This window comes from Orussus abietinus, unplaced genomic scaffold (assembly GCF_000612105.2).
Source record: "Orussus abietinus isolate OABI.00-Male unplaced genomic scaffold, Oabi_2.0 scaffold25, whole genome shotgun sequence".
NCBI classification, from domain to species: domain Eukaryota; kingdom Metazoa; phylum Arthropoda; class Insecta; order Hymenoptera; family Orussidae; genus Orussus; species Orussus abietinus.
In genome coordinates, this window is record NW_019394504.1 from 298,383 (window position 1) to 365,502 (window position 67,120).

A 67,120-nucleotide genomic window follows, 5' to 3' on the forward strand; every position below is an offset into this window, starting at 1 on the left:
AGTCGGTCCGCTAAAAATTTCACGATTTCTATCAAAATTTCACACGGATACCAGGAGAGAGCACACATAGTAATTAGCCCTTTCACCTTAAATTGAGAATTTCGGGCGAAAGATGATCCTTTTCATGGACCGAAAATCGTTCCCTGGAGCCGATTCCTTCGACGCGGGTGGCTCGGGACGAGACGAATTACTCGGCTTTTAGAGACTCTAAAAAGATCCTTGATCCTCGATTAAATTATAGCAAACAACGGCCAAAGGCCCGCGCGAGAATGGGCGGCATTCAAGTCCTTTCAACCTTTTAACCCAGTAATATCCTTTTAGGCTACAACAATGAGGAGATCCAGCACGCCCTTTCGCGGCGAAATCTCTTCATCGAAACCCTGATCGGAGTGACTAGCGGAATCTAACTCGAAAATTTGACATAACCCCTGGGCTCACCGTTCTACATCTGTCGCACTTTCTTACGCGTTTGCTCCGGAAAGTCTTCTCCTTCGGCCTGAGAAAAAAAGCTCGCGAACATCTAGGCGTGCCATTTGATTCCCACTCGTTTCTAATATTTTCCTAGTCATCTCCTACCTGCCTGTAAACACCGAAATAATACAAATTCGAAAACGGCACGTGAACATTTTACTCCAATCGTACTCTACCTAATGATTTCCAGGTCCAACGAAACCGAAAAAATTCGTACGCCGGGGCCAATCATTTTTAAGACCTGCCCTGAATTTACCATTCATTTTTTCTCATTTCTTCGGTCTCGGCTCCTGCCCCAGGGGGGCAGGACAGCATAAGCTTTTCAATGAAATGCTCGAGATGCGATGTTTTCGGTTTTTTTCTTTCTGCCCGAATTTATTTTGAATTTGTACAAAGCACCGAGGCAATCGAAGGGAGGACAATCAATGGCGCCATTTGGGGGATCGTTGCGGAAGTCGGCGCCAAAGTTGCACGCTCAAAAAGTACCGAAATTTTGCATTTGCCCGCGGGAGGCTGTCCAAAAAATTTGTTGCTCGACGGGGGACTACCTCGACTACATGAATGCATCGGGGTCTTGCAGTTGCATGCAATGACGAATTATCTGTAGCCCGAGGCCTGCGTCTCGGCGTGGCATGGTCCCTCCGTTTTTACGTTCCCACTGGTTTCCGTAGAACGTCTACTTTATTCCCATATCCGACACTGCCAAGGTACTAAAGTAACGCTGAAAGCAATTACGAAATTATGATATTACACTCTTAGGTGTTTATTGCCAGTGTCTTTGACACGGTGAAAAATCTTGAGTGATCTAATTTTATTCTTCCCGAGTTCCGGCGGTTCGATTAGCCGGAACAGAAGCGAGCTGCCTAACGTCAGTCAAAGTATAACGTTGAAATCGTATCATTACGATAATTTCGACGGTCGATCTCGTGGCCGACTTATAATCTTCCACATCCTCCCCATTCTTCTTCCGCACAGCCCCATTGTGCCACGAAGCTCAGGTGGATCCCTGAAAAGATCTTTAAGAAACAAATGGATCTCACGCATTTCCGTTTACGCAATGTCCTTCCGGTCGGGTCCGCGTGTTCCGCGGCTTATATCGTTCCACTCTCCACTTTTCCTTCCTGCAAGGAACGGATCGTGAAAGGTAGGATCCTCGAGCCATGGAAGAACAGAATTCGAAAAAAAAAAAAAGACAAAATTTCCGACGAACCTTATCGCGCGTAAGTGCCATTGATTTCAAGTAGACCGCACGTATCCGAAGACAAATGAAAAATTGTTGCAGAAATATTTCGCAATAAAATTTAGTAGGACGTCTAAGTACCTCGAGCTCGACCGTGTGCAGGTTCTTCTACCTCTCCAAAGTTAGAACCAATCAGGTAGCACCTGGAGCATCGTCGCTTACAAGGGTTGCTCCGCCCCAGGTGAGAATATCAATAAGCGCCGCGGATAGAGGTGGCCAGAATCTCCGATCGATATAAATTCAACGCCACCAGAAGAACTCGTATACGCTTGATCATTTTTTTCATCCGACCATCCTCGCAAATGATTTCTGCCATTTCTTCGTTCCGCGAGTTTCCATTTCTCCCCGCTCGAAAATAGGGATCCCTGACACCTGAGAAATCCGACGTGTACAAATCGTCTCAGGTGAGATCGCGCAATAAATCCTGCGTTATTATCTCGGTATTACCTTCTCTAACGCCAGTTAGACTCGGGACTCCACGTATACCCGAGACTCTTAACTTATGAACTCGCGAGCATTCCTTTCGAGGTGTTCATCCGAATAGGGACGTCCAGGTCCCACTGTGCGGCATTAAAGATCTTTGTGCGTCCCCACGTGAATCGCGAGACGCTGCCAGAGAGCGGACCGTGACGTCGCGACGCGCTTCCTGTATCATTGCCAAGGTGAAATCATCGCTGTCCCCGATGCCTTTCTTACGTCGTGATTAACGAGGAAATCTCGCATAACGATTGCCCTACCTATCACTGTGCATCAAAGGTATCAAGGAGGAAAAAAGGACGAGAACTAAGTGCGACCGTTCGGGGTACTTAGCACGCCATACCTCGAGCCGAAGGAGACGAAACCCTCGGTTCAATTTGCCGTAGTTTGGATAATCGGAAAGATTAGAAAACTCTCTCGTCACAGCTATATCTACCTCCGACTCGATCTATGCTAAAATATGCTAAATTAGTTTCCAGTTTCGGGATAAATGAGGACTCGTTCCATGCAGCCCCGGAGCCAACACGCAATCTAGACGCGCCCTTACCGCGAATTGCGACTGCCGAATATTTTCCAGAACCCATCGTCTACCCTTTTATCCTATTCGCGATCGTCTCGCCGGTACTTTTGTTCCGGTTTGCCGCTCGAAATCCGAATTTCGAAATTAGAAGCGAAACCGAGGTTTGCTGATTTTCCTCTGCCTCTCTAAAAAGGATAGAACGTATCCGTTTGGACATAACCCGAGAGAGGCCGAAATTTGAGGGTTTTATGACCGTAATCAGGTGACCAGCTGTAAGCCAGGCTTCTATTAAGTCGTTAGGACGGGTCCGTATACCCCTTTCGAAGTCGTTAATTAAATCGCGGTTTGGAGACCTGGACGAGAGGAAGAAACGGAGCAACGACACCGTCTTGAGGCCCCTAGGGATGGCTCGTGATGGTCGGCGATGCCCGGCAAGGGCGATCATCCTTAAGCAGAGAAATTCCTCAAAGGCCCGGGAGGGTCGCTATTGACGGGGCCGCCCGTGGAACCTCGCCCGAAGACTCGAATTTATGTCTTCGCGATGGTCCTCGGTGCCGATTAGGCAGGGTTTACTGGTTCGCGCTTCCAGGGATTTCGATTCGATCTGTCGGGGTATCTGACCCGTCTAGGTATTTTTCCTCTCGAAAGGAGACGACGCGGTCCAACGACCGGACCGCGGAGAAAGGCGGTCGCTCCGGACCGGAGTTTAGGAGGTTAGGTCGACCGGTCTGCCCTTACCTTCCTCACCGGTCGGAAGGTCGCCCTCGAGTCGGCTTTTTCTTCCATTTTTGACGCGATGAATTTTTTTTTCACTTTTCCTGGACGGACGCGAGCGGAAAAAAATGGAGTCGGTGGTCGGACTAAATTCCCGACGCCAGTTTAAGTTGGCTCGGGCCTCGACGGTGTGCAAATTGCGGCGGATTAGAAGCGCGCGCACAGCGCGAGCCCCGGGCTTCGGAATTATTGTCTCGTGCCGCACGCACTCTCCCAGGGACAGGACTGCCTAACCTCCGAAAGGCCCGGAGAAATTGACGGGTGGGAAGGAGAAAATAACAGATCGACCCGCGAAGCGGTCAACCCGTGCGTACGGAGGGAGTTGCAACGCCGGCGCCATAGGAGCGGGGCATTCCGCGCCCCTTTCGGCGCGGCTGAGAATTCCACCGCGAAGGAGCGTCCGGTACCTCCTGGAGCCCTAAGAGGTCCTTTCAAAAAGGTCCCGCTCGTGGCGCGAAGAAGAAATACCGTAAACGTCCTACGTGAATTCCGTCGGATATGATGGGTACCTGCGTCGGCTCCCAGAATTTCTGGAAAAAAATCTCACCGGGGAGAAAATCGACGTCGATGCGCGTTAGGGATGATCTCGACCGGGTCTTCGGGATTGACGCGTCGATTCCGGCCATCGCCGATTTCGTTCCTTCGATCGTCGTGGCCGAACTCTCGAGAACCCTTTGAGGAGAGATCTTTCTTGGTTTTCGCGGTACCTCGATTGTTGGCGGCAATTAGGCGCGAGGGATTGGATTTCATGAAGACATCGATACGCGCCCACGCTCGGATCGCGTCGACCGGACGATACATCAGCGTGCACCCACATTCATTGTATCGCCCGGCGATTTCTCATTGTAGGTGGAGGAGTAAGAAGGAGTTATCGACTCGTTTGATCCTGGGTTACGCCCCGACCCACCTCAACGCGAAGTTACTATCTTGCCACGAGGGTTCGACCCACGGGCGTCGTTGTCGGAATCGGAAAGTGTCTCGACCGGGACGACCGAGGGTCCTTCGCGGTCCAGAGTGCCGCGATCGATCCCGAGAGCGAAATCGGAATTTCGAGTGGTTCCTTCCATCCTTAATTCCCAGGAAGACGGAACTTCCGTCATCGAGGTCGATCATTTCGAGTGGCCTGCATTTCCGACCTAGGGTCCTCCCCGCGTCGATCGTCCTCGTCGTTACTATTGCCGGCACTTTCTCCTCGATCTTGTCCGCGGCATTAATAAAGCGCGGCTCCTCGTCGCCGGGGCGAATAATTTTCGAGCCCGATAAATCCCGGGCTTCGTTAGTGAAATCAGCGCACCGATACCGCCGGCGTTAAATCGCTTTCATCGCCCAAACGGACCTCGCCGAGAAAGGAGAGAAACACCCCCGGAGATGCAAAAGGAAGAGAGAGAGCACCACCGATCGAGAGGTCGAATTTTATTACGGACTCGCCGGGAGGAGGCAGTCCGAGATGCAAAGAGAAATGCAGAAGGAGCGACGATGAATCTTTTATCGGGCCGATGGCTCAAGGGTTCCCGACTTACCGAGCGAGCAGATGCGATCGCTCGAGAATCGGCGGGCAGACCGAGCTAGAGTTCGCGAGGTAGACCGGATAGGAGGCCACGGCTACCATCATTTGCATTCCCGAGGGCGAAAGGGTGGGCCATGCGCGAGTGGCGCAACGTTCCCAATCGGTTTCGGGATCTGCCACCGCTCTTCGACGCCCCGCTCTATCAGGGATCGCCCCTTTGACGCATTTATCACCCGATAACTAGGCGTATTCGTCCTCGCCGGCTCCGAGGTGTGCCTTCGTTCCCGGAGGACGCCGCGGGGGGACCGGGAGTCACCCCGGGCAACGTTTCCAGACGCCGACGACGGAGGACGATTTCGAGGAAGAGGACGTTCGCTCTTCTGCGGTCGAATCGGCGGACGACGAGGAACGCGACCTCGGAGGAAGAGCTCGCTCGATGAGGCAGACGCCCTGGATAAAGACGCTTTACCTTCTTCTAGGTGAAACTTCACTTATTGGGGGAGGGGGCAAAAATGCGGGCAAATTTGCAGCGATTTTTATCAGGGGGTGCCAACGCGGTGATACCTCCACCTCGGAGCCGTCTATTTTCCCTTCCTAGACGTCGAGTCGATTTCCCGAAACGAGGATTCGACGCGAGGCGTCGCGGAATAGCGCATGGCCGCCATTTTGGCAGTTTACGGAAGCGAACGGCGGCGCCGCTTTAAGGGCAATCGGACCTCGTCGTGTGTACCAATCGGTATCGTTAACGAGGTTCGCCTCGTCTCGGGCCGCGATACGATATCTGGATCCGCGCCCCCGGGGCCCTGGAGCGATAATCCTCGACGTCTCTATTCGCCGCAAAGGCGCTGCCCCTGCGCCGTTCTTTGCGCCCCGAGGTTGAGGTTAGGTCGGCGCGGCGGTGGCTATTTAATTATCGCGCGCTCGCCGGCGCACTATCGATACGGAGAGCGACGCGCCCCGCTCTCGATACGCATCGACGGTGAACCGGCGGATCTGTTATTACCGCGGTGGGTCCGCGCGACTATTTATAGGTTAGCCGAGCCGATTCCGCCAGCCGATACCCTCGGCGAGCGGACGCGCGCCCCCAAGTGACGCGACGCGTTATTACGCGCCGATCCGCAGCCCTACGACTTACGATTCCGAGAGATCGACAAGCTCCGAGCCGATCTCGGTTCGGCAGAGTTGTTATTAGCGGGCCAGCCGATCGGACGAGATTCGCGCGCGGTTTTTCGTGGCGGTCGCGTGGGCGGCTGCGCCTCCGCGGGCGATCGACTAACGGCCGCGCCGCTGTTCGACGTCCGAATCGAAAATAATTCCCGGTGGACGGCGAAGGAAAGGAATTAACAAAATAATTCTTTGGGGCAGGGGCATTTTTTCTTTCAGGGCTGGGAACGTTTCTTTGCCTCCGAGAGCAAATTCAGGGGGCGTCCATGGCGGCCACTCCACCCGCTGGTAGGCGGGCCGCGGCGCGAAATGTTTAGTTTTGCTCGTTGCCTTTTAACTTCCTGCCATTAGCGGACGCGGCAAAACAATTTCGCGTTGCCGACGAGACCGAGCCGCGAGACGTCCGCAGGGCGGTCTTCCGCCACCCCGAGTCCCGCGGCAGTAACTGGCGCGGCTTCCGCCTTCGAGAATTTCTACGGTCGAACCGCGAATTAATAATGACGCCACGCATTGTCTCCCGGCGGGGCATTACCGTGGAACGGTAATGCAGTGACAGGGCGAAAATACCGCGGACACCGATGAACCGGAGATGCCGACGACGGCGAAGAGGCGCCTCTCCCTCTGGACGTCGACGCCGATCGTTCAGAGCCCCTCCTACCCCATTTGCGTTGATCGGGACCCTCCTTCAGATTTTTGGGTAACGTTTCTCCCCCTTGCCTAAAGATTCCCAGTTATCAACCGCACAGAGAACCACTCGTGCCGTCGCGAGGTATCTCTTTCCGTTCGCGAAATTCCCGGAGGATCGTTGTCGGGCCAGAACGGCGCGATTTAAACGTCGAAGCGGGGACCGAGGACGTCGATGCGGCGGCCATTCGTCACGTGATTTGCGGAAAAAGGTTAACGACGCATTGGGTGCGCGCATGCGAGGACTACGGCGATTCCGTGGATGGACTCGCAGATTGTGTCGAGTCACCGAGGCATCAAGAGACCCGGACTTGTCCTACTGTTATGCGGAACGAGTAAAACGAGGCGTTCGAACCTCGACGAACGGCCGGAGAGGCTTTCTTGCGCCCGATGGCCGCCATTTGTCAGCTTTACCGTGACCTCCCTGGGCCGCGGGACAAATTCCCCTCTTCGACCTCTTCGAGAAATTCGAACACCCGAGCCGTGTCGTACGAATATCTGGACCTTGCACGATCGCAAGGTGGGATTTCGAGATCGAACGAGCATCCTCGGTTTACCCCTCGAATATCAAGGGTTGCGAATATCGGCACGGTGTCTCGGATGGTCTAAATCGACCGCAGGCGGTAATCGCCCGACGATAAAAGAATACTCACGAGCCTCGCAATGGCGAGGCTCCATTGCCGGGATTACCGTGATTATTGTAATTATGACAATTGGTGTCGGGAGTAGAAATAGCCCCGCGAGTTGCGTTTCCAGTTTACCGTGCCGGGGAAGCGCCAAGGGAAAGATGCTCCGGGAAGTACTCTCCTTCCCGCCATAATATTCGACGGTTTATTAAACGTCATTGCTATTATCCTCCGTTTGCTAAAACGGTGCCATCAGGGCTTGGAACTTGTAAATCTCGAAGGTACGGTATCGACGATTAACCGGAATGCGAATGGAATTATTCTCACCCTCCGCGTTCGAAATTACCTTCCCTAAGGATATAATAATAACGGTAATGGTGATAGCCGCGGAAGCGAAAAATCCCTTATCAAGGTTAGCGCGGTTGCTGAAAGTATTCCTTTGCTAAGAGTTTTCGTGGCGAACGACGACGAGTCGGCGCACTACCAAGACACTAGGCCGGTACCGAGGCAAGAGAGATAAGGAGAGTGAGTGCGTTGGCTGGTATCAATTTGTCGGCTGGCAGCACTGGTTCGGTCCTACCACCGAAGGTCGCTTTGTGTTCGCCGCTATCCGGCATTCTAATCAAACCCCGAGACCCGAGATCGATTTATTCTACGTAAACGTAAGATTCCAATTACCGTGACGGCCACCAGTAACCGGGAATAATTGGACGAGGTCCTTCGGAAGTGCAATGGTATTCCTCGAGTTTAATCGCGAGCCCAATGAGAGGGCACGATTAATCCTGCCAAGGTGATCGGGAGTTTCGGAAAAAATCCCCGACCCCGCGGGAAAAGTCCCTAGGAACTTTACGAATGTGTGGCGAACGGTACCTCGGGTAACGTCGAACACTACCGTTGTAAGTGCAGAGTCAACTACACCTGACTCTTTTTTTTTTTTTTTTCTCAGTCATATTATGCACATCGGCTGTCGTTAATCATGCTAATCGTCGCGTAACCGTTAACGCGGCGCTGCTTGAGATTAACTGCCACCGACGTAATTTCCGCGCGAGGCGACGCTACCCCGTAGGTTACGCGTCGAGACGCCTCGTGGCAGGAAAAAAATCCAGATTTCATTAACGAGGTAGAAGTGGCCGGAGGAAATTTCACTAATTTAAGGGGAAAATATTTCGAAGCGATTCCGCGGAAACGAGACTTTTTTAGGTAGCGCAGACTCGGTGGGATCGGGAGAACGAGCAATTAACGACTGTCGCAAGCCTTTCCTTTCGTTTTATTAACATTGCACGTTTACTTAAGTACATTTGGTCTCGCTCGAGGAACATGTTTGGTGGGGAATTACTCCGTTTCTGTACAAAAATCCTTACTAGTCTACGTGGACTCTAGGCGCTTCGAGTAACCCCGGAGAGACATCGATGCCTGCAAGGTACCGTTTTTCGCTCAGTCGATAGACTTCGATCTCTCTCTCTACCCTCGTTCTCCGAACGTTCCCTCTCCGTCTTCCTCTCGACGATTCAATTCAGGCTCTGTCAAAGGTGGCTCGCAAAACGTCCGGAGAAAGGACTCGTTCATACAAGAACGAGCGTTAGAGCCGTCGAGTTGACGAAGCGTTTACACGAGCACGCGAGAGAGCGCTTCCAAGATTTCGTCAAGCCGTGACCGAAGACAAATTGCGTCCACGGAGGAAACGGTGAACCCGTTGAGGGTTGCACGTACGCGACGATGAAGACGTTACATCGAATGATCGGTGTGTGTACAACCACGGAAGGTGCCGGCTGCCATTAAAGCTTCTTGCTTTGAAATTACTTAGCCCGACACTTGCCGCGGTGGCTACCGAGGGGGTCGGCATTTTTCACCTCCAGCAAAGAATAATTAACGTCGATGCAGCTTGGATTTTTTTCTTTCTCTCGCTCGCGTCTTCGATTTGTACACGACTCGGTTCGTCTCTCTTCTCTGCCTCTTCGGGACTTTTACCTTTCTTTCTCGAGCCTCGCCTTTCTCGCAGGGTCAATCGCATTAATTTCGCGTCCACGAATGAAGAACTCAATGGAGGTCTCCGAGGTCAAGGGAAATCTCTCGACGAAGATAAACGCTCGTTGAAGACGAGAATTCAAGAACGGGCTTTCTATGAATTGCTTAACAGAGCCGTTGGTTCTTTTTCCTTCTTCGGGTTTTCAAGTTAAATTCTCGTAGCGGGAGACGGTGGGTCGTTCTCTAGGATTGATGATCGAAGGGATATGAGAAATTTAAATTTCGATGTTCCGCCCCGAGTGAGACGTAAACGTCGACTCGGGGACGAGAACGTGAACGGTAGCCATCTCGGTCCCTGTCCCGTTTTCGTGGCCGAAGGACCGTCCTGGCCTTTCTCGTCCTCGGGGCTTCACGGGACATCTATCATTCTGTCAGCTAGGAGATTTCAATTTGCTCTCTTTTTGCGCCATTACCGAGCTCCGCGGCCTGCAAAATTGTATTTAATTGTGATTGACTGCTAAGTGGAGGTGGCGCGGAGACGAGCATTTGTCTGCGATTTTTGCTCGGCGCCTAATTACGAGCCGCCATGGAAATCGCTTCTGAATTGACTCCCGCGGGAAGATGCCTCCTCCGGGACATCGCGAGACGTTCCGATATTTCGAACGACATCGTATCGGGAAATTTTTCCCAACGTTCTTCGACTTCGACAAAGGGTCCCCTCCTTAGCCGATCGAACCGTCGGAGAGTTCGCGATTTATCTACAAAATTAGCTAACGCTTCACAATAACTTAGACGGGCTTACCATTATTTACAAAAATATTCCGACATGGTTGTCTTACGTTATTCCTATTAACAGCCAGCGAGCGATCTTCGATACGACCCCCGGGGGTTCGATTTACCCCGGCGGAAAAAAACACCGCGAAAGTCGGTCTACTTCCGGGCACGCACGCCCGCCGATTTTAAATTCACTTCAATGGCGATCGGTCTGTCGGCAAGTTTTCAGGTTGCCGAATTCTCGACCCTCCTCTAGATTCGATAAAACGTCCCGGAGTCTCGCGGAAACCTCGCAGGATCTGGGATACCCCGAGACACCGTGCATTCAAAGAACTCGAATCGACATCCGGAAGTGAGATCGGATTTTTCAAAGTTCTCCAGTACATCGAGTCTCTCATTCCCTCTGCAGAAGTTCGTAGAGCGCCGCGATGTACGTCTGGGCCATCTGTAAGGTCTCAAACTTGCTGAGCTTCCTATCGTTGCCGAGGCTCGGCACGACGTCTCTGAGTCTGTCGAACGCGTCGTTGAGGCTGTTCATCCGTCTCCTCTCCCTGGCATTGGCAGCCAGCCTCCTCTTCCTGAGGATCTCCACCCCAGGAGTGCCACTTTTGACCTTGTGGAGGATCTCCTTGGCCTTCTGCGCGGCGAACTCGGCGGAGTCCTGAGAGCCTTGAAATCTGGGCTGCACCTGCGAGTCGCCCCTCTGCTGCAGCTGAGCACATCCCGGTGCATCGCTCCTGGTCCCCGGAAACGCGTTTCCTTGGTAGACGTCCTCTTTGGCGACGCGGTAGGGATCGGCTTTGCCACCGTAGACATCGACCTTCCCAGGGGCGAAAACCGTAGCTCTTTTCCCGAAACCGTCGGAGTCCTGGAAGGAGTCGCACCTGGAGTAGTACAGGTTCTTGGAGTAGGAGCCGTCGAAGGTCTTTTGCGGAGCCTGGCAGGAATGGTAGCCCGTCTTCTCGTAGGTTTCCTCGTAGCGCCGGTTCATCCCGAAGAAGCCCTTGGTCTCGTACGCCTCGGGGCCGAAGCCAGCTCCTAGGCCGTTGAAGTTGCCATTGAAGTTGCCGATCTCTTGGTACTCCTGCTGATGCTGGCTGTCCACGGAACTGACGCTTCCGCAGCTGCTGCCCCTCGACCTCGGAGGCTGGGGGTACGTCTCCTGGACCGGCCAGCCACTTCTGGGGTTCGACTCCGGACTGCTCGCGGATCCGTACCCCTCCGAGTCCAGGAGGTCGTATCGTTGGAAATTGCCGTAGGTGGTCATCTTGCGAGGGCGAGGTCCAGGTCCAGCTTCCCTGGATCGTCAGATCCCCGTCATAGTAAGGGACGCGTCCGAGCCGATTTCGGATTTGAGATCGATTCGGCGAGTCCAATAAGAACCCTAGGCGAAGGTTCCTCTTGGGTTTACCAGGACGGAAATATTCATGGGGTCAAGGTTGTCGGTAAAGAGCGGCTTCGAGGACTCGACCTTCCTTCCGACAAGTGTCCAAGATGGACTCGGTCGTTGACGGCTTAACGCGGCCAATAACCCCTGGGACCTTAAGGACTATCCGGCCTTGACACGATTTCCTCGGGACCGGGGCAACGCATGGAGAGGTCAACCCGCGATTTTCTCCCGGCCACGGACAAGGTCGCCCTCTCGTCGATACCTATCGATACGGATACGGATGCGAGTGCGTCACGGATGCGAGCGTTGCGTAAACTGGCGATGTCTTCACCCGGAGATCTCGTGCTGGACCACGCTGCCCGGTTTTCTTCGGGGCCCGAAGTGGGGGTTGCTAAAGCATGGAAGGGATCTTGAAAACGAGGAAGGGGCCTTCTTCCAGGGGAAGTGGCTCGTCTTTGTAGGAGCCGCGAGGCCGGACACGCCTCCCTTTGCTGGGGGGCTAACGGCGCTCCGGACTGCGAGGCCGGGGTCCTCTTCCACCTCTTCCTCTCGGAGCGGCGACACTTGTCCGATCAATTTTTATTCATTTTTTATTCAATCGTTCGAATATCGGTGATCCCTCGCAATAGGGTATCGATATCAGCGCTCGAGTCTTAGATCCGTTTCTCGGATTAATTTCTTAACGATTCGATCGATTTTCCTCTTCCTCGAAGACCTCTCCAATGGCGGGCAGGTTTTTTTCCCGGGTCGCCGAGGTAGACGTCTTGCTCGACGTTTACCTACGAGGACGCTCTTAGGGAAGGGATGCCAGCCGCAACGTCGGCCCCCTCGGAGGTCCCGTTGTGGTCCCACCGGGACTACTTTACGAGCTGCAAACGGAGACCCAAATTAAGAGAGGCTGTACCTTCCTCTGCAGCTTCTTTCTCCTCTTTTTCTTCTCGCCCCGTACTTTACGAGACTTTAAACGCCCCGGGCCCGCGAAGTGTGGACAAATTTGACTACTTTACGACAGTTCGACTTTACGACTCCCGATGCGAACCGAAACCAGATTTTGTGAGGTTGGACCCAATCCGAGGTAGTTCCTCCCAACAATTTGTCGAATACAAGCTTTACGACCATCCGCCTGAAAATCCTTTTCTATCCGGTTAAATCCAGGATTTCTTATGGGACAATCCACTACCTTAAATTCTATATTTCGGATGAAGGGAAATTCGGACTGTGGAACGTAATCCTATCGGGAGACTTAGACTCCCATTCTGGAGATAAGAATGGCCCGTTTCTAAAGTCTTCGCTCACGTCAGTGCAACAGGTCGTTTAGTGGAACTTTGCTATTTTCGTCCGAGTACCATGTTTGCCCATTCTGTTAGAATATTCGCTTATAGGCGTAACCGACGTAGAATGTTTCTTCTTCGAGTACCTATCTCGAATTGACTTTCATATCCTTCGAAATGACGCAGAACTCCGGTGGCTTTATTTTTTAAAAAAACGCCATCTAATTTTTTCATGCCTCCGTATCAGCACAAAATGGGCTTTTCTTGGGACGAACGCTTCTTGAAAATTGTCGGCAGATAGGCACTTTGGTCGAAATCCCTATATCGGCGTTAATGGTATCGCTCGGGTCAGTAACTCGGCGAGCCTTCGCCGCCTCTAGAAATTCGATCTCACGTTTGCGAATGGGCGTACCCGGGATCTTTTGACTTATCCCGAAAAGGAGGATCTCCCGTGAAGGGAAACGGCAGGCAAGAGCTCATTATCCTTCGCTAATACACACGAAAATTAGTTCGAAACCTGCGTCTCCTCCTACTCGGAAAGGAAAACGAATTTTCCGTCCCTCTTTGCTCCTCCTCCTCCCGTTCCTTCTCGCACCCTCTCTGCCTCTTTCGAGTGCCGGCAGAAAATCCTTAGGGGCGGGAAAAATTCAAACGGATCGACTTTATATAACTTTATAATATCGAACTTACCGAGATCGCGTTAGATAAAATATATACGTGTACGTAAATGCCCGCGGAAAATTATCCGTTCGAATTCCCGAGCCATTTCCATCGATCGATTTCCATCCTCGAGGGTCGATAATCAATTTACGGCCCTTCGATGAAGAGCATAAATAGATTATTACCTGCCTACGCGCCGACGTAGAGTTCGGGTTCGGACAATCGGCGATGATTTACACGGTAATCGTTCGATTGACCGATGCGTTCTCCGTTCGTGTACGGTTGCGTTACATCGTCCGTGCACCTTCTGCGCCCTCTCCTGGTACTTGTACTTCGTCAAATATGGACGTGCACCGAATGCATTATGCTCGCGAGAACCCAAGAAATTTGCATCGCAGGGCTCATTTAACCGTCGTGCATCTCGCGATCGAGACATCCCTGGATAAAACGTTTACCGCGACGAGAGCTCGTTTATCACCCCGTTGAGGGGCGCCGAAGCGGTAGAACTCCATCTTGACAATTTTATCATTCCGACTTTGCATCCCCCATTTAATAATTATTTTCCCTGGTTGCTACATTTTATCCACTCTCGCCCGACTTCGGGAGGCATTTGCGCGGAAAACGACGCCGTTAAGGTGAAGTGAAACACGTCGAGGAACTTGGTCGACGTAGATAAAGAAGATTTTTCTAAATGCCTACGTTGCCGACGTTCGTTTTTATATTGACAGCTGGGTCGAATTATATTGGGTATTGTACCAAATGGCATACTCCACCTGTCGTTTTCGTACAATAATTATAAAGAAATCTAAGTAAAACTCCAGAAATCCTCTGGATTCATGCTTTCTGGGGCCCTAATTGACTGCAGAGGGACCCCCTGCGCCATCTGTGATTTCCAGGTCAATTAAATCTTCACTTCGAGACCTCGTATTTCCATCGTTTTAGCATAGAAGCGCATACAACACTTTTTTTGCCTTTGTCCCGTTCAAATGCGAGTTCATCGATTACCAGAGTGTTCTAAATTGTCGTAAAATTGTCCTGACCCTTTCTATTCTCATATCAGAGCCTTCGATAATTGTATATTGCTCGAAATATGAGAGCTGGACGCCATTTTGATTCTGGTCTGGGCTGAATTAAAAAATTTTCTTTAAAAATCCAAATCTTGAATGTGTCAGGGCAATTCTTAGATGATCAGGAGGGATGTGTCAAAGTTTCGGACAGTTTGGTCTAATACCCTTAAAAAAAAGTGTTGTATTCGAATCGACTGATTTGAAGGGGGTTTCACTTCACCTTAATGCCAGTCCACTTTCAAAGTTTCGGACAGTTTGGTCTAATACCCTTAAAAAAAAGTGTTGTATTCGAATCGACTGATTTGAAGGGGGTTTCACTTCACCTTAAGTCGCCGTTAAGTTAAATAATTAATTTCGGTCCTTTTCCCGGAGGCAAGGCGAGAAAGAGCGAGTGGGCTGAATTATCGTCCGGGGCCAAGTCGGCGCTCGTCTCGTGATTAACGAATCTAAGGTGGGTGCGGGAAGAAGAGGGGGAAAAATGAGCAAAAGCCGCACCGTTTGAAAGTTTGCTAGCGTGCCGAACCGCCGCCGCCGCCGTCCGACGCAACCTGTAATTAGAGCACCTTGGGTGTGATTCTAATTGGGGGTCTGGTCAGCCATAAATCCTCCGGCGTTACGGGGGTCATGTTTGGATGAACCTTGGTCCGAGGACCAGTCGGACGCAGACCTGCGACTCGGGTATCGTTAACCTCTCGGTCGGTCCTAACGTAACGTCGCGTACCTTCCCCGAAAGTGTCGATTCGTACGATCGAATCGCACATTACATTTCGTCGGATAGTGCGAGATATTTTGAGATGCAACCTAAGTGAGACTCTTCGCAACTTCGATTTCGACGCGACCCATCGATACGGGGACGACGCCATGTTGCGGAGCACCGTCTACCTTTGGTAAGCATACCTCGTAATTGAGCGCAATCACCTCGCGTACCGTAGAACCCTAACAAAAGCGTTCGCGTTATACATCACCGTATTTTCCATCGCGCAAGACCCGACAGGAGGTCGCCGCAAATTACTCAAGCAAAACAATCCAAATCGGAGAAGCGAGCTTCGGAAGAATTAACGCAATTCTCTCGCAAATTGGCAATCTACCTCGTATGCCACAATGAAGATATTCCCGAGTCTCTTGTACGGGATGTAATTGAAATTAATGAGACCTCTCTCCGAGAGAGCAGCTCGCGAACGGACTGGACGACCCACTTGATTTCCCATCGACTTTTTTGGGAATTTTCAGTAATTACAAGGACCGCGTCCGAGGTCGATCGTTTCTTTCGTATTTCCGCTTTGACGGCTAGGTTCCACCGTATAGAGATCATTCCGGGGAAGGCATCTCTCGTGGGAAACGTGTCCCGACGCAAGTGTAACGCATCAGAGGATGCACCCACGAAGGCGTAGAAATTTCCGGGTAGAAGGAAGAGCGAGCGTTGCTTATTACTCCTCGGCCCGTTTCAACCCGTTTCGTTCTATTGAATTTTTCCCCCTTCTTGCGCCGGCTCCGTAAAGACACCATCGGGGTCGAGGCTCCCGCTTCTAAGACCAATAAACGTCCTATAAAATAATTATGATTTATATTACGGTATCGGCACGACTTCCGCGCATCGGGCCGTGATTTATGCCCGGGTAAATCGAGGAGCTCCTCGCGAACGAATCGCGACGGAAAAACGCGAGGACGCGACAGAAAAATCTTTATTCCTCCGACCTTTGGTCTCGGGACTTTTTTCACCTTTTCTCCGGCGGGGTAATTCGAGGATCTTCTCAGGAACCGATAGCGAGGGAAATATGCGACGACGTCGTCGTCGTCGACGTCGACGGTCCCTCTCTCGGCGGATTCGTTTGAACGACGACCCAAGGACGACGCGAAACCCTTGGATTTCGCCTCTCTCTCCTCTCGGCGTCGGCGTCGGTGCCCTCCAGGAAGTGGCCTCGGCGTCCCGACACCTGCCTCGTCATCGTCCTCGCTGCCGCCTGGGAGGAGAGACGGACGGGACTAATTTATGCGTCGTTTGAGCCGTTTGATCGGACCCCGGCTACCCTCTCGTCGGGGCTCCTTCGAGCGAGTCGCGGCCTTACGAGGGTCCTCTCCGCGAATGCATTCCGCAAGGAAATGTCCGTTGCGAGGGTGATACGTCTCCGAGACGACCACGGATCGAATCTACGAGCGGAATTTTTTCTACATTTCCGAAAACGAAGGGAACGCTAATTGGATCGAAGGACCGTCCCCTCCTGCAGGGTGTCGGGGTGCGCTCTCCCGCCCTCTTCGGGTATAACGACTTACCTCGCAACACCAGGAGACGGCGGCACCGGTCGTTTAGATCGAGTCCTTCGCTGCAAGGTGGGTTCACCGAGCTGTGAAGACCCCGAATTGATTAATTAACTCGATTGCGCCGGTGCATAACAACTGGATGCATAAATGCAACGCGCAACGGTCGCCATGGTTACGATCTGGTTAAGAAAATCCTGCCGAAAAAAATTCGGATCGGGGTCAGGGTAGGAGGTTTATTTTTTTGCGGGGGGTTGCAGTCGTTTGTACATCGGGGAAAATATTCACGGGAAATATCGGACGCCGGAATGTAAACCCGGAGAGACGGAAAGGGAATCCGTATCCGTCCTGTGGAGGGTCGAGGGTAATTTACGAGTCATTAGACATGGATGGATACCGTTTTGAAATCGATATCCCTGGAGGGTAAAACGGAGTTCATGGGTCCCCCCAACGGACCTCGTAAACACCGAGAGCATCGTAAAAGTCTCATTCTCGCTGGAACCCCCAACCGGTAACGACCTTACCTTCCCCGCCGAATTATTTGAACCGCGTAACTAATTTTTACTTTCCATTCTTTTTTTTTTTATGATCTGTCATTCGATGCAAGCTGCGTATCGCATTATATTTGTCGTGCCCCCGGATATGGGCACTTCGTGGAAAGAAACGACCGAAGTCGAGGAGGTGGCCTGCCGTCGTTCGTCTTCATTTGCGTTTACACAAATCGGTACCGAGACCTAGAACGAGCATGGCGGATCTTTGCGCGGTAAACGTCGTTTGCGCCGAACGACTTCCCAGCAAGGGGTGATCCACCGCTGTTCGTACACCGGGGTTATAATTTCAATGGGTCCTCTCTGTAAATATGACCGACACGACAGCTCCGTTAGACGGACGACGGCACCTCCGTCCCGCGGTTGTACGTTCGTCCGATAAGGACGTGCTCCTCGATTTATGAATCGTGAATATATTAATATTCCTGCCTGGAGAGTTGCACTCCTCGAAGGAGAGCTCGGATCCTACCTCCCCGGGAGAAAAATCTCGTTGCATCGAGGCTTTGTGTTTTTAACGCGTTCGCTCGTTTGCCTCCTCGTTAAGGGGCACTCGAACGGGTACCTAGACACCACCTGGTATTTCCACCTGCGCGATCGTCTCGAGCACTAAAACGCGTCGATAGCGCTCCTTTTCTATCGTTTTCCCACGAATTGAAATAGCGAAGTGGCCCATCCCGGGGATAAGTATTGGGCGATCAACTGAGTACTCGGGACAACCCGGGTCAAGGGTTAAGGGAGGCGTTCCGATGGAAAGGTGGAGTACCCCAACCGGGACGCGTTCGTCGCGTGCCGTCGTGCTCCGATGGGTCGTCGACGATTTCCAGCACATGACACCGGAATACGGTATTACCACGCGGAATTAACTCCGACGGTTTCACCGGAGCGAGAAGAGCGCCACGCGACCGGCACGTGGGGCTAAATTGCACCCGTGACTTCGAGAGGGCGCGGAACTTCCCCTCTTCCTTTTGCCGCCAATTTATTTACCTTCTTCTCGCGTTTGCCCTACTGCTATCTTTCTAACACGGATTCACGTTTTGCCGGGACGCCCGGCTCGAGAAACACGAGTCGGTTCTTCTTTCGGGCGTCCAAACCCCACGGGACAGCGACGCCTTTACGGTGGCTCCCTTTCTTGTAAATTACCGGCAAATTAGTCTCAAACCTTTGGCGACTTGCGAAAAACTTAGCTTCCATAAATCCTCGGGGGACCTAATGGAGGTTTCCTGTCGACCGTGAAAATGGTTTCCCATTGAGCTCCTCGATGATCTTCCGGTCCTTTCACGACTCGACGCGAGACCCTGTCTCCGTTTCACCCGCGACATGGATAGAAATTTTCTACTTTCTTTTTTTTCACTCCCGGTGAAAAAAATCCGGAAATTCCTATCGAACGAGCCAATTCCATTCCTAGCGTTCCTCCGGGCATCGGTGGGATATGCGGCGAATATGGCGAAGCCGTGGAAAATTAGGGAAGATGGATTGCGAGGGTTGTTTGCTCGTGGAGGGAGCGCGACATCGAGAGGACTCGAGAGGAGGCGGCCGAATCGAGGGTCGTAAATCAGCCCTCTCGATGGGCCCTAGGGGGTGGATCGGCCACGGAGGGTTCCTAGGAAGAGGTGCCACATGGCACGAGCTGGCTTTCGGGGCCGCACGCCCCTTAATAAGGGCGCGTGGTGCCACGCGATCCACCACACCGAAGCGAAACCAGTGTCATCTGTTGCATCGGTTACGTTCCGACCGGCGAACCGTTTCCAGGCCGAGTGCCCTGTCGGCGCTCTCGTTTCCACTAGGTGCACCCTGGGGATTAAACGGTAAATAATTGCTACATCGGAGCCTCTTACCCCGTCAAAGTCGATCGCCCCTAAATTTTGGAAATGCAGAAAATTCTCCCGTCCTAGCTGTATTTCCCGTATCTACGATGAACGCGTGCGGGGAATTTATTCCTTCTCCGTTTTACATTTCATCGTAACAAAGAGACGCGCGGAATATAGGCACTACCTTTGAAAGAGAGATGCCCGTTCGCTCCGCGAAAAGGGTTACTTTTCGAAGAGACCTCGCGCACGCGAGGTGGTCGCGACTCGAATCGACGGAGGGCGCAACACGCGGCGGGTCACCTGGCCGCCATATTTCGGACGAGGGGCGCGTGCCGGTCCTCCGATAACGTGCCATTACGAACGCCTTATTTCCCCCGGAGAGGAGGGAAAGGGCGATTCGGAGCGAATCGATGAATTCGACGGAGAAAAGGAACGGCAACGCGGCGCCCACAGATGCCGGCATCTCTCTCGGCCGTCTCTACAAAGGATGCGCGTGCGCGGTTGCTCTGGCTTGAAAAGTCTCTTGCAGAGATCTTTCGCCGTGCACGCGAGCGCGATCGAGCGAGGCGTGCGGGAGGATTCGGAACGCGCAACAAGTGCGGAGGCTGGGACGGATAACGGCGCCGCAGTCGGTCGATAGCAACCGCTGCGCGTCCAGGGAAGGCGGATCGCTGCGAGCGTCGCCGGCGTGCCGATAGATGGCCGTAATGCTCGAGTGGACTTTCTCGCGAGTGCACCCAATGCTGTCACTTTTTATATAAACCGATTGGCACGCCGCTTCTCTTGGTGGGGTCCGAAGCGCCGGCGCTCACCAGACCTACGAAGCGATGGGGCATAGAGAGGATGTTGCGCGAACGGCGGCTTTTCGCTGTCAAGGCTCGAATGGCAGGGACCGTCAGTCTTGATTTTCCGAACAAAGTTATAGCTGGATTGTGAGTCCGTTGCGTGGGGAAAGACACTTAGCCTGGGTTTTCTTGTTTCTAGAATTCGCAAAGGCGGATTCATCCCCGACCTACGTTGCAACGTCCTTCGTAGGTATGCGTGGGAACGAAGCGTGTACATTGACGCCCACCAACCTTTTATGGAGCTGCGGCGTTGAATCGCGGGAAAGACGTTTTAGGGACTAACGTCGTCACCACATCGCGAGTGCACCCAACGCTGTCACTTTTTATGTAAACCGATTGCCACGCCGCTTCTCTTGGTGGGGTCCGAAGCGCCGGCGCTCACCAGACCTACGAAGCGATGGGGCATAGAGAGGATGTTGCGCGAACGGACTGCGAACGGCGGCTTTTCGCTGTCAAGGCTCGAATGGCAGGGACCGTCAGTCTTGATTTTCCGAACAAAGTTATAGCTGGATTGTGGGTCCGTTGCGTGGGGAAAGACACTTAGCCTGGGTTTTCTTGTTTCTAGAATTCGCAAAGGCGGATTAATCCCCGACCTACGTTGCACGTCCTTCGTAGGTATGCGTGGGAACGAAGCGTGTACATTGACGCCCACCAACCTTTTCTGGAGCTGCAGCGTTGAATCGCGGAAATTAATTCCGATGGTTTATTCATTTTTTTTTTTTAATTATTAAACCCGGACGAATGGGAGAAACTGACTTTTTTCGGGTCACCTCTTCTAGGTTGGAACGGTTAACGAGGCAGTTTCCAGCAATGGCCTTCGTAAAACGGTCGGCAACGTGGTTACGTTAATTTCGGGAGAAATGTCGACCACTTAGGCGCCAGGGTCCCGAAACCTTTTTGCGCCTTCTGTTCCTGCCGAAGATGAAAGCCGATTTCCAATGACTACTGTAACGCGTTTTCGAAGTCTATTGACGGGGGTCGGGAGTTTTTCCGAGATCGGCGCCGAGACAAGCGACGGCACCTCTCGATAATTAGGGAACATCTATAGACTCGGAAAGTCACATCTTGTTGTCGACTGCTTTCGACTTCGGTAAATTTACTTTTCGCCGGTCGGACGCTTTCCTCGATTGTCCTTCCTCGAGCAGGCGCGAACGGAAGAGGCAAAGTCGTTTGCGATGTACCCAACGAGAAAACGTAGCCCCTCGTTTGAACGGTTTCGTCTCGTGCCATTGCGGTACACGCGTAAAGATAATTTTTACATGTAATTTATCGCCGATCCCGGCGAGAGGACGTCCGACAGGTAGTTCAAACACTGTCCGTTCCGCACCTTAGAAAGGGCGGTAATCGTAACCAAGGCGTAAAAAAGAAATTGGAAGGCGCCATGGGAGTCGCGAGACGAATTTTGGCGGCAGACCTCTGAAGTATCATGTCGGTCTTCGTAATGAGTTTCCGCTTTCCGTTCTCGTTAACCAATGAAAGGTCTAATGAATGGGTTAACGAGTTCGTGGCCTAGGCATTCCGGTAGCCTGCCACCTTTGATTTCGACACGGAGTCAGGTGGCCGTAATCGTAATCTGCCTCTTTCGCCTCGTTTCGCGACATCACGAGAGTGGAAATTCCTGGAGGAGCTTCGTACCTTTTCCAGTAATTTTTTCTCGCTGTTAAGGTGAAGTGAAACGTCCTTTAAATCAGTCGATTCGAATACAACACTTTTTTTTAAGGGTATTAGGCCAAACTGTCCAAAACTTTGACACATCCCTCCTGATCAGCTAAGAATTGTCCTGACACATTAAAAATTTGGATCTTTCAAAAAAATTTTTAACTCAGACCAGACCAGAACCAAAATGGCGCCGAGCTCTGATATTTCGATCAATATACAATTATCGAAGGCTCTGATATGAGAATCGAAAGGGTCAGGACAATTTTACGACAATTTAGAACACTCTGGTAATCGATAAACTCGCATTTGAACGAGATAAAGACAAAAAAAGCGTTGTATGCGCTTCTATGCTAAAATGATGGGAATACGAGGTCTCGGGGTGAAAATTTAATTGACTTGGAAATCACAGATGGCGCAGGGGGTCCCTCTGCAGTCAATTAGGGCCCAGAAGGCATGAATCCAGAGGATTTCTGGAGTTTTACTTCGATTTCTTTATAATTATTGTACGAAAACGACAGGTGGAATATGCCATTTGGTACAATACACAATATAATTCGACCCAGCTGTCGATATAAAAACCAACGTCGGCGACATAGGCATTTAGAAAAATCTTCTTTATCGACGTTGATCAAGTTCCTCGACGTGTTTCACTTCACCTTAAAAATCCAAGTAGAAACGAAGTCGCAGTCTTATGCGCGAGAAAGGGAGCAACATCAAAAATGTCGTTTGTATTCCGGGTTTTCGGGGTGGAGGTTTCTTTGGCCACGGTAAACGATGCTTGAAATCGATTTTTGCAGGTCGAGCCCTTCGCGCGCTTGACCGCCGGTCACGCCCAAAACCCCAGTGACCACTCGGTCAACCTGTCCCGAGATTCCCGTGTCTTCTCGCCGACTCGGAAAACGTCTTTCCCAATCATGTGGCCTCTCTCGGTCCGCACTTCTGACGATCTTACAATAGCCGTTGTCAAACGGCCATTCTCGCGTTTACCGGGAGGAGATCGTCCACGTTCCACCTGCCGACAGATTCTACCGTAGATAATCTTCGAAAGGATTGCGAGATACGTTAACGAGAGTCCGACCTCTCAATCTTTTTTCACTTTCGTAATTGCTCGTCCACGGATATTTCGGTCGGTCCAGTTCGCAAAAATTCGGGTATCTGGACATATCATCCGTTTGAGACTACGCGAAAAATGTAGGAACCAAAAATCGAGACGCGTTTCCTTAATGACAACGGAGAGACCAAAAGGGGTATGTCGAGACGAAGGATGTCGACGGTCCATGATTAATAATTCTTTGAACGGGAAAACAGGGTATTTACGGGATGAATAATGAACGGCCGAGTTCCGAAAGAGCATCCAGCGGAGAGAAATGAAAGGGGAAATATTGAAAATTCGTTAAGAGGGCCCATTGTCAGGCACGCGCCGCTGTCCGCCCACGAGTTTTCGGGAATGACCGATTCGGAGGTCCTTCGATTTCCAGAATCGAGGAAAAGGGTTGTCGAGGACTCGCGAGTCAGCCGTCGGTCCAGAACTCGGTTCGCTACGCCTTTCGGCAAATTCGGCTCGGCGTTAACGACTCTCCTAGAATGTATAATTTCTCGGCGGTTTCCAGCGAAACGGTCGGGGTGGAGGCGCACGTGTCAATTCGGATCGGTCGAAGCCGACCGCGCGGGGGTGCATTTTGCCCTGCATCGCAGCCGATGCACGCCGAGGCACCATATGGCGGGAGACTCGTGCCACAGAAGCGGAAGTCATATTTTCATCTCTCCTCGGCCAATCGTACGCCCTGCCTCGTCACTCATTGTCCCTCGAAAACGCAAAACGAAAAGAAGCGCGAGTCGACCTGGAGGGGATCTATAGAGCACGCCGCACAGGAGCGGAAAAGACCAAGAAAGGGAGAAAGTAACCGACGGGGGGTGACTCCGACAGGAAACCGCGATCTTGGCAGGAAGTCGCGAGACCCGGGAAAATCGGTTCGCGTACGGAGCAATAGCGTCAATTGAGGTGCATGCGATTCGTGCAACCGGACATGCGCCGAACGCGCCGTCGAGTAGGTGGAGTACGCATATTCAACTCTACGAATACAGGATAAGGGCCATTTTTATTTACAATAGTCTACAACTTTTCGAACTAGTTGACGTTATTTTACAAAAATTCGAAAATCCTCGATTTAACCGCAGTACCGCTACGAGTACAAGTGCTCTTTGGTAGCGCAACCTATTCTAACGATTAAATTAAAGGCAACGCGATTTGGCTTGTACATTTTTCGTTAACCGTTAACATTATCATTATCGATATTAATAGATTTTTAATCAATTGACCGAGAACGTTCCCTGGAATTAACGATCTCGGGGTCGGCATGAGTACCCGCGATATTCTTATAGTTACGTCTACGGACCGACCGAAATGATCGGTGTTCGAGTTAAGCTAGTCTTTGGATCGTTAGCCGTCTCTTCTATTAATTCCTCCCTCCTTTTTGGAAATAATAGCTACATACGAAATCTCGATCGCATACTTCACTAGTGGGAGTCAACCTTTGGTGCGAGTAATCGACTCGATAATTATTAAGTAAGGCTCGCGGATCGATCTTCGGATCGACCGCACAAATTCGGCACGCTTTGATTGGGACGCATAAATGCGGATTCACGGTCCGGGTGGCTCGTCATAATCTTTGCAATATCGCTTTCTTCCCCAAGACTCGATATACAATTTACCTTTCTTCCGGATTTATCTTTTGCCGCCGTGTCTCTCGAGGAGATCGCAAAGAGCGGCTATGTAAGTCTGGGCCATCTGAAGGGTCTCGAACTTACTCAACTTGTGATCGGCGTCCAAACTTGGGACGACTTCGCGAAGTTTGTCGAAGGCGTCGTTCAGGCCACTCATTCGACGTCGTTCCCTCGCGTTAGCGGCGAGACGTCGTCTTTTCAAGACACTCGGCGAGGGTGGCACGTCTCGGGATCTTCGACGCCCTCTCCGAGGACTACACATGGGCGACGATTGAATTTTCTGTCGAGAAATGGCAAGATTAAGGACTTTTCATAACAAATGAAAATCCGCTCTTCGTTCGGAAGCGTCTTACCTGAACCGACGTTCCTGGTTCCCAGGAATGAGCCGAGGTTTCGTCGAGTTGCTCGGAGGGCTTGGTCTCGAGGTGACGATATCTCGAATCCTGGGGAGGCGTCTCGAAACAGTAAATAGCCGGTTGGTACTCTATGGAATTCTCTTCGTAAGGAATCGATCTAGGTGAAGCGTGCTCCAGAGATCGTCGCGGATCGTACCTATAAAACGGATCGTTACTAATATTGTTTCTTTCCGCTCCCCGAGAAAATTGAAATTGAAATGAAAATTTTTATAATTTTTAGATCCTAGTCTAGCGGAAATAAAAGCTATAAGATTACTTTGGTATAGGTACCTCTGAGGCGTAAGCGGCGTTAGAACTCCATAAGGAACTCTTTCGTAAGTTTCGGACGTCCGCGTATATTCGCCTTCGACGTCCCTGCCGAATTCAACGTTATCCACTTCCCTTCTTGGAGTGAGTTGACCCTCTAGGTGGTAGCTCTCCCCGTAGACGGTCCTCGAAGTTCCGCAATTCGGGGAGTTGTAGGGCGACGGATACAGAGGGTCGTAGGACCTGTTCGGGGTCGGATAAGTCGGGGTCAACATGTCCGTAGACGTCTGGTAGCTGTTGTGGTGATTCGAGAGAAGTGCCATCCTGGACCGAAGGTCGGACTATGGTTCCTTACTATTTTTTATAAGAAGATGGAATAGCAAAATTCACATATAAACTTTTTCTTCCCTCTCAAGAAATTTATTTTCGTTTCTCGATCATAGCTGTCGTCGTCCCTTATCGATCCTCGATATTTTATCCGTCGAGTCACCTGCTTCCCTTTCGAATCTTGGAAGGTGCATAAATTTGTCGAACCTCCTCTCTTACGTCGACCTTTCCTTTTCAAATTTTCTTCGTTTAATTCACGGCCTGCACCTGGAGGATTACGATTCTCCCTCCTCGTCCAAGACACGAGGTATGATATTTCTGCGAACTGGTCCTCCTCCTACGAGTCCTGCCCTCGATCTTCGTCAGGGTGCCATTAAACCCACGCAAGTTGCCATTTAAATTTCCGTTCGATCACCCTGGTGCACTTGACTCTTTTCGACGAACCAACAATTTTGTATATCTTGGCTCGAGTTTCGGCACTGTCACAGCACGCGTTTATCAGGATTACTTGGTCTGGATCCAAATGGGTCTTTGAACGAATGGACGCGTAACGACTCCGTAAGTAAGGCTTGGTAAATCGCCTCGGATGACTCTTTCAAACGGCGAGTTATTTTCGAATTTTATTATCCGTGAGGCGATAGAAGTTGTGTCCGAAAAAGTGGAAACCAGACGAAGAAGAGTCTCGACCTCTCGGCCAAGAGGTTCGAGTCCGAATGTGGCGCGTGCCGAGGCGTGTTCTCCGGTGCATCAACATATGGTCCCACCTCGTTTCGTGCTCATCCCTTGATAATGTGCACCTGGTGCCCCTGGTACCCCTGATTCCCCAGGACTGGTCGAGGCGGGCACCCTCTCCCTCTGTCTTAGCCACCACCACCGGACCGTCGATCCAAGATCAGGGATCCGCGATCTACGCTACTTTCCCCCCGGTTATCCTCGTCCTCGAATCTCAAAGTCGCAACGGCAATGGACTCCTTTTTAACCTTTCAATTCTATTACCAGATTTACGGTATCCAAAACGGCGGAATTGGATGCAGCAGGTATCCGGTAACCGGCGGATGCGCCACCGCGATGACCGTCGTACACCGGGAAGGAGCTCGTCTCGTCATGAAAGGACGGACATAAAGAGACGGGAATATTGGCAAAATATTCGTTCGGCACGGTTGGACCCTCTTCTCCTGACGGAGAAACGCAGAATTCCGAGGGCTAGCCCCGGCAACGGGAAGTGCGAAGGGGAAATCGGAAGGAGGAAGAGAGGATGCAAAGGTGGAGGGAACAGGGAGGCGAAAGGAAGATAGGATCGACTCCGGCGCGGCGGTCCCTTTAAATTCGATTCTCGAGATCGGAAGGCGATAATCTCGGTGGACGGAAGAGAAGGGAAGGTACACCGGTCGCGTGCCGGGCCGACGTCCACGGCACCCGTCCACGAAGGCGAGAGTGTACGAGGGCGAGGACGGGGACGATCGGTCGTACGATACTCCTTCCTGGGTCTTCCCCTCCGAATAAAGCGGTCGGAAAAAGACCCGGCAAGGTGCGTTACCGACCGAGCGCGGAGAGATGAACGAACGATAGACGGGGAAAAGTCGCTGACGCCAAAGCTACTCAACGCGATCGTCCCTTCTCGAGCCCTACAAAGTCTTATTCGCATCTATTTCAATTCGATCTACTCTTCAACGGTGTACGCACTTGCCACGATTTATCCATTCCTGACTTGAAATATTGTCCCTTTCCCGTTTTGGTACCTTTTCTGACCCCGACGAGATCGCGCAGGATTTAAATAAATATAAGGTAGACGGTTTTTGCGCGATCTACAGGTGGTTAGGTGTATTTAAAAAACAAGGCGCGTACGTGAATATTTCCATGCATTTTTTTGCAAGGCTCTATGATGTATTTGTTACTTGCAAGGATGAAGTTAAAAGATGTCGGAGGGAGTTTCGTTGTCGGTACTTGGTACAGTGCTGGGATATCGGTGCCACGAAAAATTCTAATGTTCAAATTGTTTTCGTAGATCTTCAATTTATCGGTAAATTATGTCGTTGACGATTATTGCAGGGACGCCAGAACGGTGAAGTATGAAAAGGCCAGTTGAGCAACCTTTAACAAAATATATCCAGCGTAACGTAACGTCGAATAATTTTAGACCGGTATCTCAGAATTTAGTTTAATATATAATAGAAAGAAATATTTATAAAAGCTGTATGTACCGAACTGAACTTTTCTAAGCACATTGTAAAATGGCTCCCAGCTGAAATGGTGCAAGGTCGTGCACTTCTCATCATCATTAAAATTTGCATCTTTTTAGCTTTTAAGGGCAACCGGTACCATTCCATGGAGTACCTGAAATTTGTTGTGCAAAATTCTTGTCCTATCACGTTTCGAAGAAAATGCCATTTATCATAATAATTTGTTAAATAATATCTATTAACGTACGTACAATTCCGTTTGTATGGCGAGACTTTCGTCCATGATTCTTTGGCCAGGTAAACTGAGGGTAAACAAATGCGTCAATTCTCCCACGGCTACAACCGCATGTCTGATTATTTCTCGTAAATTGTCCAAGTTTGCTACTATCTGAACGCAAAGAAAAGTATTTCAGTTGAATATATGGCCATAAAATAATTTGCTGGTACCAAGATTTTTCTACCACTGGATACCTCATTGGTTTTGCATATTCACCTCGACACCGGTGGTGCTCAAATTGAATAAATTAATCCCAAGAAGGATAAATAGCATCGACGAGTGAGCTTCTTGAAAGTACGAGGTGAATCTAAAACGAAACATTAAAGAACTAAATTCAATTAGCCTTACTTCCGGCCTCCAAGCGACGCGGTACAATATACGTATTCTAAGGACACCCAGAGATTATTCGAAAAGAATGTAATCCCAAAGTATTAGAATAAGTATTTTGAACATGGATTTTGGCTTCTCTGAATTTTCCTAGTAGAGAGCGAGGTACCGACTCGATTGCTTTTAAATGTTGTTCGATACAGGAACCGAGCTCTTGATAAACCAAGTCATTGTCCACTATTTCCAAAGACGTCGGATCCTCTTCTTTCGAGCATATACCAATTAACTTATCTAATCGGTACCTGCAAATGTTATTCCATTTTGTAAAGAAAGACTCTCTACGTCTATTCATATTATTTAAAAAACATAAGAAAATCAGAATTTGTTCTAATCCCACCTGAATGAAAAATGTGTCATGAGAAATTTTAAATTTGGGGGTGAAAAATAGATACGGAATATTATTTCTTACCCTGTGATTGCAAACATCCCACATACGTATTGTGCTAAAAATATGTACGTTACGTCAAAGGCCATAATGCTGAAGTAAAGAGTAACTACTGCTAGTTCTTGATGGGCGAAAATGTGAAAAAAATATTTTTTATCATCCACAAAATATTGGACAGGAAACACTTGGTGTATTGGACGAGATTCGTTGAGAGGATCAATTAAATCCAGAAAAAATGGAACTATTGGTAAAAGTGTGTACGAAAATGCTGCGAGGCCCAACAACACTGAAATAAGGAAAAGTGAATATCATACAACAGTTTTCCTTGCTTTTCATATTATATTACTCAGTGACTTACACGCATACAATATGGAGACGATTCTTGCACTCTCTAGGCGATTTATCATCATTTCACGCTCTTCACGGAAACGTAAATTTTTCCAGTCTTTTTGTATCGAGTTAAACATTGCCATTATCTAGATCGATAAGTTCCATTTAATTTATTTCACAGGGTGTTCCTTTATATTCTTAAAATTCTTTCAAAAGAATAATTAAATTTACGGAAACAACGACAAACCTGTTGGTGTTTTATAACGTGTGTAACGAGTTTCAAAGCGGACCCGGTTTGAGTAAGAAATGGTGTCAGACAGTGTAACCAATTATTGAAAGTCCATTCTTCGAATACTTTACATCCCTTAAACAATAAATGATAATAAATTTCACACTGACACGATATAAGTTTAAAAGCCAAAAAAACTTTTTACAGAACTGCTGCTCCTTGTAGTTCACCTATCTTTGTAATTCAACCGAGTCAAAAGTTATAAGAGGGAGCACAGTACCTGGAAGAAGACAGAACTTGCCAACATTCCCAAATGATATATTGGCAAAATTTTTTTTTGTAATTTTGACTGATACGGCCATCTTCCCATTATTAACAGTAGACCTTTATTGAATTGAAAGTAAGGCTCCAACGAGGAGTCCATTACGCTCGGGAATTCTCTGTGACACTACAAGTATCGGTGTCGTAATGACGTGGCAAAAGTTCCGCTTTCTCCACATGCTTTGTTCGATAAGAGTCATTACGTGAATATTATAAATTCCCTTAGACAGGGTGAGGACAATTGCTACAACACAGGATATTCCATAATTTATTAACTCCAAAGCAGTTTGCGGGGGGAAAGAATAATCGTTCTTTAACCCATTCGAAGGTAATGGCGCATCGTGGAAAGGACTCGAATTCGTGAAAAAAAAGCTTCGGCTTGAAATGTTTCAAATTCAAATAATTCATTACACGTTCTCCTTACGATCCATATATATTCACAAAGAGACTTATGATTTCACGTGGATTTCTATCATTTTTTTCATCGGCATATTAAAGTGAGATCGTAACAATTTTAAACTTTAAGCATGGAAAGGAAATACATTTCCATGTATGGGACATCTCAAACGAATTCGGTCGAATCTGCAATCCATTTTGTAAACTGCCTCGAAAATCTCTCGAGGCTTAAAAAAAAGCTTGAAGTCCCCATCCAGTTCTTTTTTTCGATTTCTCGGTTCTCTACCTATCGACGGTTTCGGCCTATAAGGTTCCTGGTGAAGAAGCGATGCCCCTTGGGAGCGAATCCTGGAGAAGTTGTCGAAAGGTTTCCTCTGAAGTCTTTTTTCGAGAGGATCCTCCCCAGGACATTCCAAAGTCTTGATCACTCTGCGGCTCTCATCGTAAGGTAAGCCTGATGAAAATTATTCATTGCAAGTAATCCTACGCGTGGCTAAGTGCACGGAAAAATAAGAGATAAAAGCGACGCACTTCTGTTAAGAGATACGCGGCCTTGACGAATGCTTTCTTCCAATTCCCGAATCTCTCGTTCGCATCTCTCAAAGTACGTTCCTTTAAGAAGCAACGTGCGTGACATCGATGACTTTTGGTTGCAGCGCTCACGGTTCCGTTTCATAGAGTAAAGAGTGTATTCCAGACACCGCATTGCCTTTTCAATAACCATACAACTGGTCTTATCGATCCTTGTTAGGACACCGGGTCTTATCTTCGTTCCCAGAAGATGATGGAGCTTTCAAAATTGTTAGACTGTTATTTTTAAGCCTTAGAAAAAATTACAAGTACTAATTTGAGGTGTACGAGAGACGACGATGTACCTTGAAGAGTATGTGAAGAATCCAGAGCATAGATTCATGTTCCATGATCTCTCTTATGTTTTCAAACTCGCATTCTCTGAACCTGCCAAGGTAAATTTTATTATCATTTTTTCCTTAAGGTATCCTGAACGAACCTTTTCATTCTTTCTAGGATTTGATCGTTCTTCTCGTAGACGTCGCACAACCAGGATCGCATTTTCCGAATATCCACGCCGTTCCTCCGAACCCAGTACCCTCTCCAAATTGCCTGAATTTGGGTCGCCATGGCATCGTAATGTAGTTGCCACTTTTCATGAACATGCTTGATCAAATAATCCTCTACCGCAATCCTTGCTTTGTAACCGCGCCAGTGTCGTTGAATCGTGGTGGCCGTTTCGTATAATTTTCGATGATGCTTTCGCGTTACGATGCCTCGAAACCAAGCCTTTAAAGGTACCGAGCATAATAATTTTACTTTCGAGTACTCGACGAAACGCTACTTCTTATCATTCATTTTCCTACGTACAGTTTTAATGATACGTTTCAAAAACATTACTTTTGCAGAATATAAAATACAAATGACTCCACGGCGATGGCTGGAATTGATAATAAATCTCATCTGACATTGAATCTGAAAAGATCCAACCTGAATTTTCCTGGCAGCAACAAAGGATGCGCTACGAGAGGATTCGGCAAGATCATGTAGACGTTTTATTTCTCTTTGCAACTCGACTGGATCTAACTTGTGGACTCTTACCGAAGTCATATCTTCCAGAATTCTTAAAAGTACTTGTTATACCGACTACTCAAATTAAACGACTAATATGAATATGATGAATATCGCCAGAAGACTCGAAATGGAAAAAATAATTGACAGCTGTTCTTTCGATATAACCTTCCGTTTAATTAAATGCCTATGGACATAAATGAATAACGTTGTCTGTACAGAAATTAAAAATCTTGAAAACATTTCTGCGAGAATATAATAACAGAGCGAGTTGGGAGATTGCTCATAGGCAGGATCGCGCGATCGTGCTGCCCTCGGTGGGAAGTGCAGGCGGCTAACGGACTTGCCCTCAATGGCGGTCCACCTCAGGAATCAAACTCATTTATCAGTGCTCGATTGTGGAACTTTATACCGTATCGCAGCGAATTAATTTCTACTTCGCAGCTAGTTCGCGAATCGGTGCCATCCTTAGGGGATTCCAGCGAGTTGAGAATCCGTCAGAACCTCCGTCAGAATCGTGGTTAGCATATTTGAATGATTGTTGCACGGTTTTACTTCACTCTGGAAAGAAAAATAGGTAAGATTGTAGAGGAGTGGGGATGACTATATTACTCTGTAGAGCATTCTAATCTCATATGTTGAGTGGTTTCAGGACAGTGCGCATAAGATAAGAAGTGACATCGTATCACACTTTGCATTGTGCACTTTAGCTACAGAACACTAGAAGTGGTACATACATACATACGTAACTTGAGACGAGTCAGAGCATAGTGCATTATGTCAGTGTGGATGAAATCACTTTATGGAACGCATGGCAATTACATTGCATTACTGCTTAAATAGGAGATCATACAAATTTTACAAATTTTGAATGGATACAAATAGGGAGATCTCTCTCAAAGAGTTGTAACTTAAACTTCAAGGTTTGTCAGCAACAAAGCCATGAGTGTAGCAGGTGTACTCCTTACGTGGCTAAATATTAAAAATGCTTCCTGTGGCAATGATACCGATAAACCTCTTGGAATAGATGAAGCATGTTTCAGTGTTGTTAACACAAATGATCATGCTGTCGAATTATACTCTATAGTATCGGAATGCTATGTGGTATGTTTTTAATTTTTTCCAGTACTAATTTCATCGTTATTAAACTTAATCATGTAATTCTTCTGTATAGTGTAATGGAATACCACAGGCAAACCTATCCGCTAATAGCAATACCTCCTTAATTATACCTACAAGGTATCCAATGCATGTGTATTATGTGGATAAAACTGAATATTGTCAGTAAGTACCAAACTTCTAAAGAAGTTACATTAAATAATTTTACTGAAATGTACTTACATTTGAAAACAGCTATGTTAAATTAAGTGTAAGATATGTCAAAAAATGAATTATTTATACATTTTTTCAGTACAACGTTTTCATTTGTACAATATGGCCACTATGGATGGAATATTACTGACAGAAGTTGTTCTAGTATTTATACACTAGCTGAACCGGTAAATCCATATCTTCGTAAGTAATTCACATTTACCTTTGTATATCACAGATGTAGTCAGAGTTTTTATATAATTAAAATGAAGATATTTTTTATGATTAGTTTTACTACCACGTATACTTTACATTTTTATTTATTTACTTGCAGCAATCTTAATGACACTCATAGTTCTTGCAACATGTGCAATATTGGGTACACTTGCCCGTGTTCTTACTGTAAAATGTCGTGCACTGCTACAACGTAAATTTTTGCGTGAAACAGAGAACAGCCAAAATGTAAGTAGTAATTACATGATGCATCATCATTTTAATTTTAATTCTTAAATAAAATATTTTTTTAAGGATAGAGAATGGCTTCAACCTGCCAATCTCGCCGAACCTTTAGTTATGGTATCGAAAACAAAGAATAGAATGCACGTAATAGATGCATTCCGAGGGTAACTATGACATCAAGTGGAACATTTAATATAACTATAACTAATATCTTGCTGTAGTGATATTTATTGTGAGCATAATTTATCATATTATAATGCTTTCAGAATAACCATTTTACTTATGGTATTTGTGAATAATGGTGGTGGTAGCTATCGGATATTTCAACACAGCCCATGGAATGGACTGACCATAGCTGACTTAGTTTTACCATGGTAATCATTTTATTTATTTATGCACTTTTTATACAAAGAATTAGATAAATCAGCACAACTCTTCAGGTTCGCCTGGATAATGGGCCTTACTTTATCCATGTCGTTACACACTCAATTTCGAGTAACAGTTCCTCGAACGAAGATTATTTTAAAAACTGTACGAAGGATGATGATACTGATTTTATTGGGATTAGTGATTAACTCTATAAAAACTCCACCTATAAAACACCTTCGATTTCCCGGAATACTACAACTACTAGCAATTTCATATTGCATATGTGTTATATTAGAAGTACTCTTTGCACAGACCCAGCGAAATTATCATGCAAGTACAATAAAAAATATTGAAATTTAATGTACACCAGTCCACGAAACCTCAAAATTTGCTTATACCATCATATATATTAAAGTCTACACTTTCTATTATAGTTTGGGCGGCTGATGTTCCTACAAGATATTCTGAATAATTGGATACAGTGGCTGATCATTCTGACAATCGTAGCAATACATACACTTATAACATTTTTGCTACCTGTCCCAAATTGTCCAACTGGATATTTAGGACCTGGGGGATATCATCTGTATGGTAAATATGCAAACTGTACCGGTGGCGCAGCTGGATACATCGATAGATTCATATTTGGTAACCACATTTATAATAACACACACAACCCAGTGTATGGACCAGTTTTGCCTCATGATCCCGAAGGTACATCACATAAACACAGTGCTTTTTATGTTATTTTTATACGTTCAATCAATATATTTCTAAAATGCATATCCTTTATATCTTTTAGGTATGATGAATACTATGTCTGCAATTTTATTTGTATATTTTGGAGTACAAGCATATAAGATCGTCATAAGTCATCCACAAAATAAAGCTATGTTGTTTCGATGGTTACTGTGGTCTTTCACATTGGTAATTATTATTTCATATATTCAATAATTCCCATCACAATTATACTTTTTGTGTTTGATGTACTAATATTCATATGCAGGGTATCATTGCTGGTATTTTGAGTAACTTTAGCAAGGAAGAAGGGGTAATTCCTGTGAACAAGAATATGATGTCACTTTCTTTCGTATTAGCAACATCCAGCCTTGCATTTTTTATTTATGCGATACTTTGGTTTGTGATTATGCATAGACAATTTTGGACTGGTGCCCCATTTATTTATGCAGGTAAGCAGTTGCTTCGGTACTGGAATTTGTTTGTTGAAGGCTGTGCAGTTACTTTTTATATCCTTTTAGGAGCAAATTCAATCTTTATCTACGTTGGTCACTATCTAACAATGGATCTATTTCCTTGGTATTGGGAAGTAAATAGTGTGCCGACTCATAGTTCAGTACTAGCAATGAATTTGTGGTCTACAACACTTTGGGGTATAATTGCTTATGGACTTTATAAAAAGAACATCATCATTACAGTATAAGAATATATTGACAAAACTAATCATTTGGTAATTAAAAAGAGAATTGGTTTAAGATGAATTCCATGTTCTTTCAATGTTATTCTAAACTTTGATCAGTCAATGCAATATTTTTATGGAAAAAATGCATTTTTGTATACTTCTTCTAATATATTATTCATTTTACAGATCATAAATATATAATGTTGTGTATGTTCAATAGTGTATAAAAGATAAAGCATATTTTTTATAATCAAGCACGATCAAATAAATATTTAATATTACATGTACGTAAATGTGATTGCGGTTTACATGTTTCTTTCTGTAGGGTCTTTATAGGGAAGCCCCAAAATGTGAAAGATATCTTCTTCGCTTGTAATGTTCTCCGGTTTTCCTGGCAACCCTTCAAGAGTAATGAGTCAAATTCACAATGTACATAAAACGTACTTTAACATGCAGTCTAACTAAAATACCTACCTTCCTCCGTTAAAGGTTTCAGAGAATATTCATTCAGAGTGTATTTCTTCTCTAAAGCATGCTTTCTTATATTCTTATTAAACAAATCACTTCCCGTAAAATAGAGAACTGCGCAATAATATTGATCATAGGGTGCAAGCCTTATGTCCAATCTCCTATTACATTTACTTTCCTCTGTTGAAAGATTACACACTCCCTACAAAAATCAAAGGTAAAAATACATAATCATGTTACTGGTCACAACTTAGTATAACAAATAATATATCAATTATCCACCATAAATTTTGTCTCTCCTTGAGAAATGGTATCTGTAATCAGCTTTTCCTTTTTAAGTACGTTGATAATTCTATCAAGCAGCGAGCATTTTTTCTTTTCTTCTTTATCTTCAGATGTATAACTTGGATGTGTAATTAAAACATCTATGTCTCCACTTTCTTGTTTACCACGTCGGTAACTACCACAAATTGTCACCACATATTGCTCATCTAATTCATTAATGGCATGCTTAATTATTTTTTCGATTTCTATTATTTCATTCCTGGGGATTTTCTTCTCAAACTCATCAAAGTACCTAAAATAATGCAATAAATAAGAAAGTTCTTAAACTTATAAGAATAAAGTGCAGTTTGTACTTAAGGCCAATCTTCTGATGATGGTTCAGTTTGTTTTCATGTTTTCGTAAGTCGTCCAGGTTTTTTATACCAAAATCGTATAATTCTTTTGCTTTTGTAGGTCCTATTCCAGAAACTCTTGTTAGTAAATTAATGGCAACATTGCTCTCATCCTTGTTAATCTGTAATGTTTTAATGTATTTAAATGATGTCAATTATGATAACTGATAATGGATAAAAAAAGTGGTAACAATAATTCAATACTTTGGTAATACCAATATAAATAAACAAAAAGAGAAGCATACATTTTCTAATTTTCTGAGTTTTCCAGTTTCCAAAAATTCATCGATCTTCTTTGCTATCTTTTCCCCAATACCAGGAAGCTTTCTAGCTTCTTCTCCATTTTTTATTCTTGTCGATAATCCACTCAGCACACTTGCTGCTTTACGGTATGCATTATACTTATAGATGTTTTTACTAACGTTGCGTTCATAATTAGCGAGTTCTGGAAACGTAAGAGAAATAGGTTATCCAAAACAATGAAATAACATACTACTACACTTATTCCATAATTGAATTAACCAATTAAGAAGTCGCATAAATCATGATTAAGATTATTCTCTGAAGCAGGAGCTTTTCTCTTGCTCATTCTTCAGATTTTTTTTTTATGTGCGATGTAAATTTGTCAACCGGTCAAACAAGTTTCCAACTTGCAGTACCCGTGAACAAAAATTACTACAGAGTGGCTATGCTTCATGTTTCACAGTAATGTCATGTCGTCACTTAGCGGCGCTTCACCGAAACTATCGTTGGAAACCACCCTCCAGGGTCACCATGTTGCAGCGCATGAAAGCGAATTTTCTACTTCGTGCGTTGGCAACATTGTTCTTTTTCTATTCTCTAGGGCTTCGCTGAAATTAGCAAAGCAAAAATCTATCGCAGTGTAATATAGTTCGTAGAATTATTTATTTGTTGCAATTCTGTACCAATAGAAATTGCAGATGATTTGCTTCAAGTACTTCTCACGATCAATTAGAAAAGCATGTAAAGATCAAATTACGAGGACCCTAACCTCACAACCAGCTACAGATGCAAAAGCAATAGAATCTAGTGAGGGTAAGGATAATTTAGTATTAATCGAATTGTAGTTTAAAATCGTTATACGCGTATTAAAAAAGGGACGAATGTGATGTGTACTTTTTTCAATTTGTAGAGAAATGTATAGTAGTAGACCGGATCGGTGCTGTTATGACAATTGGTATAAATCGTCCTGAAAAAAGAAATTGTTTAGATACCAAAACAGCATTAAGCCTTGCAAACGCTTTAGACTCATTTGATCATGACAGCGAAGCATTGGTTGGTATACTTCATGGAATTGGAGGAAATTTCTGTGCTGGATATGATCTTCATGAAATAGCACAATATACCGGAGATTCAGAAGATAACGTTCCTCATTTTGGACCCCTGGTAACGCTTTTATTCTTTTTGTTCTATCGTAAGTTAATAGTCCAAATTATATCAAGTATAAATAAAATCAAATGGTTACAGTGTAATAGGACAAGCTTATCGAATAAACCACTTATTGGTGTAATGGTGGGATTTACGATTGGAGTTGGTTTCGAACTCAGTTTAATGTGTGATTTAAGAATATGTGAACATACTACAGTAATGGGTTTACTTAATCGTCGATTTGGAATCCCGATGTTGTGCGGAGGAACCGTAAGGTTACCGGCGATGATTGGTTATTCACGAGCCTTGGACCTGATCTTGACGGGTCGATCCATCACTGGAGAAGAAGCATATAACTGGGGTCTTTGTAACCAACTTGTGCAATGTGGATCCGGTAGGTAATAAATACCCATCTTAAAAAATGTTTTATATTATATCCTCTTTGGTGACAAACATTTTTTAACAGGTCTTGGCCGGGGCATAAGTTTGGCTCAATCTTTAACCAAATTTCCTCAGCGCACCTTGTTGGCAGACCGTAGATCAGCACATGCTGCCACATTCGGTATAAATCAAATCGAGGAAGCGTTACAATTTGAAAAAGACAATGCATCCCATCTTTTATTGGAAGAAGGTGTCGCTGGGGCGAAGAAGTTTGTGAATGGAATTGGAAGACACGGGAAATCTTATAATCTCACAAAAATGGACAGGATATCGTTTAAAAGATTAAGCGATGACATGTTATAATCAAACCGTATAAAATGTCTGTAACAAGAAAATAACGAGTGGGTTACAAAAATTGTACATAATATTTGTAGTAAGTTATTTGTAAGTTACTTAAATATAGTAATTCATTGTAATTAAGTTTTCTTTTACCGTATTATTATCTTATACAAATTATTATTATGAACTATCTTTTCGCCTCCAGTATCTATTTTAGGCTCCCAGATAATTGCTTCTTCGATGCTCTTCGAATTTTACTCAGAATCTCCGAAACCCCTTTGCTTGATTTTTTGGAAGTGATCGGCACCATATTCACAATCTGCCCACTGGAATCGCCTGCAAGATCCATGATAACTGGCCAGCCACTTACGTAACAAACTCTCTGGCTTACGTTCGTAGGTCAATATGAGATACGTTGCATTTGGTTGTAAAACCTCGAGGCCCGGGGTATCGGGAACGAAGGAATGAATATTTCTCAACTGGCAAATAGTTTCATCACACAAATCGAATTCACCTGTGAGGTTTGAAATTCGGTATCGGTATTTTTCATCGTCACTATAAATAGCGATTAAACGATAAAGAAGAAAAAAATCTAGAAGTAGGATTTGTTTCGCATTTGGCAGAACCCTCGTTGCAGAGTAATTCCCTCGATGTCATTTAAATAAGATCTTTACTGGACTCGCTAAGTCGGGCAACTTCTCGAATATAGTTGATTATTATGCAAATTGGACAGTCAATGTTGACCAGTAGTTCCTTCTCGTGCGGTATAGCATTCCTCGGCACCTCCTCGCTTCCTTGGCGATGACTCCCTGAACACACAGAAGGTCGATTCAGTAAACAGTAATGCCTTGTTAGAAGTTACCGTCCAAAGTCCGGTCGATCCTACCGTCGCGAAAATTGATATCATCTACATGTTTGACTTTAATCACCGTCCCCATACTCGCGGTTGGGATGAATACGGCCAGATCGAGTATCTCGAAAAAGGTTCAAGGAACCGGACTTCTCGAACTTTTTCGTGTTTACTCGAGCCGATCGAATTAAACTCGCGCAACGACACATCCGAGGTTAATAAATATCACCGAGGACCCTGACAAGTCTTACGCGTCATCACGGGTCCGTTCAGGTGAACCAACAATCGATACTAATCGAATTTCGTCCGTTTCGTATCGCGTCTTGTATCGACTTTTATTTTCGACCGCGAAGTTCGGTCTCTACTCGAGCGAGGGGGACGGGGTTAAAGAGGTGGAAACTAAAAGCCGAATGCATTAAAGACGAGGCGAATTTCTTTCGGTGCCTCGACGCTTACGAGTCGCTCGACGCCGAACGACATTGACGCAAGGCCCGGGTTAGAAGGTCGGATTGGAAACAAAAAAAAAAAAAAGAAAAAAAAATGGCCAGAACCTATCGTCAATTTCCTGGCACGCGAGAAAGGTCGGTGACTGGCCAAACCGACGCGGTTCTCGTCTCTCGTCGTTGGAATTCCAAGCGAGACGGTAGGTCACCGTTTCGGTGAAAAACGAGAGCGAAACGGAAATTCCTCGAATAATCGCCGATTCGAATTATATCCTCCGGTCGATCGCGGTCTTTATTAGCGCCGAGAACGAAAGTATTTCAGGTTTACCGGTTAATTGCCGCATTCCGCAAAAGTCCGCGTTTCGGTGCCCGGCAAGAAACGGCTCGTAAAACTCGAGTTGGATTTCTTCCTAGCGCGTTGCCCGGCAAATTCTCTTGCGACAGCTGCACGAGCAGTTGTATAAATGCAAATGTAAAGTGGCGAATTTACAAGAGGATTGCGTCAGGGCCGCGTCGATGCGCGCGTAAATTGGAAGCCTGGACCGTGGCGAAAATACGTTTTCGCCGCGGTACAGTTTATATCGGGAAAATCGAAAACTATTTACCTTAGATGTCGATGCGCGATCCGCGAGGCCAAACGAAGCGTCTTCTCGAGGGTTTATTTTCAGCTCGAAAGGAGGAAATCGGGTAGAACCCCGCCGATCGAGCGATTCATCCCAAGGGACGTCGAGAAAGGATTTCGGGGTCCCGCGCGCGGCATCCCTGTCAGATAGATCCGAGGCGGAAAAATCGCATCCCCGGTGGAAGCGACCCGGAGGCGGTCACGGGCCGCGCCGGCCGGCGTTCCCGGTAATTGCCAATAGTCCCTAGATTTCATATTAACTCGAAACAACTACAAGTTTAATCGGAGAAAGTAACACGAGCTACCACCGTCGCCGGTTAGTGGCGAAACGAGTGCAGGTGGCGGCATATCGTTGCGCAACATCCCCACCCCTGGGGCCCTTCCTCGGCCAGCTTCGCCAGCCTTGCCTCGTCTTATCTTACCTTGCCTCGGTGAACGGAGGACCCGCCTCGGCTTTGGGGTTAATCGATCGCCAAAGTCGCTGCTGAAGGAGGAAAATCCCGATCGTTCCTTTCCCGGGCGCCCGGTCCGTTGTCCAAGACTCGAGCGTCCTCGGGATCGGATCCGGGAGACGCGACGCGGGAAGAACTTCTACGAGAGAGGCGCGAAGGACTCCCTCAGGATATTAGAATTATTTCGCGGCCGATTCTCTGGAATTTCGGCCCCGACGGGATCGCTCGCGGATTTTCCTGGTTCCCTCCGAGAGGAGCGGGCCAAAGATCCGGCGATCTCGTCAAGGCGAATCCGAGAGGCGAGCGCTCTCGCCCCGGGCTCGCGGAAGCGCAGGCTCGAGGAACCGAGCTCCGGAGGGCACGTCGGAGGGAGGCGACTTCCGGTTCCGGGTGGTCGGAGGGAAGGAGACGCTCCAGAGCCGGTCGGGCCGCGCCGGAGAGACGGACCGAGGCTAGAAAGGGCCGCCGCGAGGTATTCAGGCCGCGGCAAGGCCGCGTCGCGTAAAAGCGCGGTAAATAAAATGTAGGCCGTTACCTGGCTCGAGGCGGCCCGCCGTCGCGGCTCGGAACGAAGGCGGCACCGCCCTTAGGCCGCGAATCGGGAAACTCGGCGGCGTTTCGCGCCAAATATCGCCGACCGGCGAGCGTCGAGGGGACCCGGCCGTGGACAACGGAAGCGGCGAGAAGCGAAAAAAGAGCTCCACCGGAGGGAAAGCGTTTTCCCTCCTCCTCCGGGCGCGGAGACGGAACGGAAAGGTCCCCGGATTCTCGTCGGGGCGCGGCCGAGAGGAAAACGAGAGTCTCGCAAGGAGAGCGATTCGGGCGAAACCCGCGACGTCGGTGCCCCGGTTTCGTCACCGGCCCTGGCAAAAAGGAAGATCCTCGCCGGGGAGAAACTACGGGTCGGACGAAGGAGGAGAGGAAAAGGATACGGTTTCCCTTTAAGCGCATCGATTGATCTCGATCGGTTCGAGCTCACGGGCGGGGTATCGATTCGCGAGCCGACCGCGAGAAGTCGAAACGCTCGTCGGCGCGGTATCGCGTGTCCGACCGACCCGGTTGGAACCGCAGCGTGAGGACTTTACCGCCGTCCTCACGGGAAGAGGGTGGCGCGGGCCACGCCCGGACAAACAACGCTTTCGGCGTTCGATCCTAGAAGACCTTTCGAGGATCTCCCGTCGCCCCTCTTCCCGGTCGATCCTCTCGGGCGGCGCCTCGCCGAGAGTCGAGAGCTCGCCGCGGCCACGCATTCCGAGCGTAACCGAGGGGAACTCGGTGACGCAACGGTTGCACCTCAATTTCGCCCCGGGTGTCGCAACTCGCTTATCGCCCGCCCGCGGGAAACGTTCCGCGAGTAGCTCCTTTCCCCCCGAATTCTCCCGACCGCGGGTTCTCCGAACCGCCGCGAGCGGAAGGACGGAATCAAGGCCCGAGACGTCGCGATCCGGCGGTTACCCTGGAAAGAGAGAAACCGCCCGAGCGGCGCCGACGATAGGGATATCTCGTGAGAGTTCGCGTCTCGTCGCCCGGCCGCTCCAGGACGGATCGATCGAAATCGTCCATCGACTCCGGGAGGGCCCGGACGACGGGCGGCTTTTCACAAGCTCGCGCGATATCCGAGAACGTTGGCGCGCCTCCGATAGGCGGTCGACGGTTCTCCCCCTCTCCCCCCTCCTTTCTCCGCGAGTATTTTTCTTCATCTCTCATTTTCGAGGTCGGTCGTGTTATTTCAAAGAGACGGCGAGAGCTCGCCCCGTTATCGCGGGCCTCTTTTGGCGCGGATTGATCGCGAATCGAGAGGCCCGATCGAGTCGACCTCCGAACTCCGTTCCCGGCGGCAGACTCAATCCCGGACGCGCGAGAGTCTCGACCGATAGCGAGAGCTCGATTTCGCGCTTTTTCCCCCGGCCGGGAGGACGCGAAAACGCAAACTGTTCTGGACGTACCTGGTCGGCTTTACCGGGTGCAGCCGGATAACGAGGGTAGGGCGATCCGCGGTCCGTCTCCCCCTCGGCGCCGTCCTCTCGTCCCGCCGGTCGAAATCGAGAAAAAGGGAAGGAGCGATATTGATAACTCGTGACGTACGGTACCCGGTTCACGGTGTTTACATGGTATTTATTTTCGCCTTTTATCCATATTCTTATAACAGTTTTATATACGGGAATATATATCCGTGGGCAAGTCGGAGAAATAGGAAAAAAAAAGGGGGAAAAAAAATAAAAGAATCCAGATCGACGCCCACTTTTACGTTCAGATATATCCTTCAAAATAGACGGCTCTCTTCTATCTCTATCTCCTTCCCTCTCCCTGTCGCTCACTCTCTCCCCCTCTCTCGCTCCTCCTCTTTATTTTTCTCAATATACAAACGGTAACGTTAACTTTAATATTAATCATTATTGTTTATCATTAAATCATCGGATCAACGACGTCATCGTAATTCCCATGACGCGCGACGCGCCGGCGTCGTCGTCGGTGTGGCCGTTTGCATCCGTCTCTTTCTCTCCCGCTCGACGCTCGGTACTTCGCTCTCGCTTTCGCCGATCTCGCCGATCCCCGTACTCCGCACTTCGGGTCGACTCCCAGGTGGTTTTTATATTATCCGGGTATACCCGCGCACGCATGCCCGTAATCCGCGGTACGTATGTACGATGTAGGTACGTATGTACGATGTAGGTACGTATCTCGGACGAAAGCCTCCGGCAGTCCCCTCGGGAGAGGTTCTCTTTTCGGACTCGTCGTCCTAAGGAAGGAGGACGAGGTTCCTCCGAGAGGAGGGAGCGCGAAAAACGCCCGTTTCCCCGACTCGAAACGACTCGGAATCGCTAAACGCTAATCGATCGATGCGTCGCGGGCGATCCGACGAGTCGGGCACCGCTGCCGTCGCGACGCCCGCAGCGGATACGCCCACGATCGAGGGGGTACTCGCTTAGGAAGTCGTCGATTTTAATGCTCGAAATCACGTGGAAATCGTTGGGAGTCACCGTACGCTGTCGCGATTTTAAGCCCTATTATCACTCCTTATCGAATCGCGTTCTCGCTTATCGGATGAACTCGGGCAGTCGGTTCTTAAAGGGAATCCTTTTCCCTGATTTCCAAGTGACCAACCCCTCGCGGTGGACGATGCTCAGGGTCGCCGGGTACTTCCGTTTCGGTTATCGGTTCTTTTTGATTAACCCCTTAACTTGCTCGAGTTAATTCCAGCGCGCTAAACGGGCCAAACTGTGCGCACCTCGAGATAATTCGAGCGGCGTTGTATTTTCTGCCTCTATAATTTTTCACCCTCGAATATAATCGAGAATTTTATTTATTTGCCAAGACAGAAGTAGAAGTTCTAGTATTTTTTTTATATAAAAAAAATTGATTTTTTGGCCGGTTTTTTTTTTTTTTTTTAATTTGTGGCGTTAAGGGGTTAAAGCGTAAAACCCGAGGTGTCCGACTTTCGCCGCGAGCCCTGAGGATCGGCCCGACTCTTTGGTTCTGCGGACTTTGCGCAAATCTTCCCCGGCTTTTCCGGCCCCTCGAATTCGACCGCATCTCGCGATTTATCCTCCACTTTCGGGCGTTCCTCGTCGCGTCGATCGGATTTACATATCTCGAGTAGTTTCGCGCGTCGAGACGATGCTCGCGTTTGATTGGCATCTCACTCACTGGTTCATTAATTAAGGCGTCCGAAATGTCGAGCAACTCTCGAGGTCCCGTCGATCCAACGTCCGTGGGAAAATATTCAATTTCAAGAGGTCGCGCTTTTGGCCGGCATTTTTCAGACTTTCGGAGCCGATCGCGATGCCTATCGCGTACGACTATTTACTGACTACCGATTCGAAAGCGACCCATCGATCCTCGTTCCGTGGCAAGCCTTGGACAGTGCCGTTTCGAAATGGGAATTCAGGTTTAGAGACAGCATTTTTTGAGGTAGATTTTCCTTCGTCTTTTCCTTTCGATCGTCCGGAATGGTCAACCGAGGGAGACGCGTTCTCTCTCCCCGCGAGAAGCCTTTCGATAACCGTCAAAGTGGGGCTTTTTTCTTTAGCTCGGCTCGCGGTCCACTTTCCTTCGGATTGTAGGAAAAAAAAAAAAATACACATCCGTTTGCTGCTACTTCCGTTTTAATTTCCTTTCGCGAAGGACTAGCCGCGCCTCTCCGGCCTAACGACACTGCAGGGCCCTCGATTCGGGTGAAGTCTCCAAAACGACGAGTCAAACCGACGAAAGTTCGCATCCACGATCCTTGAGATTTATTTCAATAAATATTCTACATCGTTTCGCCTAAGACGAGTAAAAATATCAACGACAGAAGAATGACCAGTAAACGGCGAGTGCACACATAGTCCGAGCAACGTTTGCTGGCCGTCCGAAACGGTTTCCCAAAATTGTCCCGAGGCCGATTCGATCGCCCATAAAGGTCGAGAAAGTTAAGTTGTTGGAACTAGTCGATCCCTTGAAAAAAGAAGAAAAAAAAGAAGATATATAGAAAAACCATAGGATTCGCCAGCGCAACGCCACGTTTGCCTTCGCGCGCGCACGCTAAGCGTGTTTCCTTTCCTTTTCTATTTTTTTTTTCCCCCACAGAGTAACGTCAGTTCTCGATAACGGTACTCGCCAGAGAAAAATCTTCCCAACGAGAATTATTCTCCCCGCAATTCCGTAGAACTTTAGTACGAGACATTTCCCTCTAAGTCGAATCGTTCGGTTTCGTCGGGCCGTGAAACGTGTACTCGCAAGTCTCACTCGTTACTTGTACGCGCGTCTCTCCCGTGCTTCGCTCGAACGGTACTCGTGTGTGCACCTGTGTGGATGTACGCGTGCAACGTAAACGTATATCAATCTGTGTATATTTACTCGTATAAACCGCTCCCTAGTCTCATTCCTCGCGCAGGACTCCTAAGTTACTTTTCGTAGTTGTATTCTGAAACCCTACGATCTATACGATAGTCTTATACAGTCTCGGCTGTACTATTAATTACCATGTATTACATCATAATTCAGTAGGCATTACACATAATATATAGATAATCATTAGTGTGGCTTTCTCTCAATCCCCCCTCCCTCCCTCTCTATCTCCCCTCTCCGTAGTAAAACATATAACGATAGCAGCTGAGCGAGACGCAATTATCGGCAAATGTGACGAGAGCGTTGAACACTTAAAGCGCTTAAACGAGTACAATTCAATGTGCCTCCCTGTACGTGCATTTCTCTTAACAGCTCGTTCCCTTGAACAACGAAATACAAATTAAAACCAGTCGACTGAAGGTAAACGAAATAAGGATTACAAATTAAAAATAAACGACCAAGACGGAACTCTGCCGATCGAGTTCGGAGCACACATATACCGAACGAGACTCGTGACCGACTAATCGAACTCGATCCAACGAAATTTTTATCCCAAGTACTACCCAAGTAGGTCCGAAAGCGTCTCGTTAATTTTACCGTAGACCAAAGACCACCGATCGCAACGCGCAACGACCGAGGTATCAAAATTCTAGAACTGGACGCGTCCGGAAATTTGGACTGAATTCGTTTCATTTTTTTTTTCTTCTTTTTTTTTTTCTTGAGATAATTCGACACCCTTCGCAGTCGTCGGCCGGAACGCCTCTTTAAAGAATCGACCAATTTGGTCCACTTTGGAACACTTTCGAATCGACCGGCCTTCCTCGATTGCCCCGTCGATTGCCTAATAAATATCGAGTATTCTTTTTTTTTCTTTTTCTTTTCCCTTTCTCAACAAAGAGGAAGCCTTTCGTTTTGTCACCCAACGGCTCGTCAGGGACCGCCGCGATCTCGCTTTCTTCGTTTTTCGCCTTTTTCCACCGTCCCCTCCTTTCTCCTTCCGGTTCCTCGGCCGCGAGGACCGGAACGAAACGAAACCCCGAGTTATGCATAATTGCGTGTACGCTTGTATCTAGGTCTTCGGTGTCGGGGAGTATATACATGGAACGTACGACCATGTACGGAGTGTTCGCGCGAGTGCAACGCGTATACGCGATCGGTTGCGCGTTTAACGCGTCCGCACGTCCTCTCTTCCTTCCCTCCGCTCTCTCACTCTCGCGCGTTTCTTTCCACGTTCAAAGACACGATTTCCCCCCCCCCCCCTCCGTCACTTTCCTTCGCGTTTATGTACAACCAGTATTCCGTTTCGTTATTTCATACCCCTTAGGAAACGCGTTCTATCCGCACGTTAGGATATATACATATACACGCCCACACACACGCACACACTCGCTCACTCTCATATATGTATACATTATAACCTCCGTAATTCTCGTACAATAATTATTAAATAGCTAATAAAATTATACATTTATATATAGTATATATAATATATATATATATATATTCTTGCAGTAATAACAAAGTCGCGCGACGCTTTCGTTTCTCGCTAAATAAAAATGTGCAGCCTGAAGGTCGTCGCCTGCGCCTCGCGAGGATTTTTCAGTCGTCCGCCCTCTCCGTATCTCTGGTTTATATATCCCATTTGATCGAGATTTGCGTACCTTAACCCGCGAAAAAGCGATTCGCGACCCGTGACCAACGAAAGAAAATCAATCCCCATCCCAGGTCCGCGATTCTCACGCCCCGAGGTTCTGGCAAACATATCGTCTGTCGGATTTCCGTCCTTGTCGCCGGATCCGCGACTTTTATCGCCGATTCCTCTTCCACCCTCCCTTTCGACTGTTCATTTCCGCTCGATTCCACTTAACGCCCCGACTCCGATGGCAGGAAAATTGCAAAACCGACGGTAATTACCGAAACCATCGGATAGACGACGATACGTACAAGCGGAGTCTCGTTGTTCCGGTCGCACGCGATCGACGTATGGGGTTTATCGAACGAACCGGCCACCCCCTGTAGGTCGTTTGTCAAATGGCGGGTGCCTCGACGGAACTCGCGAGGAAGACCCAAATCTCGGAATTCACCCGAAAGCCATCCTCAATCAAAGGCGGCTCAACGAAACTCGAAAAGAAACCCGGTAGGGTTGCGAGTACTCCCAAAAATACGACGCGGAAAAACTCGAGTCTGGCTGCGCGAAAAGAAGAAAAGAAAAAAGAACCAAACAAAGCAAAAAGAACCGGGTGGCACCGCTCGCGCCCCCCTACAAGTTAGACCGGGGGTCTTTCCGAAGAAGTAGGAACCCCGAGAAATGAATAAACGAGGAACCATTTTTCTATCTTCAACCGGGGCGGTGTAGCCCCCGCGATTCAGGGTAACGCGGACTCGGGAGATTAACCGCGATCGATGGAATCCTTATCGTAGAGGCGAGCCGACAATCACGCTTTATGGGGGGACACGAAACCGCGTCGATGAGCCCCGGCTCCGCGGATCGTATTCCGCCATCGGATCAACCACCGGGGACCGCGGTGTCCAATGAAAACGGAAGGAACTCGGAGCCGAAGATTCGGCCCTTTGGATTTCCCGTCGACCGGGCTTCGCAGGGTCCGGTCGAGGTGGAAAAAGCCTTTTCCCGACTGACCGGTCGGGAGGCTCGGCGAAATTCGGCCCGCGCTCGGGAAAGGGGGCCCACCGGAGGTCGATCAAGGCCGCACCGGAAGTAAAAGCGAGTCGCGCGAAGCCGGAAGCCCGGAGAGGAAATCCGGGACGCGCGTTCCTCGCGCTAGCCGTCGAAGCGTTCCCTTTCTCGCGAGCGCGCGCCGGTGCCCGGGGGGGCGCGCATAGGTGGACGGGCGCACCGGCTGGCTTCTTAGCGTTAACGCGATACCTGAAAAACCAGTTTGCGGGCTTTTTATTAGGTCTTACTTTCGCTCGCGACCGAGCCAAGTAACGGGGTCACCAGTCGATATCGAGCCGAGCGGGTAGAGATCGCCTAGCCGGGGCCCCGGGTCTCTCCTCTCCGAGCGCGCCTTCGGCGGCCGGCTCACTCTCTCTCTCTCCCTCGCTCCAAGTATTAAATAATTACGATATCTAATAAAGAGGGTTACGCAAACGCGGCGCAAAAGGGACCGGGAGACGCGCTCCTTCCCTCCCTACTCCGGACCGACGGAAGCCACCCCGGTCGACCGCGACGATAGTCGCCTCCTTCGGGGACAATCGAGGATCGGGAAGGGACTCAAGAGTCTCGTATGGCTCTCCCGCGAAGGTACGAGATTCAGGCTGCAGCGTCTCGGGCCTCTCCGAGGGGTCCACGACTCGCGAGCGGCCGCCCGCCAGGAGGGAATGCTCGAGATCCGCGTATCGCGTCGCCCTCGCCCGACCCCGTGTACGGTTCGTTTCTTTAAACCTTAAACGTAGTACCTAAATGAAATGTGTTCACAGCCACACATTAATGATCTAGCGGGCGCGGACGCGTGCCCCCTTCGTCCCGCCGAGACGCGACGCGACGCGACCCGGCACCGAGGCCAACAAAATCGCGTCGGAGATACAAGGGTGGGCTTGACGTGGGCGGGGGGTATGCGCGGGGAGTGTGTGTGTACGTGGGTGTATGCGGGTGTTTCCGTGTCGCGTGGCCACCGACGCGATTCCCCGTCCTCGGGTCCCATCGCGGCTACCTCGAGCGGAGCCTCGGGGGGTCCTCGCGGGTCCTCGGTCCTCGGGCTCGAGGGGCCCCTCACGAGGAGCAGGCCATCCAGGAGTTGCAGGTGGTGCAGGTGTAGCAGGCGGTGGGGACGACGGGCGCGTAGTAGTAGCCGTTGGCGTAGACGTAGGTGGGCGGAGGCGGCGGGGCGGCGGGGGCCGAGGCGGGGGTGGCCTGCGAGAGCCGCTGCTGCTCCTGGCACAGGACCTGGTAGGCCAGGCTCTCGATGAGCCCCAGGGTCTGCCGCCGCTCGTGGCCCATCAGACAGACCGTCGACTCCTCGACGACGCCGTGCAGGAGCGTCAAGTATCGGTACTTGAGGGCCTCCTCCTCGGGGCCGACGAAGTGGTTCCACAGGTAGTTCTCCAGCTTGGCCCGCTGCTGCCCGATGTCGGGGAAGTCGATGAAGAACCGGGAGCACATGTACCGCTCGAGGGTCTTGATGTAGTCGGGCTGCGAGGGCTCGTACATCTTGACCAGGAGGTTGCAGTACTTGAGCAGGCCGCCGCCCCGGATCTCCTCCGGGTGCCTCGTCGAGATCAGCTTCTTGTGGAGGTGGTAGAGGGCCTCCCGGAAGTCCCCGTAGACGGACTCGCCGACCACGGTCGGGTAGAAGTTCTCGCCGATGGGCAGCTTGCTGCACTCGTAGAAGAGCAGCAGCGAGTCCAGGACGATCTGGAAGGAGTCGACCGAGAACTCGAACTGCCGCCTCATAGAGTCGACGAACTTGAGCTCGACGTTCCGGTGGCCCCGCGAGTTGCCCAGGGAGATCAGGGACCAGCGGTCCCCGTCGTTGTTCACCTTGACCATCTTCCCCACGTAGGCCTCCTTCAGGCTGCAGGTGGTGATGCGCTTGCGACTGACGCCCTCGGGCAGCAGGTCGAAGAGCGAGCCGAGGACGGCCGCCTTCACGCGGTCGTAGTCGCGCCCGCTCGAGAGCTCGACCGCGAAGATGAGGTCCAGGTCGTTGTAGGGCTGCGACTCGGTCGCCAGGACGTGGGAGGCGGCGCCGCCGTTCAGCCGGATGTCCCGCACCCGCATGCCGGCCCCGCCGCTGCCCGGGTCGGCCTCCAGCTTGCCGCGCACCACCGTCACCAGGTCCCGCAGCCGCACCTCCAGGGTCGGGAAGTTGCCCCTGCCGTGGATGCTCACCACCTCGTTCATCACGTCGTTGAGTCGGCGCACCTGCTCGAAGCTCAGCACCGCCAGTCGCTGCTGCGCCTCCGAGTAGTCGCCGCTCGTTTTTCCGGTCCCCTGGCTACGGCCCGGGTCCTTCTTGCTCACCTGACACAGGGACTCCATCCTCGCGACGAGGCGCTGCCTCTCCTCGCCAATGTCCAGGGAGCCGCACTGCAACACGTCAAAGGCAGAGGGTCAGAGACCGTCGCTCTTCCGAATTGAAAAAAACGCGTCGCTCCCCGACGGTAACCTCACGACCGGTCTCTCTCCGCGTGACGTCTGACGGCCGACGCGGTACACGCCGCGCAAAACAAAATACGGCGTGCCAAACACGTTAAACCGATTCCCCCTCCAATTGGATAATTACCGCCGTCCTCGCGAAACGTCACCGCGTTCTCCGCTCGGCCACGGACACCCAGCGAATTCTCCGAACGTGCTCGAAACCGTCGGCTTCGACGCGTAGCGGCAAAAGAGTCGCAATTTCCCCGTCCCTCCGTCTACCCGAATCCCGCTCTAGGCTTCGAACAACAACGCTCGAGATAGAGACCGAGCTCGTTTCTCTGTAATCCGACTTGCCACGTTTGCTCGTCCCGAAAGTACCGGACGATCCTTCCCTACGACCAGGATCCTCGAAACGCCGGCAAATCTCGTTTTCCGTCACAAATCACCGCGTACCGGTAGCGGCGAGCTTCCGATACGCCCACGCCGCCTAAACCCGCGTCGCAACCCGTCGGGGAGTAAAAGGAACGACGCAGCGGGCCGTTAAATTATCTCCCGATTGACCGGAGCCCGTCCGGCTCGCGACTACGCCTTAAAGGGGAAGGAACGAACCTCTCTCGGTTACATCCACCGTCCGCGGAATCGGATCACCCTCCTTCGGAGGAACCGCGCTCCGGCCTCGAGAGCCCGGGGGAGTCCTCCGGCGATCGCGCGACGTCGCAGCCAGAGCGTGGCGCAGAGCCGCCTCTTCCCGACGTACCGCACTCCGCGAGGCGTTGCGTGCAACTGAGCGGCTCCCCGAGTGAAAGGCGCCTCACCGCCGCCGCCGCCGCTTGGCGCGCCGCCTGGCGGCCGCGAGCGCGAGCGCTCCGGTACTTTCTATGACGTCACCCGGCCGTCGACGAGAGAGCGCGCGGGGGCGTCTCAATGAACGAGGCCCGCTCCCCTCCTCCTCCTCCCCCCGCCGGGGGTTGCCGTGCCAGCGAGGGTGGGTGCGAGAGAGACGGAGCGAACGGGAGCCCCGACGCCCACGAGCCGCAGCCGAGACCCTGGGGGCCGGACCGACGGAGACGGAGAGACCGTCGACTGCGCGAGTCCGAGGGAGACTGCGCTCCCGATTGACGTGGCGCGCAACTACGTCTTTCGGGCACCGCTCGGGTCTACGTGCCGGAGGGAAGAGAGAGAGAGAGAAAGCGCGAGGCGGGAGACCCGGTGAATCTCCCGGCTCTCGGAGGAAAAAGTAGTCCTCGCGTCAATGGGAATCGCTTGGCGAAGTTGCGCAACCTCTCCTCCGCGGAATTCCCGCGACCGTAGAGAAAACGGAATCGTCCAGGCGTACGCGAGGAGATCTCGGTTCCGATTTAATTTCGGACCTAAGACAACCGGATGTTCCCGAACCACTGGGTGGAAGAGGCGCGCGCACCCTATACGGGAACCGCAAATCCGGTTCCTTGGGACGCCGAGCGGAAGGGTGCGGATTTTGACTTCGATCCGCCGGGGCGTCTCGGTATTTTCGTCGAAATCGTTTCGCGCTCCCCTAGAGATCGTCAACCGCGCGGGCGGAAGGGGGGGCGGCGCGCGTTCGTTCGCCCGGAGTGTGTGCGTGTCCTGGGAAAGTACTATCGATCCGCCGTGGCGCCATAGGTAGGTCGGTCGGTAGGGTCGACGCCTACGTCACCGGCACCCTATGGCTGCTGGACCCAGCCTTTCCGCTCGCAGCTCCCCTTTCTTTCGGCTCGTTCCGTTGAACCCGCCGACGTAAAAGCGGAGGATCGCGTACTTCCGGCCTCGAGGCCTCGCGATTCGGCATCTCCTTAATGGCCGAGGCGGCACCCCCGCGGAGAGCCCGGTCGCGCTCCGTCCCCGGATTTTCGGATTTCTGGACTTCCGGATTCCCTCCGGTACGAGTCGACGTCGAAGTAGCGACCGCGTCGTTTTCGATTCCCAAAGAAACGTCAGAGGTACCCGAAATGTCGGCGAGACCCCTTTCGACGGTTTCCTGGGAAATGGCAAGCTATCACCTGGTGAACCTTTCGACGTTCGCGCCTCCTTAGAGGCGCTCGAGAAAGTCCCTCTCTCTCTCTCTCTCCGACCTATGTCTAAGCGATACAATTAATAAAAGATGAAAAGGGAAATAAAGCACGTGCGGTGAGTATCCTCGCGGGCGAAGAAACGGAATAATTCCGTCTCCTATGTAGGGTGTGCGTGTGCGGTCCTCGCGTGTGCGGTCCTCGCGTGTGCGGGTATAAGAGCGACGCGATTCCGCGCAATTCCCGCCGAGGGCGATCGAACGCATCGACGATAGGAGAGTCGTAACTTATCGATCGTTCCGATAGCGGAATCGATATCGAAACCACGGCCGACCGGAAAAGCTCGCAAGGAAATTACGCGACGGGAGTTACGAGGAGAGTCGGTGAGGTCTGCACGACGACAACGCGCAATTCTCTTCGACCTACAGGCCAGTAGAAAGGAAACGGGTAAATAATTAATGGCGCATCGACGTGCTGAAGAATTTAACGCCGACACTTATCGCGGATCGGAGGTACGACGACGGCGGGGCACGGTGCCCCACATTCGAGCGACACCGAGCAGAGGGACGATCCAAAGTTTCTCGAGAAAGAAACGCGGGGTTTTTCGTCAACCCCCGAAAAAAGGAGCGGAACGTCCCCCGGAACCGAAGGAAAACACCGTTCCTCCCGATATTTCCCGCAGAAAGGACCAACTACGGTGGACCAGAATTTAGGAAGATCCCTCGCGGGCCGAGAGGCGGATCGGGACCACCTGTAGGAATCCGCGTCTCTCCCGCAGCGCGGTCCGGCGGAATCGCCGTTAAATTTTACTACCGCCTTTCGATCGGAGGGGAAACCCGAGTCGAACCCTTCCGCAAGGATTTCCGAATTTCCGGAACATCCGAGCCGGATCGGTCGGCCGTAAGATCCATCGACGACGTTTCTCGAGTCGCGAGGAATTCCGCGGAGTCGAGGACGGGCCCGCTCGGTCGGAAAAGTGAAACCGAAATGAATATTCGGCGGGCGTAACGCGCCGTAACGGGAAAGGAGGTCGAACCGTCTTACGAGAAGAGGACGAGGTCCCGGTTACGAGGTCGTTGCCCCCCGGCCGAAGGAACTGGCGACCGGAGAGTCGGCAAACGGGGCGGAAACGCAAACGCGACCGCGTCAAGTGGGTCGAGAAGGTGAAATCGAGGGATCTTCCCGTGGACGGCGAGATCGACGCCGCCGACGCCGTCCGCCGCGGCGGTCTCGAGAGCGAGATCGGGTAGGATAAGACCGGCTCGGCGTCGGAAAGCGCGAAGCCGTTGAGAAAGGTCAGTCCGAGGACTCGGCCGATGACTCGCGGAACGTTTCGGCCCGAACGAGTGGAGTCGCGATTTACCGTCACTCGCGCCGTTTCGCTTTCGACGTCACTTTCTCTCTCGTTCCTCTTACAAAAGCGCCCGCGTTACGCAACGCGCGTCGATACGCAACGCCGGAAAGATCCAATTTTCTCGAGAGGTGGCGAGAACCTGACGTCTCCCGGTGGCGGCCGGTCGCGGGCAGTCGCGGCCGGTCCGGAGGACACGCGCGACCCGCGCGGTCGCGTATCGGTGACAAGGTCGCCGGCGGGCGTCACGGTCGGGCGCGACCGGGCCAGATGGCGCTTCCGGGTCGCCGGGCCGAGAAGCCCTACGGTTCCGCGCCTCGAGACCTTGCCGAGGTCGACCTCTCGCGGGCTTCGCGAGAGGTCGCCCGGACGAATTCGGGAATCCGCGACCCCCGGGGCCGGAGATCGGCGGACCGCCCTTGAGAGAGGAGCCGCGGAGGAGAAAATCCCCGCGACGAGGATTACGAATCGATTCCAAGGAAAAAAAAAAAAAAAAAGAAAAAAAAACGGCAAAAACGCGGGGCGGGCGGTACCGACCGGCAATTGGTGCCGTTTAATCGCGGACTCGGTAAACGACCATTAATTCGTAACTGCCCCCTCCTTTTCTCTCCGTCTCGAGCACCGATACCGAAGGGGTTATATTCCCGCTTGATAGCGTCGCGGAGGGTTGCCGAGTATCGGTGCTATTTCCCAATTTACGCGGCCGATAATTGCCCCGCGCAACGAGAGCCGGGGATAATCGCACCTCGATTTGCCCGAGGAGCTTTTTCGAGCGACCCGGGAAATCTTATCCCATGTCAATGAACGCCGGAATAATCGGCGCCGTTTATCGCGAGCTCGCCGGGAGAAATTCGCCATGGAGTAAAATCCGGCCCCGCTCTGCCCGCCACGTTGCGCCAGAAGATGCTCTTCCTCGACGTTCCTCTTTCGGGATCAAAATCGGCCCGGGTTCTCTCGAGAGCTCGAGCCGAGCCTTCCGTTTTCCGGTCGCAAAAGAGGAGCAGCGCTCGAAAGAAAGGCCGGAAACGAGGATTCGTCCGTGACGTAAGGTCGAGGAGAGCGGGGCGAGCGGCGAGCGCCCCGGGGAACTCGAACGGAACGGTACGGAACGGAACGCGAGTTCGCCGAGATATCTCTGCCGGCGTGCACCCGAGGTCGTCGGGCCGCGAGATTATCAATCGCTGGACGCGAAACGCGCCAAAGGCGCGAAGGTTGCCACCGATCGCGTCCGATTTAGCCGCCTCCGAAGCCGAGCGATCCACGTCCCACGCGCCGCCCTCGATCGATCGATCCCGCGAATACTGCCGTAATCGATTTATCGCGCCTCGTAAAAGATTAACGGCGCCTTGGCCCCGGAAGCCTTCCTCGGAACCCCCTTTTTTACCGGTGATCCCTGTATCGTCCGATCGGGCACTCGTCTCGAAGTCGAGAGATTCGGCGGGGTCGCCTCGTTACCATAGGAACGAAAATCGAAATCAACGCCAAGTCGTTAACGAGAAGCGAGAAATCGGCGCAAGAGCGATGCACCTTGACCCCCGATTACGCCGCGGTACAACGATTCGGCGTTAATTCGGCGTTAATTCGGCGTTAATTCGAGCTCTTCCGAGTAAGCGGTTCTGCCCGTTATCAACGTTGCCGAGGAGGAAAACCGACGCCCGCCGCACGAGACGGACGTTCCGCGTATACCGATCGGTGTCAATCCGTCGCGTGAAGCGAGCGTTAAGAGAAGCGATTATCGGCCGAGTCCCTCCCCCTTGCCGATCCGGTTCCGCGGCGGGTGACGTCGCGCGTCACGTGGGAAAGCGTGGGCCCGATAAGAGCGCGGAGCGGCCTTGACTTTGGTGGAGGCGCTGCCGCGCACGCGCCGAGGGCAGAGTCCGCGAAGCGAGCGCGGCCCGGTCCATCCCTCGTCAAAGCCGATCGCGGTTATTGGCTAATTAAAATGAGCGCAACGGGGCGTCGGCGCCCGGTAGCGCGCCCCGACGACCCTCCGCGTCGCGGGGGGTCCCGGTCGATGTCGACCCCGCTCCGCGCCCGCGCGTCGCCGATTTCGCCCCGAGGCCATTCGAATCGGAACCTCCCACGCCGCTTTACGTCTCGCCCGAATCGTTTTCGAGGGTCTCCCCTCGTACTTTCCGACGCCCAAGAGCGTCGGCATCGATCAAGAATTTTTTCCCGATTTTTCCCTCGATCGGGAGTCTCCCCGACGGACTCCCGGACCTGCGTCTCCTCCGGGGCGAGATCCGAAACGTGCCGCCGCTTATCGGGGCGCGCGACCTTTTATATATATATATATATAATTCGAGGCCCGATACGAGGAGTCGCGATCGCCTTTGGAACGCCGAGCGACCTTTCCCTCTTATCGGGTGCAGCACCTTATCGATCGCGATTACGGATGTCATCTCGTATCGCTCCTCTTCGAGGTTATCGCTCCGGTTTTCGCGGCTTCTGGGACCGATACGCACCGGGGCGTCCGCACCGATTCCGCGACCCTCGTCTTCGGGAAAAGGTCCGCGGGAAAAAAAAAATCCTTATCACTCGTTCCTCGCTACGAATGGATTTTCGTCCCGCGTGTCGAGCCTCGATCGTCGCATTGGCCCGTCGCCTTTTTCGCAAGTGGCAGGTGTGTCGCCTCGGCGACTCGGAAAGAGCGAAAGAGAGGGAAAGGTGGCCGATAAATTACAAGTCGAACCTCGATCGAGTCACGAGATCCGAGTCTTGGCCTCCTTCGGCGCGAATCGCCGCGCGCGCCGATTCGCGGACGCCCGAGTCTTCCCATTTAATGTCAAGGGAACGGTCGATCTCTTTTGCAACGCACCGTTTACGCGCATCGTGGGACTCCCCTCTCCGTTGCAGGTGCACTCCGGACGAGGGCCCGAGAGGTCGCGCTTTCGCCCGAGTCGCCGCCGACTCGCCCGTTCCAGGATATCTAATCGAGGCTAAAAATACGTACCGCGATAATTAATGGGGTAACAATGGCGACTCGCACGGCGCAACTATGTCAACGCCGGAGATACATCGGCATCGGGAACCGACGCCGATTCGGCCCGAAATTTTGCGCGTCGCGAGGGAACCTGTCCGGTTGTCCAAGACGTACCAAAAGGGGACGAGAAAGGCGGACCGACCGAGTTCGGGAGAGCGAGAAGAAAAGGAAGAAGGAAGAAAAAGGAAGAAAAAGGACGAAAACGACCAACTCCGGCCTTTCCCGGTCCCAAGGCCGACCGGAGTCGACCGCGATCCGGCAAGGGACTTCGATTCGCGCCGCGCCTCGTCCTCGCGACGGAAGAAAATTTGAAATTTGGAAATTTTGCGCGTCGCGAGGGAACCTGTCCGGTTGTCCAAGACGTACCAAAAGGGGACGAGAAAGGCGGACGGACCGAGTTCGGGAGAGCGAGAAGAAAAGGAAGAAAAAGGAAGAAAAAGGACGAAAACGGCCAACTCCGGCCTTTCCCGGTCCCAAGGCCGAGCGGAGTCGACCGCGATCCGGCAAGGGACTTCGATTCGCGCCGCACCTCGTCCTCGCGACGGAAGAAAATTTGAAATTTGGAAATTTTGCGCGTCGCGAGGGAACCTGTCCGGTTGTCCAAGACGTACCAAAAGGAGGCGAGAAAGGCGAACCGACCGAGTTTGGGAGAGCGAGAAGAAAAGGAAGAAAAAAGGAGGAAAACGGCCAACTCCGGCCTTTCCCGGTCCCAAGGCCGACCGGAGTCGACCGCGATCCGGCAAGGGACTTCGATTCGCGCCGCGCCTCGTCCCCGCGACGGAAGAACCGGATTCCGCCCGGGAGGAGACTCTCGTCGCATCCGTCGCGCCTAGAGACAGAAGAAGAGATTCGAGGAAGTCGAGGACGCCGCGATTCCGCGAAGCGCGAAGAAGCCACCTCGCGGTTCCTCGAAGAACCGGTGCCACCGGGCGATTACGGATTTTCCGCCGTCCGATTGGAGGACGCGTCTAACGCGCCCGGGTTTCCGGCATCGGCGATATCGCGCCTCCTCCTTCGATCGACGAGACTCGTCCTCGAGGAGTTCCTAGGAAAGATACCCTCGTAACGAATCTCGCGATTATCCGGTATTATTTCCCGGTTGGCGCGCACTCGGCATTCCGCGCCGTTCCCACCGCGCGTCCACCTCGAGTCGCGAGCGCATGCGCGTCCACCGAGCACGTTCTAGAAGCGCCGCGACGGATCGACGGGTCCTAAAACGCAGCGGAGACGCGCGCCGCCCCCTGGCCCCGCGGGCGGAAACCGCCGACGGACGGCCGAGCGGAGGAGCGAAAGAGTCGGCGCAGGGACGAGCAAAGGGCTCCGAGAGAGACGGGGAAGGAGAGAGAGAGAGAGAAAGATCTCTCCAGAAGCCTCGGGACCGAGCCCACTCTCCCACGATTTCCCGAGTTCGCCTTTCTTCTCGGCGTCGAGGCACCCGCGGCGAGCGTTGATCTTTCCGGGCGAAGAGGAGGAAAAAGGCAAAGAGGAAAAAAGGCGCGCCGATGCCGGGGGCGGTCATCGATTTTTCCGCCGCCGATAAACAATTAACCCGATATGGAAATCGGGAGCCGTGGCTGCGTAATCGCGTTCGCTGTCCGTCTCTCTCGGTTGCGCGTAAATAGAACGAGACCAGAAATAACGTCGAACGCATATTTCGAGCGGGTTAGGTTAGGCCGGACGCGACGAACCGGCGTGCGCGCTCGCGATCCGCTTCGCCGTCGGGGCGCCGCCACCGTCGGTTAAAAACCCCGACGCGCCGTTAAACCGGCGTTCCCGGCAACCGCCTCCTCCACCTGCCCCTTTCTCCGGGAAAGAACCACGACCGCGAGGCGCTAACAAAGGAGCGAGATCCCTGCCGACGGGAGGACGCGCCAAGTAAAAAGGAGCGTCGCGACGCGGCCGACGAGAGCGTCCCGGTCGCTCGTTCGTTTTCGAATTCTTTCCCGAGGTCGAGTCTCATACTCACGTATTTCGCTGGCGAGGGCGATCTCGAGGTCCGGCTGGCCGCGCGCTCCGCTCTCGAGACGTCGGAAAGCCGCGGCGAGGGGTCTCACCGGAAACGCGCACGTAACTCGGTACTCCGCGTCTCTCCCTCTCTCCGAGGTCCTTTTCCTCGGGCGCGTCCGACGGCCGTCTCACTGGTCGCGCGCGACTCGGCCCGGACGAGGACGGTCGCGACCCGTCGTCCGGCGGCCGTCTCGCGGAGGAGTCTCGCTCGGCGGAGAGCGGAGTCGGTTACACAACGACGACGCGCGCAGTCGCCGCGGCGAACCAACTGACACTGACGGTCCGCGGCGCGGCGCGCACGCAGCGTTCGCCGAGCGCCGATTCCCCCACCGCCGGGAGGGAGAGAGAGAGATTGCCGCTTTTAGCTCGCTCCCTCGGGCCTCGCGGGAGTATCCGCGTTACTTCGCGGTTTACTTCGGTTTCGGAATTAACGAGTTACCGGACGTTTCCTTTCTCTTTTTCTCCGCCTCGTCGGAGCTCCCGACTCCCGGGGGAGTCGGGACCCGGTCCCTCGGGCTCGCGGGGCCCAGGGCCGACGGGGGACGTCCGCGCTCGTTCCCCTGCCCCGGTGCGCCCGCGGGCCGCGCGAGTAGCCGCGAGCTACGCGAGCCCGGCGGAGCCAGTAGCGGTCAGTGGCTCTCCGCTCGCGGAAGCGGTCCTCGCCGGCCACGGCGAGCGTCCCGACGCTCCTGGGGAGGGGCCCTCTCGAAATTCGACGGCTCTCCCAGGCGGGGGCGAGTCGTTTCTCGGACGAGTGGGGCGTTTCCTCCAGCTTTTCCCGCTACCCCGAAATCGTCCGAAGAAATCGACGTCGCGAGGGGCGAAGGGGAGTGCGCCGCGGGAGGATCTGTGAGACCAGTGACGCGGTACCGCGCCACTTTTTCCCTCGGGATGCACGCGACGTTACGCGTCTCTGAACAAATGGAGGAACGTTTCGAAGTTTCCTTTGCGACCGACAACTCCGGCCTATTTGCGCGCTCCGGGTCTTCAAAGGGGAAGACGCGAACGAAAGCGAAAACGAAAGCAACGGCGACCCCGCGCGATTCCTGACATCTCGCGCGGCCAAACCGTCGACGCAAGTCGCGACGGTCTTGGCAGGGACTTCGGAGCGCCCATTTTTGGCAGCGCCGCCAAAACGTCCGACATCGGTCGAGCGCTCTCTCCCGAAAACAGCCAGGAGGACTTCCTTGCTCCTCTCCTTCCCGAGCTCGATCGAGACGTCCCTTTCGATCCTCCACCGGGACGGAATGGACGCGATTGCGACGCGGGTTGTGCCGATGCATCGTGCCGAGCCAACCACCGCACTAATTTCTAATCGTATACTCCTCGTTTATCTATGCCGGCGCGCGTCCACTTCGCCCGGCGCGGACGGGGGGTCGTTAGTTTCGAAAGGTCTGCCCGTGTCGAAATGGACGGTCGCTTAAAATAATACGTCGGGCCAATAGCTACACGCGGAGAGGAATAAAAGCGTCGTCACGAGGCGATAAGTCTCGACGGATAAGGTTTACGCCGGTCTCCGTCTTCCGGCCGGCCGAGACTCGAAATCGATTCGCCTCCCTCCAGAGACCTTGTGCTCGAGTTCGCGCGATTAACTCTCGCCCGCGAAATTGACAATTTCGTCTACGACTTTCCGACGTCGCGACTCCGCAACCATGAGATATTTTTTATGAGGATCTATTCATACGCGGAAAAATCCGGATGAATTCCAGGATCGATCCCGAGGTCCTCGCAGATTTTCGAGATCGGGCGAAGGGACCTTTTGGGATTTCGGGAGAGGTCCTCCATGGGCGAAGTTCGAGTGCGCGTAATCTCCGTCCGGACAAAATTAGGTAACGGGCACTCGGCCAACCACCCTTCGTCCCGCCGGATGCCGCGACGAAGCGTCGGAGACGCGCCGGACGCGGGTTCTTGACTCCGGGGGGAGGCGGATCGCCGTCGTCGCGACGCGGGCCGATCTCCCGAAGGATTCCTGCCGCCGCGAGAAGCCCCGAATCGGCAGGAGGCGGCCGTCGAGGGAGTGGGCGGGTTTCGGCGAAGCCGGCGGGTCCGGATCGGCGCTCGCCGCGGCCGGACGCATTTTCCGAAGGAGGTTTATTGCGTCTAAACGGCGAAAGCCTCGGCACCGTGGCGCAACTCCGACCGCGGGGAAGGCGATCGATGTAACAATTATTATCGCCGATTTCGTTTTTACCCGGCGATTATGCGAACGCGGGCTCTCTCGCGGCCCGCGGGTTTTAGTATTCCAGTATTTCGCTCGGGCCCGGAGCCCGCAATTACCCATAAGTATACGAAGCGAAATACCAACGGGACGTGAAAACATCGCCGTTCGTTCATCGATAAATTGCGCGGATAGCGAGCCGCGGAGCGCCGATCTCGTCCTTTCCATTCCCCCCGGGAGGAATTCCGGAAAGAAAAAGAGGGAATTCTCCGAGGCAGAGAGAGGCGCTCGGGTTTCTCGCGGCGGTGACCCTCGCGCCCCTCGACCTCCGCCCGGACGACGCAACGTCGCTCTCCGATCGCCGGTCCCCGTCGTTGGGAAAGGCCGATTAAAGGCGGGCCAATTAAGGGTTCCGTCGCGGCCGAGCGCGAGCGAGATTCAGGCACAAAGGCGGCCGAGCGAAGTGAAGGTGGCGGTGACGTAACGCGTTCTCGGCGAGCGGCGAGCGGCGCGCGCTGCGCTCCCGGCGCCGCTCCTCGCGCGCTGCGTCGCCGCGCAGCGCGCCGACCGTCAAGGCCGTTCGCTCGCTCCGCGCCGCGCCGCCCGGGCGGACGCCCATTCGATCCCCGATTGGCGAACCGACCTCGAGCGTCCTTGCATCGAAAGCCGGAGTCTCTCCGGCGAGAGCGGCCGACGTAAGAGAGAGGTTCCGTCCCAAATGCCCGTGCATTTTCTTCCAGGGAACGCGGTCGATTGGGGTCCTCGAGCGGCGTCGAGCCGGTCGACGGGTTCTCGAAAAATTCCCGCCACCGGCAGCCATTCCACTTTTACTTTGTCATAAAAATCCGTCATGTGTATCAAGGCCACCGGGTAGCCGATCGAAACCCGCAAACTGGTCTGCCCGAAGGTGCCGCGAGCACCAATTTCCAGACCGAGAAACCGCGCCTTTCGGACCTCCGCGACTCCTTTCTACGCCCGTTTCCCTCCCCCGGTCTCTTTCGTTTCATCGAGCGCTTTCCGTCCTCGACGATAACGTCGAGGATAGCGAAGTCGGGGCTCGTAATCGAAAGGGAAAAGCGCGACGCTCGAGGGCTCGTAAACGAATCGTTTAATGGATCTTGCGGAGGAAACGAGGCGAGGTAAACCCGCGAGTACGCGGCCCGACGTGCGTCCAAACTATTCGCGCCGAATGGACGAAAAGACCCTGACCCAGTTGATCCGAAAGACGCTCGGATCCTTTTACTCCCGTGCACCGCTAACGAGATCGCGCTCGCGTTCGCTTTCTCTCTCTCTTCCTCCGGCTTCGAATCGTCGATCGATCGATGAAAACCGGCGTTATCCGGCGGATGGTATCGATTGATGCTTTTTCTGCTCGGAGACGTGGCAAAAGTACGGAAAATTTGGCGGAACGATTTCGAGCAACGACTCGATCGCCTCGAGCGGCCTTCGCAGCCGGATAATCGAGCTCGACCGTCCACGCGAGAGCGATTTAACACTATTCCTCCCAAAGGTGTCAAGAGACACGTTTTAAAATTTTAACTTGAAATTATCTTCAGTTTAATAATTTTTTCTCAATTAATGTTTTGACTTTTCGTATAACAATTGTTAGATTTATTTAGCGGTATCATTTTCCTCCAGTTCGTCAAAACCTTTTGGTCGAAATAGGTATGCACAAAATCCTGGTAGAAATAGTGTTAATCGGCGCGAATCGTTTCCAAGCCACCGATTCTTTCCTTCGAAGATAACCGTTTTGAAAATTCCATCGACGTTTTAATGTCTCGCAAAGGGTGGAGACGAATCGAGAAATTATAGGGATAACCCTTTTTCGATCGTGAAAATTCGCGTCCCTTGCGGTAAGGGCGTCCTTCCGGCGCCGAGGTCCTCCTCGGGGCTCTCGTCGAGTGGTATCGATTCGCGTCGACGAGCTCCCTCGATGCGAACGCGTTGCGGCAACCTTCGGTGTTCCTACGCCGAGGGATAAAAAAGAGAAAAGGATCTCGGGCGAAAAACGCACGCAGTCGGCCGGTATCGGCCCGATCTCGGTGATAAATCGGTGCGTGCTCTCGCGCCCACGTACGCGGGCATTCCGCCGCGTTACGTAGCATTACACGGCATTCCAGTGCTGGGCGAGACCGCGCGAGCTTTTCAGAGGTTCTTGCGCAACCTCCACCTCGAGCGCGGTTTCCGCGCGTTTCCGCGCCCGACCCTCAGAGATCCCTTGATTCCGACGCTCAGCGGTTTTTGCTTCCTCGGGGCGGATTTTCTCGATCCAAAAAACTCGAGCCGGTGCGTGTCCACTTCGATCCACCCGTCGGGTATCGATCTTTCGCTTCGGTTCTTGCCTTCTCCATTCGCGACACCTGTCGCCGATACGCTCGGGACTTTCCCCGGACGCTCGAGTTCGCCGTCGAGCCACCTACGCGCGGCCGAGCGATAAAATCGAAAACCAGGGTTAACGAACCGTGTCGTCCCTTGTAGTCTCCTCTAGGCTCGCGTAATCCGCGCCTTTTACACCTGGCGTGACTCGCGGACGCGCGCCGGTCGCCTTCCGACCTGGAATCGCGTTCTCGATCGACATTCGACCTCCGCGGTGCTCGGCGGAGAGCGCGCGATAGTGCGGACCCGATCGTCGCTTTCCTCGGAGTTCGATCCTCGATCGAGACGATCCATCCCGGAACGATGTAGAGCCGAAGATACGTCGCCGGACGTTTACTGGCTCGGTTGACCCGTCTCCGCGATTAGGATTTACGTCGACGCCCCCGCCTCGTCGAACCACCGTCGCGAGGACGGCCGAGTTGCGTGAAATCTTAGGCCGAAAAACTTTCCTTCGGTTTCGACGAGGCAATAAATTAATTTCGCAACCACCTGGCGCACCGACTCGACCCGAGTGATCTTGGCAGGAGGATTTCATTATCGTAAATATTTATTATTACCGAGCGCGGGGGCGTTTGCGCGTATATATGTGCCCATAATTATGAAAGTGGTCTGTCAAAATTTAAAAAAAAATGAGTTTATCAGTTATTTCACGCCATATTATTTCAAACGTAATTAATTCAATGTAATTTCGAAACAAAAAATATATGACTTAGACCACTTTCATAATTATGGGCACATATGTTACTGTGAATGACCGAAATTGGAGAATGTCGACTTTCACCGATGAATGTCAGATACCAAATACGTCGGTGAAAGATCGCATATTTCATTACATTGTTGTACATTCGGACCCTCTCCAGTGTGTGTCGACAATCACACACCGGTGAATGTCAACATTTACCGGTGTAAGTCAGAAATAAGGGTATTTAGCAAATATTTCGGACTATGTGAATGTTGACATTCACCGGTGACATTCTCCAGATTTCGATGTTTCACTGTAATATATACACGAGCTAGGATCGCGGTAGGTGAGTAAAAGTTGAGCGGTGGAGTCGCGTTCGGTAACCGCGGGAGAAACGGCGGAGGAATTTCTCTTGTCCGAGCGATCGATCGACGAGGGAGGAGCGATTCGATCGCGGAGGATCCGCGCGGCCCGACCGTTGTCCCGGAGCCGCGGGGTTTCGTCGACGCGGACGCATTCCGCGAATGGCCCCTCGTAATGGCCAGAATTACCGAGTTTGCAAACCGCGCGCCATGTTTCCCGTTTACAAACAAGGTCTGGACGCCGTTAAATATTTTTCACGCCGACTCACCGACCGCGGACTTTTATGGGCCTATCGACGGCGGCGATCGAATCGATGTCGACCGAAAGCTCGACGGGGGAACCAGAGAGTCGGAGGAAAAGGTTTCGACGGGGTTGGAAGGATTCGATTCCCACGACGGTTCCTCCACTCGACGAGCTTCTGAAATTCGTATCGACCCCACCGATCCCTCGGTTTAATTCCAAGTAATAGGTTGGAATCCTCGAGATCCGTTCAAATCTCGACCTCGGTCTGGAACCTCCAGCGAGTTCCGTTTGCCGAACGAAACCACTGGAACCTCGAGCTTTCCGGGTCTCTCCGTTAAAGCGCAAACGGCGTCGAGCGAGAGAGGCGGGGGCAAAGCTCGGTATTAAGTTCAACGAGTGGCGTAAACCGAGTAGTATTAGCTTTCGGTTAATCCTGGCAATTAGTACTCATAACCGACGTCGATCGCGCCGTACGCGTGGGAGGAAGAAAGTTCGTCGTTATCGTCCTTTAAAAATAAATCCGATAGATTTTTTCCAGAATTTTTAGAACCATGGAGAAAAGAGTACCGATCCCTCCGCTATATCGGCGCGTCCTGGGCGTCGGTTGAAGGTAACAAAAAAGTGTCACGTCTCGTTCTTCGCATCGGTTTAATCGGCTCGGTGAAAAGTCAATTCGCGCAGCAGCCGAGCGATTCGTCGGCGACAAATGCTCGTTAGAATTTCGTGGACATTTATCTCGGTCGATTAAACGCGAGCGGTAAAGTTACTTCGTTACTCCGAGGAGGCGGGGGAGGAGAAAAAACCTTTCTCCCCGTCCTAGATATTTATTCCGTCGACGGAGAAACGTCCGACATTCCGGCTCGGCGCACCGAAACGGCTTTCCGAGCGAGACGGCTTCGTCGTAACGGACGGATTACCTCTCGCGACAAAAGGAAAAGGACGCGAGTTTTTGCCCGAGCTATCGGAAGCTGGTTACTCGCAATAACCGGCAGTTTCCGCGAGGAAACGTCGCGACGCCAAGGGGACCGACTCGGGCAATTGTCCCAATTAAGCGTTTGCGTCACCTTCCCGGGGAAATTCTACCGAAAAGAGGGACAAAGAAGGGAGGGAAAAAACTGGTCGAGTTTCGCGTGTCCCGGGTGCCGGGCGCGTTCCGCTCATTTTCCAATTATCCGACCGCGCCGATACTCGAGAGCCGCAATTTGTCAAGATCAGTCGGTAACGCGGTACTTTCACATCACCCGGACATATTCCGTTCCCTATTTATATATCTGAGCGAGTTTTACGGGCTCGCTCCCAGTTCGCTGGTTTTTCTTTTTTCGCCCGCTCGCGAATCCGTCGAGACCGTCGGGGCCTTTTCTTTTTCGACCGAAGCGCGACAAAACTTCCGCCGCGGCGGCAGGTTGTCGCGCGATTTATCCGCACGCGGACCGAATAAGGAGGCGGCATTCGCGCATAAGAAAGTCGATAGAGACATATCCCCTCGTTAGGTCTCTCCCAGGGAGCACGGGGCGAAAATCTCGGGACGGGTTTCCAGGAGGTAAGGACTCGCCTCGAGGTCCCGCCAAGGCGAAGTTACCCCCCAAATTGTATTTTTATCCGTTTCCCTTCCTTCCCTCGACGTGGCCGCGGTCGGGCCGGATCTGCGGTGGAACCTTCTCCGAAACGCGCCGGAAAGAGCGACTCGAGGACAGCAAGGGGAGGCGGAGAGGGGAGGCTTCGACTCGAGCGAGCAATTGGGTCGCGTTCCCCCCGAGAACGGCCGCGGGACGGAAAAAGCGGCCACTCGAGAGGGCAGCGGAGTAAAATAAGACGCGTTCGCGAGCCTCGGCGAGATAAATCCGCGGCAATGGAAAATAATCGGCCGCGCGAGCTCGTAACGGCTCTTTGTTTCTCCGCTCGCGAAGATCGCGGGGAAACGGTTAGGATTTCAGAAGTGCGGTCGTGAGATCTTCTAGCGTAACACGGGTGGGAAGAAAAAACCCAAGTCCGCGCCCTGGATGGGAGTATCCCGTCGTCTCGAGAATTTCTTGGCACGGGCGCGAGGGCGGCGATCCCCCGCGTGCACTTTTGGAAGTCGCGCCCTCCTCGGGCTCGAAGGGAACCCCGGATGTTGCGGCGGGGTCGCCGGAGCGACGCGCAACAAGTGGCCAGAAGGCACTTGTTGCGAGTCTTCCCCGCCGCTCCGTCGGTCCGGGTCGAGAGGTCGATGCGAGTCGATTCGACGGATATCGCTTTCGGAGTTTCGAGCGGGCCGGTCTCTCGAGCCTTTCGAGCGACCGAGATTCTTTCCGCCTTTTCCGCGACGACGAGCGAG

The 67,120-nt window shown here is 51.4% G+C and overlaps 8 protein-coding genes across 14 annotated transcripts; 2 read left to right on the plus strand and 6 right to left on the minus strand.

The window, feature by feature from the left end:
• Positions 1-10,596: 10,596 nt before the first annotated feature.
• LOC105697499 lies at positions 10,597-11,469 on the minus strand. The gene has a single exon (XM_012420858.1). The coding sequence runs from the start codon at positions 11,467-11,469 to the stop codon at positions 10,597-10,599; it is 873 nt and encodes a 290-aa protein (XP_012276281.1).
• A 12,962-nt stretch (positions 11,470-24,431) lies between these two features.
• LOC105697500 (neurogenic differentiation factor 6-B-like) lies at positions 24,432-25,415 on the minus strand. Its single transcript, XM_012420859.1, has 3 exons — positions 25,117-25,415; positions 24,784-24,982; positions 24,432-24,710 (listed from the first exon to the last, which is right to left on the minus strand). Exons 1-3 carry the CDS (start codon positions 25,413-25,415, stop codon positions 24,432-24,434), a joined length of 777 nt encoding a protein of 258 aa, XP_012276282.1.
• A 1,846-nt stretch (positions 25,416-27,261) lies between these two features.
• On the minus strand, positions 27,262-29,672 carry LOC105697502. The gene is made up of 9 exons (XM_012420860.2): positions 29,488-29,672; positions 29,226-29,342; positions 29,007-29,124; positions 28,673-28,934; positions 28,377-28,505; positions 28,093-28,183; positions 27,851-27,987; positions 27,621-27,753; positions 27,262-27,510 (listed from the first exon to the last, which is right to left on the minus strand). The coding sequence occupies exons 1-9, from the start codon at positions 29,629-29,631 to the stop codon at positions 27,460-27,462; spliced, it is 1,182 nt and encodes a 393-aa protein (XP_012276283.2). The 5' UTR covers positions 29,632-29,672; the 3' UTR covers positions 27,262-27,459.
• A 2,319-nt stretch (positions 29,673-31,991) lies between these two features.
• Positions 31,992-35,318, plus strand: LOC105697551 (heparan-alpha-glucosaminide N-acetyltransferase). The gene is made up of 12 exons (XM_023432562.1): positions 31,992-32,082; positions 32,158-32,609; positions 32,680-32,789; positions 32,917-33,020; positions 33,151-33,278; positions 33,345-33,439; positions 33,542-33,649; positions 33,716-33,974; positions 34,079-34,358; positions 34,447-34,571; positions 34,651-34,834; positions 34,904-35,318. Exons 2-12 carry the CDS (start codon positions 32,448-32,450, stop codon positions 35,083-35,085), a joined length of 1,737 nt encoding a protein of 578 aa, XP_023288330.1. The 5' UTR covers positions 31,992-32,082; positions 32,158-32,447; the 3' UTR covers positions 35,086-35,318.
• On the minus strand, positions 35,223-36,892 carry LOC105697553 (DNA polymerase beta). 2 transcript variants are annotated; one of them, XM_012420927.2, is made up of 6 exons: positions 36,732-36,892; positions 36,455-36,654; positions 36,171-36,331; positions 35,815-36,109; positions 35,539-35,734; positions 35,223-35,455 (listed from the first exon to the last, which is right to left on the minus strand). In XM_012420927.2, the coding sequence occupies exons 1-6, from the start codon at positions 36,796-36,798 to the stop codon at positions 35,370-35,372; spliced, it is 1,005 nt and encodes a 334-aa protein (XP_012276350.1). In that variant the 5' UTR covers positions 36,799-36,892; the 3' UTR covers positions 35,223-35,369. The 2 variants fall into 2 exon arrangements, with proteins under 2 accessions (XP_012276350.1, XP_012276349.1); XM_012420926.2 differs by having other exon boundaries at positions 35,223-35,464; positions 36,732-36,891.
• A 117-nt stretch (positions 36,893-37,009) lies between these two features.
• On the plus strand, positions 37,010-38,655 carry LOC105697554 (probable enoyl-CoA hydratase 1, peroxisomal). Of its 3 annotated transcripts, none has more exons than XR_001103853.1 (5): positions 37,010-37,265; positions 37,363-37,616; positions 37,698-37,992; positions 38,065-38,412; positions 38,536-38,655. XR_001103853.1 is itself a non-coding variant. In XM_012420928.1 (4 exons), exons 1-4 carry the CDS (start codon positions 37,151-37,153, stop codon positions 38,340-38,342), a joined length of 942 nt encoding a protein of 313 aa, XP_012276351.1. In that variant the 5' UTR covers positions 37,010-37,150; the 3' UTR covers positions 38,343-38,455. The 3 variants fall into 3 exon arrangements, 1 of the variants encoding a protein (XP_012276351.1); XR_001103854.1 differs by having other exon boundaries at positions 38,524-38,600; XM_012420928.1 differs by lacking the exon at positions 38,536-38,655 and having other exon boundaries at positions 38,065-38,455.
• LOC111673847 (uncharacterized protein CXorf65 homolog) lies at positions 38,337-40,829 on the minus strand. 3 transcript variants are annotated; one of them, XM_023432564.1, is made up of 4 exons: positions 39,205-40,197; positions 38,993-39,127; positions 38,710-38,832; positions 38,337-38,654 (listed from the first exon to the last, which is right to left on the minus strand). In XM_023432564.1, exons 1-4 carry the CDS (start codon positions 39,254-39,256, stop codon positions 38,527-38,529), a joined length of 438 nt encoding a protein of 145 aa, XP_023288332.1. In that variant the 5' UTR covers positions 39,257-40,197; the 3' UTR covers positions 38,337-38,526. The 3 variants fall into 3 exon arrangements, 2 of the variants coding, with proteins under 2 accessions (XP_023288332.1, XP_023288331.1); XM_023432563.1 differs by having other exon boundaries at positions 38,543-38,832; XR_002762209.1 differs by lacking the exon at positions 39,205-40,197 and adding an exon at positions 40,217-40,829 and having other exon boundaries at positions 38,638-38,654; positions 38,710-39,127.
• Positions 40,830-46,941: 6,112 nt separating this feature from the next.
• On the minus strand, positions 46,942-59,241 carry LOC105697552 (putative nucleotidyltransferase FAM46C). 2 transcript variants are annotated; one of them, XM_012420924.1, is made up of 2 exons: positions 58,941-59,241; positions 46,942-50,562 (listed from the first exon to the last, which is right to left on the minus strand). In XM_012420924.1, the coding sequence occupies exon 2, from the start codon at positions 50,512-50,514 to the stop codon at positions 49,246-49,248; it is 1,269 nt and encodes a 422-aa protein (XP_012276347.1). In that variant the 5' UTR covers positions 50,515-50,562; positions 58,941-59,241; the 3' UTR covers positions 46,942-49,245. The 2 variants fall into 2 exon arrangements, with proteins under 2 accessions (XP_012276347.1, XP_012276348.1); XM_012420925.2 differs by lacking the exon at positions 58,941-59,241 and adding an exon at positions 51,223-51,435.
• Between the last annotated feature and the right edge of the window lie 7,879 nt (positions 59,242-67,120).

What these genes read in the sequence shown, in the direction of transcription:
- LOC105697499 (XM_012420858.1), bottom strand. Translation starts at nt 11,469, where the DNA reads ATGACCACCTACGGCAATTTCCAACGATACGACCTCCTGGACTCGGAG.
- LOC105697500 (XM_012420859.1), bottom strand. Translation starts at nt 25,415, where the DNA reads ATGGCACTTCTCTCGAATCACCACAACAGCTACCAGACGTCTACGGAC. An exon ending in ACGCCGCTTACGCCTCAGAG is followed by an intron (nt 24,983 to 25,116) that starts GTACCTATACCA and finishes TCCGTTTTATAG; the next exon opens with GTACGATCCGCGACGATCTC. An exon ending in AACCAGGAACGTCGGTTCAG is followed by an intron (nt 24,711 to 24,783) that starts GTAAGACGCTTC and finishes ATTTCTCGACAG; the next exon opens with AAAATTCAATCGTCGCCCAT.
- LOC105697502 (XM_012420860.2), bottom strand. Translation starts at nt 29,631, where the DNA reads ATGGACTCCTCGTTGGAGCCTTACTTTCAATTCAATAAAGGTCTACTG. An exon ending in CGTCTCCATATTGTATGCGT is followed by an intron (nt 28,935 to 29,006) that starts GTAAGTCACTGA and finishes TCCTTATTTCAG; the next exon opens with TGTTGTTGGGCCTCGCAGCA. An exon ending in CTCGCCATACAAACGGAATT is followed by an intron (nt 27,754 to 27,850) that starts GTACGTACGTTA and finishes AACAAATTTCAG; the next exon opens with GTACTCCATGGAATGGTACC.
- LOC105697551 (XM_023432562.1), top strand. Translation starts at nt 32,448, where the DNA reads ATGAGTGTAGCAGGTGTACTCCTTACGTGGCTAAATATTAAAAATGCT. An exon ending in GCTGACTTAGTTTTACCATG is followed by an intron (nt 33,650 to 33,715) that starts GTAATCATTTTA and finishes ACAACTCTTCAG; the next exon opens with GTTCGCCTGGATAATGGGCC. An exon ending in AGACCCAGCGAAATTATCAT is followed by an intron (nt 33,975 to 34,078) that starts GCAAGTACAATA and finishes TTTCTATTATAG; the next exon opens with TTTGGGCGGCTGATGTTCCT.
- LOC105697553 (XM_012420926.2), bottom strand. Translation starts at nt 36,798, where the DNA reads ATGAGCAAGAGAAAAGCTCCTGCTTCAGAGAATAATCTTAATCATGAT. An exon ending in TTTATGCGACTTCTTAATTG is followed by an intron (nt 36,655 to 36,731) that starts GTTAATTCAATT and finishes TTACGTTTCCAG; the next exon opens with AACTCGCTAATTATGAACGC. An exon ending in CATCAGAAGATTGGCCTTAA is followed by an intron (nt 36,110 to 36,170) that starts GTACAAACTGCA and finishes GCATTATTTTAG; the next exon opens with GTACTTTGATGAGTTTGAGA.
- LOC105697554 (XM_012420928.1), top strand. Translation starts at nt 37,151, where the DNA reads ATGATTTGCTTCAAGTACTTCTCACGATCAATTAGAAAAGCATGTAAA. An exon ending in TTCCTCATTTTGGACCCCTG is followed by an intron (nt 37,617 to 37,697) that starts GTAACGCTTTTA and finishes AAATGGTTACAG; the next exon opens with TGTAATAGGACAAGCTTATC. An exon ending in ACTTGTGCAATGTGGATCCG is followed by an intron (nt 37,993 to 38,064) that starts GTAGGTAATAAA and finishes ATTTTTTAACAG; the next exon opens with GTCTTGGCCGGGGCATAAGT.
- LOC111673847 (XM_023432563.1), bottom strand. Translation starts at nt 39,256, where the DNA reads ATGGGGACGGTGATTAAAGTCAAACATGTAGATGATATCAATTTTCGC. An exon ending in TGATATCAATTTTCGCGACG is followed by an intron (nt 39,128 to 39,204) that starts GTAGGATCGACC and finishes CTGTGTGTTCAG; the next exon opens with GGAGTCATCGCCAAGGAAGC. An exon ending in TGCCCGACTTAGCGAGTCCA is followed by an intron (nt 38,833 to 38,992) that starts GTAAAGATCTTA and finishes CAAACCTCACAG; the next exon opens with GTGAATTCGATTTGTGTGAT.
- LOC105697552 (XM_012420924.1), bottom strand. Translation starts at nt 50,514, where the DNA reads ATGGAGTCCCTGTGTCAGGTGAGCAAGAAGGACCCGGGCCGTAGCCAG.